The 63,371-nt window shown below is 33.3% G+C and overlaps 3 protein-coding genes across 3 annotated transcripts; all 3 read right to left on the bottom strand.

The window, feature by feature from the left end:
- Positions 1 to 5,881: 5,881 nt before the first annotated feature.
- On the bottom strand, positions 5,882 to 7,449 carry LOC115453961 (retinol dehydrogenase 13-like). The gene has a single exon (XM_030182693.2). The coding sequence runs from the start codon at positions 7,346 to 7,348 to the stop codon at positions 6,368 to 6,370; it is 981 nt and encodes a 326-aa protein (XP_030038553.1). The 5' UTR covers positions 7,349 to 7,449; the 3' UTR covers positions 5,882 to 6,367.
- A 3,960-nt stretch (positions 7,450 to 11,409) lies between these two features.
- Positions 11,410 to 51,195, bottom strand: LOC115453960 (cadherin-23). Its single transcript, XM_037443447.1, has 24 exons — positions 51,051 to 51,195; positions 36,610 to 36,826; positions 35,732 to 35,875; positions 35,118 to 35,266; positions 26,909 to 27,037; positions 26,473 to 26,691; positions 26,047 to 26,259; positions 25,143 to 25,967; positions 24,855 to 25,050; positions 24,439 to 24,742; positions 23,410 to 24,292; positions 23,148 to 23,333; positions 22,821 to 22,995; positions 22,538 to 22,657; positions 21,825 to 22,045; positions 21,364 to 21,490; positions 20,709 to 20,884; positions 20,287 to 20,407; positions 19,985 to 20,151; positions 19,554 to 19,864; positions 18,899 to 18,959; positions 17,975 to 18,135; positions 16,898 to 17,148; positions 11,410 to 13,866 (listed from the first exon to the last, which is right to left on the bottom strand). Exons 2-24 carry the CDS (start codon positions 36,824 to 36,826, stop codon positions 13,754 to 13,756), a joined length of 5,469 nt encoding a protein of 1,822 aa, XP_037299344.1. The 5' UTR covers positions 51,051 to 51,195; the 3' UTR covers positions 11,410 to 13,753.
- A 1,938-nt stretch (positions 51,196 to 53,133) lies between these two features.
- Positions 53,134 to 60,182, bottom strand: LOC115454947. The gene is made up of 2 exons (XM_037443101.1): positions 59,972 to 60,182; positions 53,134 to 54,993 (listed from the first exon to the last, which is right to left on the bottom strand). Exons 1-2 carry the CDS (start codon positions 60,128 to 60,130, stop codon positions 53,134 to 53,136), a joined length of 2,019 nt encoding a protein of 672 aa, XP_037298998.1. The 5' UTR covers positions 60,131 to 60,182.
- Between the last annotated feature and the right edge of the window lie 3,189 nt (positions 60,183 to 63,371).

Here is a 63,371-nt window from a genome sequence, read left to right as displayed (position 1 = left end):
ATTATTGGGGTCTTCATTGATATTTTTAAATTCTTTTTCTGAGTCGTGTAAATCAATCCGTTTCTCAAATTTTATGGCAAACTTGATTTTTCCTTTATTGAAAAACGCAGAAGTAGTATCACAACCCGTAAAGGCATGAAAAAAAAGAATATGTTCTTTACAATTTGGTAATGATTTTTCTAAACATTTCGATGAAAATATCTTCTGTTGAACTTTGCCTCGGGATGGTTTTAGAAAATATATTTCACGATCTTTATCTACCAATGCCGTTAATATCACTAAGACATCGATATCTTCTGACTTTACACTACTCAGTTAAAGTATTAAAAATATCAATGAAGACCCTAATAATATATTGCAAGCAGGTGTAGCATGTATTTTGAGTTTATATGGTGCTCCGTCTAAAACTCATGATTTAAATACATTAAGGTTTAATTCTTTCATAAAAGCAACATCCAAAAATACGAGTGTTCTTTTGTCATCACAACAACTGATGCAGCGTTTGAGCACCTTAAAAGAGTGTACCTACAAATTCAGATATGGCTAGGAAATGACGTAGTTATTGAAAATTGGGGATGGAAGTATTCCAATAACATGTACATCCCAATAACAATGAATCAATTACCTGCTCTGGATAATTTATTGCAAATGTTATTTTGTAATTACAAAAAGGGATGTGGAGCTGCGTGTGGATGCAGAAAAGGTGGTTTATACTGCAGTGTAGCATGTTTACAGTGCAGCGGAAATAGTTGTTCCAATACTTCACCTATTATACAGATAGATGAAGTAGAACAAAATATTTGATGTAGACAACAGTGTAATATATTTAAATAAACAGATTTTGTACTAATATTTTTTTTTCTTTTCATTAGTCGTAATTAATTACCTTATTTTTTTAAATGTACACAACAGAGTACGTTTCATTTATAATTAAACTGGCCGAGAAATTCCGTTGTACATAGCAGCTTTCGCTCCGCTCTCCCTTCCACGTTTTTCTACTGTTCGAGACCCTACTGCTATTTTTATACACAGGTATCTTTGAAAAATGTTCCTATATGTCTACTCAGGTAAGATTAAACATATAATTAAAAAAAATACTGTTTAAAGTGAAAATATTTGGTCAAACATTAATTTTTTATAATATTTTTTAACAATGAAAAATGGAGTGCACAAAAAAATTTTGGGTAAACATTGCAATTTATAGTTTAAAAAACAATATCCCACATCGATCGTATTAATTCATTCACTATAACTCTAATCCGAGGTTTTACGGTTTTGAATGCTCCAGACACTCCACTATTAGCGGCACAGGTGTTACGTGCAGTTATATGCAAATATATACGAATAATTTAAAAATAAAACTATTTTTTTTTATTTTAATCTACCTAATGAATTCTTATTGTCTATCTAATAATACTGGTTGCAAATTAAAACTATGTGTAATGGGAGATGCATAGATCATCAATTTTAGTCTTATTATATGTTTTACAAAGTCATAGATAGCTTCTAAAAATACGATTAGCACGTTTTTTGCTTGGGGAGCGCCTGAAGCAATATTGGCCTTAAAATTTTAATTTAATGAATGGTCAGTACGTATCATTAAATCATTGTCAAGTTTTCCCTAATCTTTAAAAGAGTTTGACAAAATATCTAGTGTGTAATTCCTTACACAAGTTTCGTGCAAGCTTCAAAACAAATAATTGCACTGCTCTTATGTATAGCAAACATCCTGGTAATTCGTGGTATCATTGAGCATATTTAAGTCAATAAAATGCGTCAGTAGGTACACTTAGCACAAAGGTCAAGTATTATTATTTTTGTCATAAAATCCGACGAATCTTACCTTTGCCATAAACATCCTACTAAATATAAACTTGAAACGGTAAAGCCAAGTTCAATTTTAAGAACTAGGTTAGGCTCCCGACTCCGTCTGCGTAGAAAGCCTTTCCCACGACAAAGGTCCACAATCACAACAACGCCAGTGCCATCTATTAAATAATATCAGCCCTGTATTATATACTATCCCACTGTTGGGCACGGGCCTCCTCTCCTACTGAGAGGGATTAGGCCTTAGTCTATCACGCTGGCCTAGTGCGTATTGGAGACATCACACACCCTCGAAAATTCCTATAGAGAATTTCTCAGGTATGCAGGTCTCCTCACGATGTTTTCCATCTATTAAAATATACTAAAAATAATTTTCCTGTGATTACGCTGCCGTCGCGTTCCGGGATCAGCCTGTGTGTATCCGGTTCCAACAGGCCGGCATAATTGTGTCTACTGTCTAATCATCTCCCGTTAATCGACATTCTATTAGATCCCACTCCACCTACCATCTGGTGCAGTGCGGTCAATATCGTGCTGGTACTATAAATAACAAATGTTAAATAGAATTTCAGTTATTGAGCCGCCAAAAGTGGCTTCACATAATCCGTGTAAATACACACAAGGTTCGTCGCGAGTTCCTTTCTAGAATTGGTCTGATACGCTTCCGCGTGCCTAAATATATATATTTTTTAATATAATTACCGATATTAACGCGCGATTATTAACAATTGCTTATCCTTGAGATTTACTAACAAATCTCATGTACCTACGTGAAAGTAAAACTCGTAGGAAGGCCCTTACTTTACGTGGTGATTGTTGTTTTGTTTTGGAACCAAGGTTACGTACAATATAAATAGGCAGATTTCTTTAAAAATAAAACATTTAACCATAGCTTTTTATAATGATGGTCCTTATATGTTTATACGTAGAGCACATTATGTATATACATAATTTATTTGACTTCCTCGGTGGCGTAGTTGTATTGCGTATGCGGTACGAGAATAACTACCGCGCTGAGGTTCTGTGTTCGAATCCCAGGTCAGGCCAAAAATAATTGAGACTGGGTTTTTTCATCTTAAAAATTAGTCACAGCTCTGAGTCAAGAAATTGGCGGTGTAATAAATCCATTAATCCTGCGCCTGATCTCTCTCCGGTCATGTCGGATGGCCTTAACACCGGACTGTAAGAGCGAAGGAACAGAAAGTGCACCTGTGTATTGCGCACACACTTGTGCACTATAATGTCTCCTACGTATCTGGTTGTTTCACGTTGAGTTTTGCCACCGAAATTCGGTTAGGTAGGATTCATTCATTCACTTTAAACATGTTTAATAAGCAATGAAAAGTTTTCAATATCGATTTCTTCCACGGTTCATCTATAATTTGTATCAATCAGGAATGGTCTTGTGAGTGTTTTATGTCCTCGGACTTGTGATGAAATTCATTTATTCCAACGATGATATTAAGTTTGTTTTTTCATTTGTTTTGTATGTTAATTTTATTATGGAGTGCTTTGTTTAATTTCCTTCCTTTTTATCTACGGTCTTCTTTTTTGTATAGTGTTTTTGTGGTTACTTCATTAGATTGTGCGTTACTCTTTTATTTTGTTTGTGTTATTGTTCTGTTCGTTTCCCTAATAAAATATAGATGATTCTAATAATAGGGCATTTCCAGGGGACTTAAATCGCTTTTTATTTATAACATAATATTTTCTTACAAAATGAATGTAGTGATTAATTATGAAAAAACCAAAAATTTAACTTTATTTCTAAATATTCAAACATTCGTTATCAAAGTAACAACATTTTACATTTAAATAAACAGACTTATATAGGTCTTTCTTAATTGTTTCAGCTTATATTGACTATCATTTTCATTTATTTATTTTACTTTTTCATTATATTGACTTCAATATTTTTTTTTCATTCAATTTATAATAACTTAGCGTGCTTCTGTCTAATCCATATAGGATAGTTCAAATATTAGAAGAAATTAACCCTAAAGAAGAAGAAATTAAATTATTAGATTTGTATCCAATGAATTGGAGTCATTTCTAAAATATCACCTACATTATTAATTACACAAGGCCATACACTCGCTTTCTCAAGGGGCTCTTTAGAGAGTGAGACGGATTTGCGAATACTTTTTGATTCAAATAAAAATAACAATGATGCGGTCTGAAATCATTGTCTAATTTTAATCTAGCTCTAGTAAATAATCAGTTATTTTAATTAAAATTAAACATTCACGCTTCAAAGTCAAGTTTTTAATTATTACCTTGTGTAGCGTAATTATATATAATTAAAAAATATATAATTGACTTAACCTGTAGTATTCTTAATACCCATAGCTTTATTACTTAGCAAAAAAAAAATAGGGTATGTAGAAAATGTAAGTTAGACATTATAAATGTGTCAGAATTAGTGTTCATAAAGTGAAAGACTATTTGACTTAAGCAATTTTTTTTAGAGAAATATTTAACTTGAAAAAACATAGAAAAGAGTGCTGATTATAAAGATTATATATATTTAACTTTGTGTCGTATAAAATGTCGCTTAAGTGAATTGACCTTTCAATTGTCGATATGTAAATAACAAAGCTATGATGAGTCAAAATTATCATAAATCCAACAAACATTTTGGTCTCGATACCTTGTGAATGACAATTATATATTACTAGCTTTTGCCCGCGGCTCCGCCCGCGTTATAAAGTTTTTCAGGCTAAAGTTTTCCGTTATAAAATTAGTAGTTTCCCGGGAGCCTATGTTCTTTCCAGGGTCTCAAACTGTTCCATACCAAATTTCATCTTTATACGTTGGGTAGTTTTTGAGTTTAACACGTTCAGGCAGACAGATGCAGCGGGGGACTTTGTTTTACCCTTAACATTTTTTTTTACAAAAAATAGGGGTTGGTGATAGAAGGGTATAAATTTAGGGTTGAATGTATTTTTTAATGTGACATAATAAAAAAAAAATAAAAAAATAAAAATTTGTATAGAATTATAAAAAAAATGCTAAGGGTGGACAACCCTTAACACTTAGGGGTATGAAAAATAGATGTTAGCCGATTCTCAGACCTACTGAATATGCATGCAAAATTTGGTTAAAATCGGTAAAGCCGTTTCGGAGGAGTACGGAGACAAACATTGTGACACGAGAATTTTATATATTAGACTAGCTTTTGCTCACAGCTTCGCCCGCGTAAAGTAGTTTTCCGAGATAAATATCCCGCTAAAAAACGGTTCACATCTTTGTCTAATTCCAACGGTTAAGGCAGCGTACGGCAAAATAGCAGCTTTTTCCAAATTAATTCATATATATGTATAATCCGTTCAGTAGTTTTTTCGTGAAAATGAAACAAACATATTATATACATACATCCATTCTCACAAACTTTCACATTGATATTGGTTTGATGTAGATCACATGGCAGATTGACGTTCATCAATAAAGAATGTACGTCAGAAGCAATTATTTACAGACTGACAATAAGACATGCTTGAGGAATCAGTGTGATGAATGGACGCCAAAAATCAATATTATTAATCCATGTAACTTATGACCAAAACAACTTTTTTATTAGGCAGTCGGTGACTAATTAAATTTGAACTTTGTATATGGTTTCGTATATTTCTTTGTGTATCCGGTTTAGGAAGCAATTTTATTAGTAAAAGCATAACTAAAAACGTCACAAGAAAGCGAAATTCGCAATTTTGTTTACTTATTCTTTTTTTAAAGTCGGTTAAAAGGAGGAGGTTGTCAATTCGTTGTGTTTTTTTGTATTTGCTGTCTCAGAACTTAGTCATTTATTAACTGATGATATAGAAAAATATATTTTTTTGAAAGATTATACTTCCAGTTCGATCGCATAGAAATATTTTTAAAATCAGTTCAATAGTGTGGTTTTTAAATTAATTAGAAAACGAAATATTAACGGCTCGTGGCTGGCATTCTGTTTCATGACATTAGTGCAATAATTAATAATGTTTGATGGCAGTCATACACTTATAAAAAAAATTGAATAAATCATTATTACTGTGGGACAAAAAACAAAACGCATTTTTTATATAGTTTATTTGTCATCTTTTATCTTATGCATGCATGCACTTTATTTGAAATTAATTACAATATAATTATTGTATAAATAATGTCACAACGTAATTAATCAACATTGAATATATTCATTATCTACTATTGTCATAATATATTTTCATGAAGACAGGCGGATTGCAGTTTTTACAATCAATTATGTTGTTTGTTTTTATAAAACTTAATATTAGCAATCAATTTTATCTCTCGCCGTGACTTATAAGGTTAAAAATGAAACAAAATATAATGTGATAAATCTTTACAAACTAGGTAGGTACTTATTATTAATTTTACGAAGTGTTCTTTCGCTGGCATCTTACAAGGAATAAAATTCTATAATTAATAAAAACCAGTCAATTTTCACCAAATTATAATTTACGCATCTTTGTAATGAACGAACATTTAATCAAAATTCTGAGCGCAAATCATTAAGAATAAACGATAATATTTCTACTTAATTTTTCAACCACGCCTCCACATCGCTTTCATTTAATTTCACCAACCTCAAGGATTCATCCCATAATTTTTTAGCCACTTTATCGTCGTAAGCCCACCATGCCGCTCTGGATATTTGGCAGTTTCTAAAGAATTTTCCGCTCAACGTTCCAGCATCCTTATCCAATGCTACGTGCAGAGCAGTCTGTGCACCCTGCCAAGGAGTTTTAAATAACAGGAAAAAGTAATATCGCAAAAACATGCCCAAAATCTTGTTACCCGACTCCAGGATTTTCGTTCCAACTGCCCCTGGATCCACACTGTTCACTACCACATTTGATCCTTGTAATCTCTTCGCCAATTCACGTGTAAAATATACCACGCATAATTTGCTATTACCATATATTCTGACCTTAAAATAGTGTCCAACTTTATTCATACAGTCGAAATCCATTACTCCTATCCAGTGCAATATAGATGCTGTGTTTACTATCCTGCTAGGTTCTGAAACCTGGCCCGTTTTTTTCAAAAGTGGCAGTAGTAAAAGAGTGAGTTGGAACGTTCCAAAATAATTAACTTGCATAATGAAGTTCAAGCCATCTTTTGTGCTGAAATCTCCCAGGATACCCACACCAGCATTATTCAGGAGGATGTCAAGCCGTTCTTCTGTCTCTAAAATATCTTTAGCAAAATTTTTCACAGACATCAAGCAACCGAGGTCCAAGTGTTTGAAGACGACGTTATTGTTATCTGATTTCTCGATGATGAGTTTCTTGGCTCTGATACCTTCGTCTTCGAAGGGACAGGCGATGATGGTCCTTGCTCCTCTGGAAGCCATGTCTATCGCTATTTCCAAGCCCATACCAGTAGTTCCGCCAGTGACCAGTACAGTCTTTCCGTCTAGTCTCTTCTTCGATGTGCATATTGCGTTAGTATTTTTCTGGTATACTCCCGCAATGAGCGCGATTAAGACAACTGCTACGACAAATATGACAAACATTTTGAATTCACACGTGAACGCACTGAGGCAATGGTGCTCACTGTTTGTTCACAATAATTCGTTTGTATACTTACGGACATCGGCAAGTGGGAAGTGGACTGGCTAAAGATATTTTTGTATTATATTTAAAAGTTGTTAAATTTAGGGTTCCTCAATCGGAATCCATTAAATGTTTTTTACCGACATGCACGAAATATTGCAAAAATAACGTATTTTGTTCGTGATTGATGTCGCGATAAATGCCATTATTTGAAAAAAAGGAATTTATAGTTTAATAATTTATGGCATGTTTTTAATAATAAAATCATTATTATATTGAGTTTGTAGTATCGTATTATAGTTACAATAAAATTGGCGAAGAACATTTATTATATAATGTACAGTGGTGGACAGCATATTAAGGGCAGGCAGAAATTTTCGAAGTATATATTTTCGTATAGTTCTAAAGTCTACGTCATTGTTAGATAGTCTATTTATAGTGTTGTGCCATTTCTCAATTAATATGAGCATTAAAAATAGTATCTTTGTAAATAATAAAAATAAAAATGTACATTTATGTTAAACGTTCTACATAAATGTAAGTTGGAATAAAAGTATTTTTGCCGGTAGTAGGATATATTATATCCGCCCGGATAGCAACCACCGTACACAAGGTGTTAAAACCCGTCATAGTTGGTCTATGTATCCATTTCCAAGAGGGTGGCATACTTGTGTCGACTTCCGTGGGTAATCATCTCTTGTCAATCTACATTCTATTGGATCCACTCCGCTTACCAACGGGCGCAGTGAGTCACTTTCCTGTACCTACCCGTATAAAAAATAAAAACTTTCGTATCAGAAAAATTGGGCAAAAAGTTAATAAATGAAGATTTTTTTAATGAGTTTTATAAATAAGTGATGAAAAGCTAAAAATTGAAAATCATTTTTTTTTCACATACGATAGTTTACTTAGGAGCAATCAAAATATTTGGGCCAGACTTAAATGTTGGCGTTTCGGCAAGAACCCCAAGCTTACAACTACGGACGATTTTTCTATATTGCCGTCGATAATTTATTTTTCTGATCATTTCTAGTGGTACACTTATATAATATGCTTGTGTAGTTATGTTTTAGTAACTACGAAATAAGATTGGTGTTCAGTTTGTTCATTTTTGACTACTGACCTAAATGCGAATTATTAGTCTTGTAAGCCAACATTGGCATACGCTTAAAGATCTCACATCGCTAAAATTTACAGTTCATAAAAAAAAATTGTTTCTATTAAACTAGTAAAGTGCCCGTAATTAGTTGGCCATTACTGTATATAAAACTAATAAAAATAATATTTTCACGCTCCGGTAATTTTTAATTATAGGCCTCCCCCAAAGATTTCCAGACTACCCTGTTAGAAGCGGGCTGCTTCCAGCGAATCCCAGGAGGTCTATATTCAGTAATTTCCAATGACTGATAATGATAATTTTAGTTTTTGTACTTAAGCATTTAAAATCAGCGAGAAATCATCAATGTGTTTCGGCCTTTAATATATAAATACAAAAGCCTCTGTGTTAAATTATAATTATGTTTTTTTATAGCATTATATGATTTTTCGTCGTTGCGACAAAAGTGTACATTTTTTTTTTAAGTTTATAGCACAATTATATGTTTATTTTATAATTGTGACGAAACCCGACCTAATGAGGTGACGAAACAAACCCGTCCATTGTTGCACTTGGGGAATAAATTAGTGACTTTTTGTATGTTTTAACATATTTAAATGCTTCAATAATAGATTATTATTCAATGTAGTTATAAATAGCCTTAAATTAAGAAACTTGTATCGTTTTGTCTGTATATAAATAGATCGATTATTATAACAATATCGAATCGTATTTCAACATTATACGTTTTTTTATGTTATAGGGGGCAAGCAAGCATACGGTACACCTGTTGGTAAGTGATCACCGTCGCACATGAGCATCTGCAATACCAAGGGACACAGAGATGCGTTGCCGGTCTTTAAGATAAGAATACGCGTTCTTTTGAAGGTCACCAGTTCGTATTTATCCGAAAATGCTTATGGGCGCAATTGACCATATACCAGGGGACACAGAGATGCGTTGCCGGTCTTTAAGGTAAGAATATGTCCATTTTTGAAGGTCACCACATCATAATTATCCGAAAATGCTGCTGGGAGCAATTGGTTCCATATTTTTGTAGTGCGTGGTAAAAAATGTCGGCAGAAACTTACTGTAGTGGATCGCCAACCTCTAAGGTGATATTAATGGAATTTGGAGGTTTGCCGCGTTTTACGGTTAATAAATTATTATTTGCGTGCATAATAAAGTAAACGTTTTATAACTAAGTATGTACTACTGTCTTATTAATAACTTTAGCTTTTGGTCTTAAAAAGACGTTTTATACTCTTGTTGTGAATATTTTTGGTCGATGAAAAGCCAGCTCGCTTGTGTGCTATGCTAAGAAATCTCAATTTGTAAAATTTTATATCCGCCTGGATAGCGACTACCATACACAAGGTGTTAAAACCCGCCATAGTGGCCCACGTAAGTGTGTCGCGTTCCGGGATCAGCCTGAGTACATTCGGTTCCAACAGGCCGGCATAATTGTGTCGACTGTCGAAGGGTGATTATTTCCCGTCAGTCGAAATTCTAATGGACCCCACTCCACTTACTATCAGGAGTTGTGGGGTCACTTTGCCGTGGTGTATAATAAAAAAAATAAAATAAAACTATTTTTCGGATTTTATCGCGGTTTATATATTTTAATTTTCTCCCGACGTTTCGAAGACTGCAGCCTTTGTTGTCCCCCTCCCCCCCGCGACAACGTGAAATCATTAAAAAAATATGACACAGCCAGAAGGGACGAAAAAACGCCGTTTCCACGTCATTCTATAAGTTGTCACATCACCCTCAGTGTTTCATATCTTCTAAATTTTGAAGTAATGTTCGTAGTTATGTTTTAAGCTAAGCATTGCTCGCGGCTCCGCCCGCCTGAGAGACATTTTCGAGATAAAGAGTTGGTGGTATATTAACCTAGACCATGGTTTAGCTGGGTATAGAATATCATCCAAATCTGTGCGGATCCTTATAGGTACTCCTAACAAATAAGGAAATGTAAGTATAATCTAAAAACTTCTGAATTCAAAATATTTAAAGAATTTTTATTCAATGCTCTTAAATGTCAAGAATTGTTAACATTCCTGTTAGAGACAGTAAATATTATTAAGTATGTTATACTGCGGGATCCAAAGATTTTAGGATAATTTCTGTTCGACTTTTCCAGCATAAAGTAGTACCTCTGGGTGTGGTTCCCCAGAGTGGACTCGTCATGCAGGCGACGGCTAAAAAGGGAAGTGCTTGTAGAGCGTAGTGGCGCCTTTTAAATTGCCGTCGAAGGCAGACGAGTAAACATCCTTAGTCTATTTGAGGCTTTGGACGAGAGTATAAAAATAATGCCCCCGATCCCGATTTGTACTCCTTGGGAGGTAAGAAGCTTTGTTGGTTCACGTGGTGGTGATTTAAAAAAGTTCTATCATACTTACTGGGCGAAGCAATTGTATTACGCGGGGTCTGTACAGGGGCATAAGAGCGGGTGGAAGAAAAAAAACAAGTTTTTGGGTACCGGTGTTTTGGGAAACAGGAAAAAACAATTGTTATAATATATTTATTTTTCATAAAAAAAAACATTATTTTGTGATCATTTTGGAACATACAATATGTATATTTTTATTATATATTTAATTGACTTAGAAAAATATTATTCTAGGTACATTATTTATCACACTATCTTTTAATTGTAACTGCAATGGCTGAACATTCTATATTAAAACGAATTAAATTACATATGAACATCAAATATTGGATCGCATAGGTGTTACAATAACTCATGTTTTCGATAATAATAAAACAATTTAAGTCGTTTCATGACCACGGCTAGGGTTGCCAGCATTTTTACTACATAACGATGACTGTAAAGTTCAAATATGACATTGTTAATCTTATCTAATTTTATCGATAACATTTGATTGTAAGTTTAACTTGAACCACGATGTAAAGAAACTTGTGTATTTTCATTATCTATGTTGTATATCTCTTATCCCATTATTCATAGACGTTATTTATCTAAGGACGGAGCATGGCTGTGATAACAAGTCTGTTTCTCAGTGCTGACGGCATGGCAGCCTTCGCAGTGCGTAGACATAGGGCCGTTGTGACTGGCTAATATTGAGATACAACCTGAATCTAATTGGCTGTCAGATAAACAAAGCTGAGAAACAGACTTATTTTCACAGCAATGCTCCATCTTTAGATAAATAACATCTATGAATAAGGGGGTTACTCTTTTAATAGTCCCCATCAGATTGTTTAATTTGAAATAAGACATTATTTTATATGCAGTTGGCAGCCCTTACGAACATAAAAAAATACATAGGTAAATAAGATTTTTTTTCATATCCTATACCTATTTATTTTATAGAGTTTAAAAAAATATGATAAAGTTATCTAAACAAAACAATTATATTATTAATATTATTTAAATTTATCTAGTCTATGCATCAACAGCGTTGTGTTAAATACAACTATATTCATCTAACTTATACAATTTCTTTTTATAAATTATGACACTATATACAGATTGTAATATATTAATAGAAAAGCAACACAGTTTTACTCACGTGTCCACGTAGTCGAAAACGCGGACCAGTTTCGACCTATTAAGGAGGTCATCCTCAAGGGCGAGTGCTAAGAGGACGCGACGCGACATTCGTTAACAGCTCGAAGAGACGATTCCGACTACATAGACACGTGAGTAAAACCGTGTTGCTTTTCGACTAATTTAATATGTCTCGCGTACGTTTTAATAAGATTGTAATATATTTATAAATTTATATGATAAAAGTGTTTTGAGTATTAAACGGCATCGTAATTACTTACAATTAGTCTACACAACTAATCTCGAAACGTCTAATGTTTTATTTTCGGCGCATATATGGTGGAATGCAGCGTAGAGATGTTTACTGTTAACTATTATAATCGACGTTGTCTTCATTTAAATAGTATTCAAAATCAATTAACATAAAAATATAATGCAATTTATTGTTGTGTTAATTGATTTTGAATATTATTTCAATAAAAACAACGGGGATAATAGTATAAGAGTAAAAATTTCATTCACTGTATTGCGCCATACATGCGCCGGCGCTTTGAGATGAATGGTTTATGTATTGCTGACGAATATCACAGAACTCATTCAACGATGATATTTTTAGTAGTACTTTTTAATTGTGGGAACATAAACGTTTATTCAAATATATAGTCAAAGTGCCTTATACGTCTAGGGACGTATATCCGCATTTTTGGAATTGCGGGCGTTCTTATCGAAGGACAGCTTTGATAGCCGTATAGATAACTAGGGGATATTTTTACTATTTTCTATATGAGCATCAAAAGCTATTTATCCTTCGATTAGAATATAATTGCAAAAAGTCGGATATGCCCCCTAGACGGTATAAATTCCCTGACTATATCTAGTTTTCGGTTTTAATCGCATTTTTGTTTTTTTATATTCTCCCGACGTTTCGAAGAGCAGCTTTTATCGTATCCAACTGAGGTGTACAATAACGTACAAAAACCGCTACAAAATCCCGAAACTAGTGTTATATCAATGTCTAACATTCGCTTATACGTAAGAATTCAAAATGAATAATTTTTTGTTCTATAAAACATATAGTATAATTAAGTACATTTAAAAGAAAAAACGCGTGATTAAAATAGCGAAGGACTGAACACGTATACAATTTTAATATATTTGTTGCAGTCAAAACTCTTAATCAGTCAAAAGGTTTTTTGACCGTAGTACTACAATAGTACTTTTGGCTGAAATAACCGACAAAAGTAAATTTGCAAAATGCACATGCAGAGTAATGTTCCAGCGTTTAAAAATAGTAATTTTTAGAGTATCAATTAATTTATATTTTATCGCAAATATCCTGTCAAAAATACTAATAACCAATAAATTTCAGTTAAAATTATTATTGCATCTATTTATTAGTTAAAAGTACTTTTAACTGGCTAAGAGTTTTGACAGCAACATATTTGATTTTTATGAGCCTATTTTACTCATTAGTTTAAAAAAATCCATATTAATTGTCTTAAGTATGTTAATATTTTTAAATTTCTCATTAGTATAGAAAATTTCCATATGAATTGCCTTAAGTATGATAATATTTTTATATTTCTGCGCATTTAGCCGTGTAATTTTTTTATTTTAAATTCAGCTTCGACTTACGCATATTAATTATTTGGTTCGATAACCACACATTTTTTAATTATTCCGTTTATATATCGTTCAGTACTTGTATTTGTAAATAAATTAAATCACATATAAATTCTATAATCTGTATAAATCTCACGTGGAATAGAGCGGTTCAGAATATAATCTGGTGGGTACTGAAATGTTACTCGGAGGGACTGGCGGTGGTTCCCTGGTTATGAGAAGGGGCGACCTTGTTCTTCTTTTTGCTGAAAATAAAATAGCATTAAAATAAAAATATACGTGGTGTATTTGGTACCTTGGGCTGGACATCCGAGAATGCGCCTGAGGGCTGTTTACGTTGATACAATTACACCTGTAGATACTGGTTAGGTTCAATGAAACTGGCTACCTAATTATGTACAGTCAGTCACAAACGTAACTGAACAAATCGCCTTTAAACACAATAGTTTTTTCTTCACTAATATTAACTTCAAGGTGTTTACTTTATTTGAAAAAAGAATATTATAACTAAAAGTAACATGTAGGGGCGTTTTATTTTATGAATTTAATCAGCTACAAATACAATTTAATCAGCTACATTTGTGACTGACTGTACAACAGATACACACACACAACATCACGCATTTACCCCTGATAAAATAATAAATTAGCGTGTTTAAACGGAGTTCGTTTTTATTAGGAAATTACACGAATTGAAGCGTGAAAGAAGACAGAACGTACAGTTTTGTTTTTAGAAGAAACCTATGCAGTCACAATAAATGACATTAACAAGGAGGTTGCGTTCATATTCCTTTAATCCCCGAAGGGGTATGTAGAGGCGCAACTAGGGCACCCACTTTTCGCCAAATGTGTTCCGGCCCATGACTGATTCTTATTGCCTGTGGCATGGCGACTATTCTTATTTTTGCATATTTATTGTAGGTTCATTATTATTGCTTATGGAATGCGACGTGATTGATCGTTTACTAGAGACGTTGAACATCCTATTTCGTTTCTTTAGACCTTGGGAAGAGTTTATCGTGGAACGTAATATTCTTTATCACGGAAAAAACCGATAAGTAGTATTTTCAATGTCAAACATTCACGTAAACATACCAATTAATGCTACCTTAAGGCTGGTGTCGACCAGAGCAGGTTGGAAGCGCGCCGAATTGAATTCATTTTCGGTATGTGTGGTGCTTTAGCTCGGCGTGTCGCGGCGTGTTACTAATGGACGCAGTTTCATAGTAAATATTAATAAATAGCAAGCGAATGAATGAAACTCAATTCGATTAAACTCGAAGAGACTAATCGACGCCATTCATTAACCTTTTGTTATTAGTTAGGTTCTCTAAATAAAGTGGAGCGATATGTATGCATATCTCGTATATAACAATAAAAACAAAAAGAGTGACGACTATAATTGGAGTCAAAACGACCTAAAATAACATAATATAAGTTAAGAAAAAACTTTAAACAAAAACACCACTTAAAAACTGACAGGAAAGGAAAATTCACAGTATCGTTTACTTAGAACACGCTTATTTCGGTTTAAAAACAAACCTACTGAACCGATTTTAAAAATATTTCTATGGGACCAATCTGGAAATTCCTTTCAGATAAAAAAACCCAAATCATTTAATAAATGTAGTTCCGAGGTAACAAACATAAAAAAACACGTCGAATTGAGAACTCCTTCTTTGATGGATTATTAGGAAATTTAAATAATACCAATATTGTATACTATAATATATATCAACAATAATATTTATCGACGGCTGAAATGCTAATTGTCTTAAGCGACATTTTTATGCGACACTAAGTTTTATACATATTTAAAATCAGCTCTTTTTTCTATGTTATTTTTTACGAGTTATTTTTTTTCAAAAACAAAATGTCGCTTAAGACAATTAGCCTTTCAGCTGTCGATATATATTATTGTCGTCGACAAGTGACACTAAGTTTTATACATATTTAAAATCAGCTCTTTTTTCTATGTTATTTTTTACGAGTTAATTTTTTTCGAAAACAAAATGTCGCTTAAGACAATTAGCCTTTCAGCTGTCGATATATATTATTGTCATCGACAAGTGACACTAAGTTTTATACATATTTAAAATCAGCTTTTTTTTCTATGTTATTTTTTACGAGTTAATTTTTTCGAAAACAAAATGTCGCTTAAGACAACTAGCCTTTCAGCTGTCGATATATTTCTTTCTTCATCTTATTCTGTTTTTAAAATTTCCACACTAGAGAACCCCACCAAAAAGCCATTAAAGCTATATGATTGAGCCAGAAGTTAAATGTTTTACGTCATAAGCGGTCCCTAATATGCAGAGATTTAAACGAAAATTCCAATACGATGAGGACCTGTATTAATATCTGGTTGAATTAAAAAAAAACCTGATTATATAGAAAATAAAGGTAATATGCAACGAAGATAAGCAATATGATACACTAATGATTGCAGTTTCTGATATAGAACAGAATAATGAGATGCGTAAAGCAATAAAGTTTTCAAATATGTATGATTGATTGTTAAAATGGTGCACAAACTTGTATCTGCTAATCTAGAAAAGCTCCTTTTTCTAGATTGGGCCAAAATTCTCAGAGTAATAAGTGTAAATACATTAAAAAATACAACGAATCCAGAACCTCCTTGTTTCTTAGAAGTCTTTTACATACAATCATTATTTTGACAGAATAAAACTATTCACAGTCAGTCCCAAATGTGGCTGAACAATTTCAAAATGATTCTACATAATATCTTTAATTCTAATATTCTTTTATCTTTATCGAAAATAAAGTAAACCCTTTATTTTTACTAAAGAAAAGAATATTGTTAACAGGGAAACAGAAGATTAAAGGCGATTTGATATTTTGTACTTGTTCAGCTACTTTTGTACCTGACTGTACCTAACAAATTAAATACAAATGGCTGTGTTTCATTTGAATCTAGTTCGAATAAAATTATGTAGGTAATAGCTTTTATAGTTATTTACATTATACCACAGCGGAAAAAAAGTATTTTTGCCTATTTCTTTGTACAGTCTGAAATTTGAAAGGGCGGAAGCAATTTGCACACTTATTTCAAAGAGTATTAATAAACTCTGCAAGACATAATTATCATCGAATAATCTTGTTATTCCGAGATATGGCACAATTCTGACGCACGTCACATATTAACAAAATTTACGTACATACATTAAGCTGCCTGCCACTTATTTTATGTGATATTTAAATTATGTATTTTCACTAGTATACCGAAAATATCTTTAGTAACATATTTTCACTTACCACTAGAATGCATACAGCATAGTACAAGGGTGGCTATGAACGCAGCTAGCGGCAACACGCCGGCCAGAGCCAGCAATGCATGCTGCGCCGGCGAGTGCTTCGTTCTGGAAACTCCACAGTTAGTGATGTTGTGCACTTGGTACTGCTCGAGGATCTCTTGGAATTCCGTACCAAGAGAGCGAATGGTCGCCTTCATCGCTTTCGGAGTTTGAGCTTCACCGGTATCGATTTTTCGAAATTGGAAACACGGGCTGTTGAAAAAAGGCGTTCTTATAAGTAGTTCAGGAAATGTATTAATAAAATTTATAATTATAAGTACATGATAGCCTAGTTGGGAATTGAACGGTCTGCCGGAATGAATTTCCGCAGTTCCAAAATCCAAGGCACACACCTCTCACTTTTCGAAGTTTCGTATGTATTGTTTATCAATTATGGTTCGCTTTAGCGGTAAAGGAAAATATTACGTCGTCTTAGGTATTCTTGGGAGTTCTCCATAAGAATTTGGACGGTATGTGGTATGGTAAGGCCTAATGACCTTGGTCTATCGTACTGTCCTACTAAGTTCTACCTACATACTTTCCCATTGAAAGAGTATAGTTTCAGTAGAAGAGGAGGCTCGTGCGCCGCAATGTGCAGTTTATAACACAGGGCTGATATTATTATTATTATTCTACTTTTCCTGAGGGAAAGCCCGACACCAAGGCTGGTTCTTATGGAAGACTTGTGTGGGAATACATCTATCGTATTATCATTATTAATTTTTTGCTTTGCGCATTCAGTTCTTCGAACTGAAGAATACTACAAGATCAATAGAAGATACTTCAAGGTCTCGGCCAGGTATGCAGTATTATATTGTTTATGAAATTAGATGCATTCTCAAAGATCAAAATTTAAAAATTATAAGCCCATGCATATTGTAAATGTATCAAGCTATATATATATTTTAACAAGACCTTTGTAGATGAAGTCATTATATAGTGGGTAATAATACGCCACTTAACCGTTCTATATTGGTACATGTATCTGGTTCTTCCTGTCTTGACTTTCGAGTTATCATACATCTGTAAGGATACCTACCCAAGGTTTGTATAGAAGGCGTTGTTAGCGTCTTGTAGCTGCATGCGAAGGCCTCGTTGCGCCAATGCTGCGGACATTCGCTCCTGCAGTGCAGCATAACGCTGTCTATTTCCTCCTGGCATCACTAATCGCAGCAAATCTCGTTCTCGGACCACCACCACCTGGAGGGAGTAGAGCTTGTAATATTTTATTTTATTCAAAAGGAACAGAAAACAGTTACACATTAAATAAGTAAAGGTTAAAATTACACATGTACTGCATTAATAACCATGTAACCAATACCACTGTTCACAGTTTAATAGAAAACTTTCCAAAGAAGCAACTTATAAATATATCCTTATAAACATGGCAAGATGAGTATCGTTCTTAGGTCTTAGAGTTCCCGAAGCTCCTTCATGGTATTTAAGGGAAGTACTAAAGATATAGAGACCTAAAGTCAAACTGACGTTTAGTTAGTGTGTTGTTAGAAAGGAAAATTGTTATGATTGATCAACGCCAAATACCTAATTGTCGTCGCAGAACTAAGTACTGTACTTCTAGCTTTAGAATTAATAAGGTGACAAGAGTAACGGTATTTTGACTGCCTCGGTAGCGTAGTTGTACTGCATGCGCGGTACGACACCGCTCTGAGGTCCTGGACTCGAATACCGGGTCGGGCAGTGATATTTGGGTTTTTCTGCTCAATATCAGCCCGAAGTCTGGAATTTGTGCCCGATATGGCGACAGGTTCGCCCCCTATCACATCCTGGGACGGAACACACTTGGCGAAAAGTGGGTGCCCTGGTTGCACCTCTGCATACCCCTTCGGGGATAAATGCGTGATGGTGTGCGTGTGTGTGTGTGGTATTTTAGTACCGGTTTTCTTAAAAATACCAAGAATATTAAGGATAAATAAATCAAGATATAATATTGTCACGTTCTTACCTCCACTAAAATATCGCTGAATCTTTCAGGGTTATGTGAATTATTGGCTCTTATCATCAACCTGGAACAAAATGTTTACTGCAATCACAAACTGACGGAGTATTTAGAGTTTATTTTATTAGTATCCATTGAGTGCACGGAACACTGATAGGGTATTTGTTTAATTTATCAAAATACTAGCGACCCGCCCCGGCTTCGCACGGGTGCAATGCTGATACTAAATACACTACAGAAAAACTGTGAACGTTGTATATAAAAACATAGCGGCCCGCTCTGGCTTCGCACGGGTATAACATAACAAAATAACAGTATTTCTCCACTATTTAATGGATGTTATTATTATACATATAAACCTTCCTCTTGTATCACTCTATCTATTAAAAAAAATGCATCAAAATCCGTTGCGTAGTTTTAAAGATTTAAACATACATAGGGACAGAGAAAGCGGCTTTGTTTTATACTATGTAGTGATTTATAAAGGCAAAGTGATATTTGTTTTTTTTTCTGCTCAGTATCAGCCCGGAGTCTGGGCATTTGGTGTCCCTATCACATCATGGAACGGAAAACACTTGGCGAAAAGTGGGTTCCCTAGTTGCGCCTCTGCATACCCCTTCGGGGATAAATGCGTGATGGTTTGTGTGTGTTTATAACGTACCTGAAAATTCCATCAGCATAATGTATTAAATTCCTCATTATTTTGATATCTCCAGTTACGTTGTTTAATAGTATAACATCGCTTATATTATTTGAAGATTTACTCTTAATTGGTGATTCAAAGCTCATGTTAACCATTTTATAATGTATTGGTAAAGCATCCGGATCTTTGTCTATAGCTTTAACGGTGGCTACAATCGTGTCTATAGGCACGTTCAGTCTCACACCAACTGTTAGATTAGCGCTTTCAAATTCTGGCAAATGATCATCTACGTCTAGAATCTTTATTAGAACTTGAATTTCTGATGGATCCTGAAACAAATGTTTGTGTGAAATTAAGATTATTCCAAACTTCTCTGGTTGAAGTAGATGCATCTACTAGTTTCGGTAGCGGTATTTTTGTCCACCAATAAAATTGAAAATTAAACTTACCAATCTATTATAAGCCGGATTAAGTTTTGGTATACTGCCATATTTGAAACATTTCACTGTGATCAACTGTTTTGACACTGTCTCTCTGTCTAACCTTGCTGCTGCTATAATAAGAGCTTTACTTTCGTTCGTACGCTCCAACTTAATTAGGCCAAATTCATTTCCAGCTGAAAAGAAAATTCAGATGTATATTTTATTACGCTGCTATCATTTATTTTACTAAAACTATGTTTTTCTGCAATTCATCCTCATTAAGTCATAATATAAAAGCATTTGACGATGTTTTATAAAATAAGGTTAACCTGTAACGGCATAGTCGATGGCTGCATTGTCTCCTACATCTTCATCGATAGCTTCAAAACTGCCGATGACAGTTCCTATTGGAACCTCTTCGTTAACAGTCATAAGTAATGGTGCATCGTCCTGATAAAATATATTGATTGAGTTAAGTACACAAATAAAGCAGTTAACTGTTTCTTACACTGCATAGTACTGTACACTTCAAATTGTTTACAACGATTCGTAAAAAGACTTTTCTGAGATAATATTCATAGGCTACTTTTAAACCCAGCATTTGGCTCTCGTGAAAAATATATATTTTTTTAATTAGAGTTGAAGTAGATAGAGCTAGCCTCGTACACATAGCGTTATGGTAATTTTTGTAGTAGGTAAGGCTTTTCGCGATAGTGAAACCGTGAGTAACAACCAGAATTATTATACTGACAAGATTCCTTCCAAAATGCGGCTTGTGATCATCAACATCAGTGATCATGACGGTAACAATCTTGGTACTTTGCTGTGGCGGCTGTCCTCTGTCTGTTACCAGTAGCACAAGAGTGTACGAATCTTTACGTTCGCGATCTAATGTTTGACGTGTTGTAATTAATCCTGAGTGAGGATCTGAGAACAAAAGTAAACAGATGAGATATTTTAAAGATTCATGGACATTTTAAACGTTTAAGACCATCTAAAATTGTGATTTAACGCGCTATTTTTTCTTTTTGGCTTGATATATAAGAAATTAGAATAAACGAAATTATTTGATACTAGCTGACTCGACAGACGTTGTCCCGTCTTAACTATGAATTTACAGCGCGCATTCTGTCAATTGCTGACAGTTATTTCAAACAATTAACAGTTACATAAAATTAATATTTTCGTAAGTTTTCTTAAATTTTCTAATTTTCCGCGCAATTTTTGAATTTTGTCTTTCATAAGAACCTTCTCCTGACAATAACAAACACAACAAAAAAAAAAATGTGAAATCTGTCCAGCCATTCACACGTGATTACGAGACCAAGGGAAATAGGGATTCATTTTTGTATTTATAGATTTCTTTCTTTCTTTTACTAAAAAAATAAAATAAAATCGTAAGTTACCTATGGCAAAAGACTTAGCGTCGGCATTGCTTTGTTGTATGGAATAGAAGAGTTGTCCAGATGGTTGTGTTGGATCATCTGGATCGCTGGCCACTACTTGAAATACTGGCGAGCCTATAGTTGCGTTCTTGGAAAGGAGAAATGGGGTATGTTAATAAATCAAATGAGTGAATAATTCTTTTATAAAAATACAACCCACTATGAAAACGAATTTAATTATTTACCAGAGTATTTGACTGCTAATTGTTGTCTTTAGTGATTAAACAACATTTCGTTTCATTGTCGAAAGTGACATTTGATGTAAAGGAACTGAGGCAAAACATTGCATAATTATGACTTACAAATCTTGGCAAAATCACCGATAAAACGGTGGAGCCATTTTTTTTAAAAGAAGAAGAAGAAGAAGATTTGCAGAACATTTATAAGTAAGGCTCATAGAAATATTCAATCAAAAATCTTACCTCACTAACACTAAGTTCCTCTCCAGCAGCTGGTCTAATGAACCTGGGCACACCATCATTAGCACTGACATCTCCAATATATATAGACAACGACGCATCACCGCTGTGACCGCCGCCATCAGTCGCTCCTAATAATAATCGATAAGGATCGGTTCGTCCACGGCCAGTAAGATCTTTGCGAGTTTTTATTTCTCCAGATACTGGGTCTATTGCAAATAAACCTGAAACAAACAAAAAAAAATCTATATATTTAATTGCCTGGACTAGTTACACCTAGTAGTGGCATTTTAACTTTCTTTAAAACACGACTATACTTCTTGGATTTATAGGAACATTATTTAAAAAGAAATAGACTTTTCTTATGTTTTTATAGACTGCATGATGAAACAAAGATCTCATTCGCTGAATGGTATGCATAACAGACACAAATAAAATACACACACACACACACACACATTACGCATTTATCCCCGGAAGGATATGCAGAGGCACAATCAGGGCACCCACTTTTCGCCAAGTGTTCTCCGTCCCATGATGTGATAGAGTCGCCCCCTACCACATTATGCCTATCGCCATATGGCCACAAATTCTAAGAGCAGAAAAACCTAAATATCACCTTACTCGACCCGGGATTCGAACGTAACTGCCGTACCGCGCATGCAGTACAACGACGCCACCGAGGCAGTCTGTTAAATAGAACAGTGTAGACTTACCATTCGCCTCGCCTTCATCCAAAAATTCGTACTTTATCTCTCCACCCAAGCCTTCATCAGGATCAGTCGCAGTAATATTAATAACGCTGATTCCGATTGGTACATTTTCTGGTACTACCGCTGTTAAAGAAAATATATATCAATAACATAATTTTTGGACACTCTTTATAAAAGGAATTATTAATAGTGATAAAAAAATTAAGTTACTTTCAGGTTTGGAATAAACTAACTATACTGTTCAATAATGTTTAATTACTTATATAGTTTCAAGAGTTGAACCTACCGGTATACATGTTTTTCTCAAATGTTGGCGCATTATCATCTACGTCTAGTACATCGATAAGCACTGTTGCGATTGTTTTCAATCTATCCGCACCACCTTTAGGAATATCTGCTGCTTCCACTTCAAGACGTAGTACTGATTGACGTTCTCTGTCTAGAGTCTTGTTGGCAGCTACCTAAGAATTTAAACAGTAAGAGATTTCAAGAATTTTTAAGTAGTTTATTTATAATTCCATTTTACTTTAATGTGAAATGACCTATATATAAGAATGTCATATTACTGATACGTTCGGAGTATATTTTTTTTTTTTAAATCTGAGAGCTTTACCTGTATAGCACCAGTAACATTATTTATAGCAAAAAGATCCGAGTTCTCTCCCCTCAAAGTGTATCTGACATCAGCATATCCTGTAACTATGTCTTCGTCTGTCAACACTGCATCAGCATCATTTGCTTTAACTGTTACAATTTGCTCGGGATGTTTGACTGACTCTAGCACGCTCACTTTGTAGAACTATAAAAATTAACAAAAATCTTAATGATTTCTTTTTGTAGAGTATTACTAACACTTAAACATAAAATGAGCTTACCTCTTTCTCAAAAATAGGCGGATTATCATTAATATTTATAACTTCAATAATAATTTTAGCTTCACTGTGTTTTGTACCATCGTTACTTGTAGCTTTAACAGTTAATGTTAAATTTGGACTAGACAATTCTTCATAATCAAGATGTTTAGTTAAAACAACTTGACCACTTAATGGATCTACTTGTAAAAGTCCTGTTTCTGAATTAATAACTTTAAAGTTTGATACATCATGCCCTGATATTGGATCTTCTGCAGTTAATACTAGGACGGTACTTCCAATCGGCTGTTCTTCTTTTATTTTATGGTATATTACTGGATTTGAGCTACTCCACCCAGAATTAGTGAACTGGGGATTTTTATCAGCATAAGGTTGTATGTATATCGTATGTTCTATAATAGCAAATTGTTTTTCTTTGTTAATCTCAGCGTTAATATCAACTACTTTAATCGTTAATATAACAATGCTAGCTTGACTATAATCTAAAGTCCCATTAACAAAAATCTCTCCAGTATCTTCATTAATTCTGAAAATCTTTTTGTAATCGTATGGAGAATTGGGTTTAAGTTGAACACCTGCCTTTGATAAAGCTTTAATGGGTTCAATCAATTCAAATTTCAATTTTGCATTGACATCTGTATCGTGTGCTATCATTTTTGCTACAACATCACCGATTTTAGTCTTCTCAGATATGTAAGTTGTCGATTCAGTCATATTGAATTTAGGTGGTTTATCGTTCACGTCTTGTATTGTGACAAACACTGTAGTAGTTGCAGTTTCTGGTATGGGCATCCCGCTATCAACTGCTGCTACGATGATTTCGTATTTATCTGTATTGACGTCACGGTCTAGATTGGCATCATTGGAAACAGTTATGAGACCTGTTCTGGGATTAGGAAATATAGCATTAGGTAACAGATAAGTTATTATTATGTAAATATCAACATTTTACTACAAAGGTAACTATATATTAACGGCCTTTAATGCTATTTAATTGTATTTTTTTTATCAAAACAGGATGTAACCACTTACTTTTCATTAATAACAAAATTGTCCTTGGATCCCGAAACAATATGATAGGTCAACAATTCATCCATTCCGTCAGGATCATTTGCAATAACCATTGTAACATTTTGACCTGGTTTCGCATCCTCTCGTAACGCAGCTTTATAGTTCATGGGATTTAAGTCGAAGGTAAAATCTTCTGTTGTTTCAGGACTGTGTTGTGATATAGTGTATTTGTAATGATGGTAGTTGCCTTTGAACGTTGGTCGTTGATTACCTGGTACCCCGACGCGTATGTATACTCTAGTTTCGTTATGTAGAGGTGGTGTACCTGTAAAATGAATACTAATTATATAAATATATTATTTGATGGCCAATACATTAAACGATTTTAAAGAAGCATTAATTAATGTTATACATTTATCAGCAGCTAAATTTCTCACCGTAATCAGTAGCTCTGACGACAAGTTCGTACTGTCCTCTTGGCGTATCCATACTATCAACTTTGTCTATTATAGTAATCTCTCCAGTTTCTTCATCTATTGCGAATATATTGCCTCTGTGGCTAATACTATTGTCAGATTCTAGTGAATATTTAATTTTACCATCTCCTTGAGTAGGTCCATCGACGTCCGTCGCCTATAGTAAAATTAAGATTAATACTTAACTTGTTCTAAAGGTAAAGAAATTCAATCAAATTTTATAAAGATCATTTTGGTGTTGAAACTTACCCTAACAATGAACTGCGACTCAAAGCTAGTTACTCCGTCTCTTATAGTCCTACTGTATTCAGCAGCTTCAAACACGGGTGCATTATCATTTACGTCCAACACTTCAACAAATATACTCGCCGTAGAGCCTCTCCCACCACCATCTTTAGCAAAAAGATTTAGACTGTAACTCTTCTGTTTCTCGTAATCCAACATTTCCTTGACATACAAACCGCCATTATTTTTGTCAGTCTCAAAAAAATGTGAGCCGAATCCTGTTAATGTGTATTCTATTTCACCGAATATTCCATAATCTTTGTCTGTCGCTCGCGCATCGCCAATCTTGGTTCCAACCTTCGCATTTTCTAACACATTAAATTTATAATTCGTTTCATCGAAAACTGGAGTATTGTCATTCATATCAAGCAGTTTAATGTTGACTCTAGCTGACGATAGTTCTAAGCCATTATTTGATGTAACTATGTCGAAGCTGAAAAGTCTCGCTTCTTCATCATCAACGTCGTAATCGAGTTTCGAAGAATCTTTTACTTTAATACTTATTGGAGTTCTTCCTTCACCGTGTGTTGTACTGATTGCAAATACCCCTTCAGAATTATGTATATTTCTTAAACTTAAATCGTATTTACTGTTTTGTCCTACATCGTAATCTTCTACGTATATCGATAATCCAGGGATAGGACTACCATTTTCTATATTTTCCGGTATCGATATATCGAAAACTTTTTTATTGAACACTGGAACGTGGTCGTCTACATCCGTTACTATTATTGTAATGGGTGTCACTGTGTAGTCGGAAGGAACTTCGTTATTAATCAATTCTGTCGCCTACAAAATAAGAAAAATTAAGAATAGTACGTGTATTACTCTTAGCATTTATGCTATTTCTCTTTGATTTTTTACATACCTTAATGAAGAAGCTATAGACTCCGCCATTTTGCATAACAACATCACTTTCCCGATCTAAAGGTACTTCAGATGCAACCAAAGTAGCCCGTCCCAGTGGTCTGTCGGGTAATAATTTGAAGTACCGTTCCGTATCTCCTTCGAGAGTCAATAAAACTGGTCGCGGATTAGCCGTATCCCCATCTTTTGCTACTATTTCTAAAATGCTTGTGCCCTTAAATCAAAATAATTATTCAAAGTGAAATTAAATGGATAGTATCTCGTCTATAGAATTCATTCAAGCGCCAAGCATTATTTATTTCTACTGCCAAGCAGTGGACCGATTTTAATGACACTATATATTATAACTCATTTGATTTCCGATTTGTTACAAAACGTATGAAAAGCAATTCAAGATACTTTTGTAATTTATTATAGATTTACTTACGGCTGCAGTATTCTCCGGCACAGTAGCAGAATATGGTGCGTTCATGAACGCAGGCGGCTGGTCCTGGACATCCCATATCGAAGCGGCTACACTAGCTACAGCCTTCAGAGGCTTATCGGATGAGTCACTAGCTTCCAAACTGATTACATATGCCGACCTGCTCTCGAAGTCCAAGGCTTGGTTTAGGAAGATCCTCACTTGGTATTCGTTGGGCGATAGCTGTAAGGTTAAAAAGTTAGGTTTGAAAAGGTGATTACACGATCGTATCTCCTGATTTTAAAAGGTTGTTTATATCAATCTATAAATATTTTTTCTTAAGAATACAGAAATTAAGTTATTTTTAATAAATTTTATCAGGTAGCAAAATTTTAGATGCTTTAATTTTGATTTGATTAGAATAATTAATTATAGTTATTTCGCCCACATAGTTACTAACCATGTCAGTCTCTACTCTAAAAGTGGCACATGCTTCGGCATCACTTCCTTTCTCTTTAGAGGAACATACAACGCGTATCATAGCATTATCACCTTCGTCGCGATCAGTGACTATTATCTTCGGGCTGACCTGAAAAGTACGAAAGATTTTTTTATTGAACACATCGTATATATTTCGACATGTAAGGATGAACAATTGTTTTTTATTCTCTTCTGACATATTTAAATGCTATACGGTTTAGTTTGTACGCTATATGATTTATATAGGTGAAATAAAGTTGCTATATCAAATAAACAAATAATCGCTGAACTTTCCAAAAATCGTGTGACGCTGTGATTACTATGTGACGTAAGTGTAATCTTTACTGACGGACTATTATACTATTGTGTCGTGGCTCTCGTTACGTCGAGTGATTATTAGAAACGCAAAGAGATAAAATTGATTAGTTTTATCACTGATTAGTAAGGCCAAGTATTATAAATGGCACTGGTTGTAGGTCCCTTATATATATATATATATATATATATATATATATATATATATATATAGAGATACCGTTCCGCTAATTGTTGATCAGGGGCGACTACCAGCGAGCACTTTGTTGATCCGAAAACGTATGTTGATCCGACCGTCTTTTGTTGATCCAATATTCATCTTTAGTAACAAATGTGGCTCCAACTAGATCAACATTTGGATTCGGTTGAAGCTAACAATTTCTTACCGCTTGTTGATCCAATATACAATTCCACTTTGCGTTATGTTGATCCGATTCAAACGGACCAATTACAACGATACAAACGTGTTATTGGTCGATATGACGTTGCCGTTCTGTGCAAGTTTCATTACTAATACATATACGAGTATATACGTAGTAAGTGTATTATTAAATATTATAAGCGTAGGAAACAAGACCGCTTACAATCCGTCAAATCAAAAGCAATCATCGTGTGAGCCGACCGCGGTAAACATAGCGAAGTCAAATTGGGGATGGCATTAGGAAAGGCTAGTTTAAGAGTACTCTAATGATATGACGGATAGTGGATGAACTGAGAGAGACGTATAAACATTGGTATGACGTTATGTATGTATGGAAGAGAACATTTTGCGCCGACCCCAAATAATATGGAATCAGGGCAAGAAGAGGCATAGGTCTAAAATATAGTCGGCTATATAATATAAACAAAAAAAATTTTTTACAATTTAATTTTATTATAAAGAAATACCTATAGTAATTGATAATAATTATTATTATAAGAATCAATTAAATCATATTTTAGTTTTAAGATACCTGCTAAACATAAAAATTTTGTCTTTGAACATAAAAATATAATTTTTCATTAATAAATTCAAAATCAAAAATGTATTTTTTCCAATGAACTTAAAAAAATATTCATTAATAGACTTACAGCATAAAATTATAAGTTTTTTTCAAAGACAATTAAATTTGTAATTGTGATTTGATAAAAATGTTGTGTTTGATTACAAAATATATTCTCTGCTCATTTTTTCTACTACTGGTATTTCGTATTGGCGATTAGCAAACAAGTAAAACAAAGTGTCATTCCACTGGTTGTGAGATTTCGCCACTGTTATAGGAAAATACAAAAGTTTTACTAAATGAAAAATCGAGTCATATTAAATTACGAATCACGGCATAATAATAATAGTCTGTCCATAAATATTTTTGTAAGACCAAAATGACAAAATTTAAATCGTAATTATTAATCATCAGTAGCAACAACATTTATCATTTTAAAATTTTCAAAAGCACAAAATAATATTTAAAAAACAATATTTAATTTTACAATATCACTTATTATAATTTACTTTTTCTTATAAATATTGTTGACATAGGTATTAATTTGCATCCATGTTCTGTTTTGAAGTGCAGGTTCTTTATTTAACACTTCCATACATTTGCTTTTACCGGGATTCTTCTTTTTATTTATATAAGTTTGAAAATATTTTTTTACTACCTTAATCTCTTCTTCGGACCACTTTCTATGATTAGTTTTATTTCTTTTCTGAACTGGCTTCCCTTCATCACTTTCCGTGCTACTTAAATCACTTGTCTGTTTTTTATTTTCTTTTCTTACCTTTGGATTATTTTTGATTTGTCTAGTCCTATATTTTTTCTGAACTAATATCTCTTCATCACTTGCGTTGCTACTTGAATTAATTTGATGTTTGGTATATGATTTTCTTATATTTGGTTTAACTTTAATTAGTCTAGTTTGTTTAGTTTTAGGTCTTTGGTAATTTATATTCTCTTGTACTTTATCTATTTTAGTTTCAGTTTCTGCTATTGTGCTGCTATTAAGAGTTGATTCAGAGGTTTCATTAGTGTTGTTAGGAGTTACAGGTAAACCTCTAAGTAGTTCGCTATCAGATAGCATTTTTAATGTTTTATCGTTATTATCTCGTTTGTCCATAACAAGATCTGAATGCAAAGTAGTTTCGGTTTCGTTTGGTCTTCTTTCGGTAAGTGTGTTTTCATATTCAATAAGTTGTGTCCCTACAATAGCTTTTTGTAAAACTTGCATGGGCAGTCTATAATTTTTTGCATGAACTGCTACATCGTGTCCTAGAAATCCTGCTAAGTGTTCAGTGTATTGGTCATTCTGTTTTGCATGTACTTGTGACATAGTTGCTATATGATGTCTCATGCCAGTAGAAGTCAACATTTCAGGTCGTTTCAAATTGCATTGCTTTTTTATCTTATCTAGACATTTACCACCATCAAAAGGTTCTTCTGTACCTGGTCTAGCGAATAAATATTTGTTGGAACTCGGAATATTCAAATCTTCACGGCAAGCGATAATCAAATCAATATTTTCTCTCATTAATTTTGTTAACAAAATCGGCACAGCTCGTGTTCTTTTTCCAGGAATTTGAAAGATATCTAAGTCTTCAATGGATTTTCTTTGCTCTAATGTTAGAGTTTCCAGCACTTTTTCCGGCACTTCCTCATTTTTCTGTTAATATAAAATGTGAGTTCGGCTTGAGCTACGTCACCTGCCCTTTTTCTATCCAGCATTATTATATGAGCTATTGTTACGATGCAGAGTGATTCATAATTTAGTGGGTCTCGGTTTCTTCTCAATTTTTCATTGTATTTAATTTCTAACTTTTGTATTTGCCTCATAACAGTAGCGATATCATCATCCAGTGGAATGACGTTTTCTTTCATCATATTTGCTCTCTTTCGTGATTTTTCAGCGTTCGAAGATATTTCCCATTGCCAGTTTATTTCTATAAGACGTTTAAAATCATCTAGTTTCTTTTTATAAGATTCTTTATACGCTGCAGATTCTGTTGACATGATGCACTGAGTATAAAGGATATCAATACACCCCAATATGGCGGGCCGCAATCGTGCAGGTATACTAGTTATATTAACCGTTCCCGTTGTTTTGTCATACCCGCACATAGCTTTTATGGAATCTATAAAAGTATCATATTTCTCTGGCTCAATGGCATCTGTTAGATTTTCAATGGTTGAGTCTTTCTTTCGCATCATAGTTAATAAAGTTGCTAAGTCCCTCATTTTGGAACAAATCTGTTTTCGACTGCGTAGTTCTTTTTTCTTTTTTAGAAGCCGTGCGCCGTATGCAGTAATTAAGTAATCAATTTTATTACTAGCGAAATTTCATCAGAACGAAGATGCGACAAAATTTTATCTCTGAGCTCTCCTGATGTATTTGTAGTATTGGGGATAATAGTTATACTATTATTATATAGTGATTTTCTTTTAAGAGACGGCAGTTTATTTGCATCGTCATTGTTATTGCATTTTTTAAAATGTCTGAAAAATGTTGTTCTTTTAAATGTACCCAAACAAATCTTGCAAGTGGCATAACTAGATGGGCTTGAAGTTCCTTGGTTGTTATTGCGTTTTATTGGTAATAGGGAGGATTCTCCGTCCCTATCAAAGCTCACTTTGGAGTTGTGTATAAAGTTTCCCTGGTTTCGTAGTTTATCTGTAATCGTTTGTCGTTTTTGTTTTCTAATTTTAGGATCTGCATCATTTATATTTTGGTACTTAAGAACTTCGATTTCATTAGCGTGGTGTCTCAAAAGGTGTCTCCGAAAAATTGGTCACTACTTCTTGGCAATAAAAACAAGCATTTCTTCTGTCCCAACTACGTTTTCCCAAACTTTTCCGGAATTTTTATCATAAGTTGTTTCTTCGGATTCTTTTATTCTCCTAATTGATATTTTTGTTCTGATGTAGTCTGACAAATCATATTATGACGTATTCTCTCTCCATGTGCTGAAAGTTTTTCATCATTATCCTTATTAAAAAAAAAATCTTGATCTCCCTTTCTTTTTGGTGCTACCACATTGTTATCTAAAACTTGTAATTTTTCATTTCTTTCATCCCTTTTTTTCTTTTCCTTTTCCTGAAACCGTTTACGCCTTCTTTTCAGCTTTCTATTCAAAATTTTTGAATTACATACCACTTGATCATCGTAATATTCGTCTTCAGTTACCTAAAATGAAGATTTAGCATATTAGTACCCACTAAGCTTTAGCGAGTATACGACTTATGAAATAGTTTTTCATAGTTAGTATTAATAATATTATGAATGCGAAAGTTTGTGAGGGTGGATGAGTTGCGACCATTTTGTCGACGCATCTTTTGAGAGACACTAAGCAAAAAATCGATATATCTGAGTACTGATCTATCTATGACAAAAATGTAAAAGGAACTTCTACAGGTAAATTGAGAAATCTGAGAAAATATACACCGACTCTAAAGTGAGCTTTGATAGGATGAAGATCTACCTTATTAACAAGTAAATGTAACAACCAAGACACTTTAAACCGATCCAATTATGCGACCCATAACAAAGTTAATAACCTGTCGTGTTTAAAAAAAATACATTATATAATCATAGTTTAACTTTTATCTCCAATAACACAAATGCATCAGGTGAACTCAGAAAGAAAATGTGATCGCCTCTTCGTTTCGATGAATATTCAGTAGCGTCAAAAATAATCCGTTGATTGTTGCATTCGGTTTACGACTTTGAAACAAGAAAAAAGAACGAAAATTTTAAAGAAGTATGGTCCTAAATTTGTTAATTTCATACGAAAGAAAGAAACTTAACGATCGAAAATCTTACAGGTGCTATTAAAACATCAAAACATGAAAAGTTAAGAAATAGCAATAAACTCTATCATAAGTCATTATATGTACATAGTAAAAACAGTTCATATTCTAATGCTGAATAAAAAAGGAACTAGTAATGTAGCCTCAGACGAACTGATATTTTAAATAAATAGAAATAATTAAAACGTACCGGAAAAAGTGTTGAATAACAGAATCCAAAATCAAATGCTTAATCAAAATAGTCTTAAGGATAATGCGGTGTGAACTTGCCCGGCGACAAATTATGTGGTTACCTTTTCACAGCTGTCGTCAGTATTAAAGCCAGCTTTTTGGGGGTCAAAATCAGATCCATCACTGGGCGAAAAGTCGTTATCAGTAGAAAAGCTTTCTGTTGTCACAGTCTGTAAAAATAAAATAGGTAGCTATAATAATAGTTCATATTCATAATTTTATTAGCAACTAAGTATAAACACATCAATGAAATATAAGCATCTTTATAAAGTGGACGCCAGGATAATTTAAAGGCAGAGTAAAGCACAAATACCTGTTTATTTTGACTTTGGTCTTGGAACAAATGTTGTTCAAAATCTGTGGAGATACTTATTGGTAGGTTTTCTGATAGGCCGGTTATGTTTAAAAAAGATGACAGGCCAGATACGCTAAGATCAGTTACTGCTAGCGCATCTGCTGCTTTTAACGAACTGCTTAAAAGTTTTACCTCACTTTGTTGATTTTCCACTGGGTACTGTTTATCATTTGTCTGAAAAATATTTTCTTTTATAAAAAATACGAATGTACCAACCGAGTGAAAACGTTAATAGGAATATTAATAGCAACTACTATAACTGTTTTAACTACAGGACGAAAAGTGTTAGAAGAAGGCCTTCTAAGGATTTTCAAATAGTTTTGATCTTGATTGATTGATTGAGCAATTCCTATAAAAATATTATAGTCATGTAAGTTTAAAAATAAGTATTTTTCACTGAAATGGTTATTAAACCTTTATTGCTATTTGTGAAGGTTTTGTACTTTAATTGATGATGTCCCGTTTAACTTTTGATACCTTTATGGCACAGGATCGAGCGGCAACAAAAAATATATTTAATCTAAAATTAATTTCTTCTGGCTGAGAATGCCTTTTTACACAAAATCTCAAAATCAATGAAATGTCTTTTCATAAAGTTGTTCTATAGGTATTTATAATGGTGGAGTTTTCTATAATTTTTCACCTATTTTATGAGATTGATAGAACTTACGGTATTTGTTTGATCTAAATTAGAATCGTCTGATTCGTCGGAATAACCTATCATACCATCAAATCGTATTTGATCCCTGTCGCTTATTTTTATATTAGGCATTATAGAAATTACAGAACTTTCTGATCTTGATGACTGTTCAGACACTGAATCTAGCCCCGGCAAATGGTGGTGGTTTGCCATATTTTCTGGAAATAGATAAGACAAAATAATGTAAATAATATGTTATATGCGTAATGTGCAAGATGACACATGTATAACTCAGGCCAGTAATACTTTTTTGATCGACCCGGGAATGTTTTTGTGGTATCTACGCGTTGTCCACGGTAAATCCCACGTGCGTTTTGCATATCTAAAGCCGTCGGTAAAATATAACTTTAAGATAGATAAGTGCAAGAGACGGATCAACAATTGTTTAGATAAATATTATTCATTAATCGGTACCGACTTGAGCTTAAATAGATGCAAGATTACATCATACCGTTGTGGTTCTATACTGATACTCAAGTCATACTTACTAAACGTACGAATTAGTTATTGAATATCAAGATATTTTGTTTATGAAGGATAGGTAGATTAATAGCCAAATCATTATGTTATATAAATTTTATTGTAATAAGTGTAATATGGGATAAATAACTATTTATTGAGTTCCAAAACCTACAAATTGGGGGCTGGATAATGATTATCAGACGATTGGGATGTACCCATCATTCTATGTCTCGATCTATTTACTAGATTTCATTTAGTACACATTTAAAGATTTTGATATTTTAGGAGCTACAATTAAATCAGACTCATCATCAAAGAAAAGTAACAGTTGATACAACTTATGGTAGATAACATAAGGTTCGACAAATACGTAAAATGGTACTTACCTATTCTTCATAAATGCTACACTAAGTCAAACTACGTACGTATCATAATATTATTATAATAATATTATAAATAAAATATACAAAAACACTTACCATCTCCCGATTTGTCTGTCATGCTACACTAAAACCACATACGCGCAACAGCAAACACTTTTCGCACGCGACTAAAGCTACGTTGTTAACCCAACTTCAAACTAACCGAAGCCATCCCTACCACCGCATGCGATGTTGCCAGATTTGCAGTTGAAATTTTTATAAGAACTAGTCATTTGAGGCTCCGGTATCGTCGGATCAACATTGACTCGGCTAGTGTAGCGTGTATATTACATATACCACGGATCTAAATATGACGTTCCCGTGTAATAAATTTGACCGTTATTGGATCAACTTGTATAGGATATTTTGACGGCAAGTATCTCGAAAACAGGTTGATGTAGATCCAGCATTGCCAGGTACATTTTCAATTGGGATCAAAGTATACCCATTATCTTGACCGGGATACAAATGTACACAAAAAATAGGCGGAGCAACATTTGCATCAAATTCGCACTGGATCAACAATTACACATATGAGTTGAATATATATATATATATATATATATATATATATATATATGAGAGTCCACCTGTGTAGGTACCACCGCAATGTCTATTTCTGCCGCCAAGTTGCCACTTGGTACTTATAAGTTGCTATACTGCTGTGTTGCGGTTTAAAGGACTTTGTAGTCAGTGTAACTACTGGACATAATAAGACATAACATCTCATGTCTCAGGATGGCGAGAGCAGTGGAATACCAAACAATACTTTGTAATTCAAGGTATTGGATGGTCTTTCTACTGTTTATGGGCGGTCTTATCGTTTATCATCGGGCGAACGGCAAGCTCGTCTCATCATTCAAAGAAATAAAAATAAATATGGATAGTCAACGTGTTTTATGATTAAACATTTCATTACTAACCTCTATCTCTGTACCAACTGTTGTAGCTTCACTTATATTGACTATGTAAGGTCTGTTGTGAAAGATCGGTGGATTGTCGTTCACATCCTTAACTGGAATCACTCGGCGCAATGAGACTGTGTTCGGCTCTGTATTTGAAATGCCTTCATCTGAAATAAAAAGGATTATAAATTGTAGTTTAGTAAATATAATATACATACTCGCCTATTCAGGAAGTAATAGCAGCTATTCGATCATCACTGGTAATTTATAAGCCATATCAACACTACGAATCCACAATAGCTATAATATGTACATATGATTGCATCCATATATTATACTAGGTTTTGCTTACGTAAAATACTTTTTCCGGGATCAATATTTTCCTGGAAAAAGGTAACCAATAGCCCACAGGAGTAATTTAGCTTCCTATCAGAAAAAAAAATCTAAATCGGTTTAGGAGTTCCTGAGATTAGCGTATTCAAACAAGCATACCCCTCAGTTTTATTTAATAGTATACATAATATAGAGTTTATTTTTCAATAGTGCAACTGTAGAGTTACATACTATTTTATTTTCCCAACTAGCCTATTTATTTCCATATTTCTTTGCTAGACAATTTATTTTTTCCTCACCTGTTATACTAATGATCACTTCTAAAGATTCTTGTTCCTCACGATCCAAAGACTTGGCGAGAGTAACAACACCAGTAAGTGGGTCCACAGAAAAATACTGGCCAGATATTGAGTATCGTAGTGGACCGTTTTCTGGATCAATTCCTGTAAATACGTTTAAAGGCAATCTTTAATATTCATTTGATATTAGTATTCATTTGATTTAATTTATTGGAGGTTTGCATGCAAATATCAACCCATTTTTAGCAACATAATATGCAATTTATCATAATGCAGATTTTTCTCAATTATTCCTAATGGATGGCACTTTCTCGTCGATAGTAAGTTTTACGTGGATAGTAAATAATATAATACTGCAAATAGTAACAATTACAAATTTTATTCCTTAACAAATGTAAGCAAAAAACTAGAAATTGCCTTCTAAACAACAATTATAATGACACTGAGCAAATATTACACAATTGATAACATAATATATACACACACAGGCACACATACATAGACGAATACACATAATTTAACATATAAATAAATTTAATGAACCTACGTATACTGTCGTAAAGTAAACATATATGTTTATTTTAAAATTATATTCTCTATTTACATAACGGATATTATTGTTATTTATACTTTTGCAAATAAATGTATTATTTAACTATATTTTTCCATTTAAGGTGGAAGACGCTGAAGCCGGACTCAGTTATTACCAGTACAGCCGTCAACGACATATTCTAAATAAATAATGATTTTGTGTATTTTTTATAGAATAAATATGTATTTATGAGTTAAATTTTTATTTGATTTAATAAAAAAAAATATATAGTAATTTAAAACTTCGTCACAATGACAAAATAAAATGAATATGAAAATTAAATTACCTTTTAAATGGTAAACAGGTGTCCCAACAGGTGTGTTTTCGGGTAAACTAAACTGGGACATGTCCCCCACTTGGGGGACAAAGTGCGGCGCCCTGTTTATAACTTGTGCGTAGCTCGTACATGCTTGAAGTAAAGTCACTAGTAGGAGTATTATGAGAGGGTTCGCGTCGTCTAACACTGTCGCAACTTTACGACGCACCAGCACTATTTCTGCCATCTGAAACAAAACATACATCTTTATACGTCAGACTACCAGTCCTGGATTTGTAATTAGGCCGTATATGCCGTGGCCTATGGGCGACAGTCTCTTAGGGGCGGCAGATATCAGAGAACGCTCACTTGATTTAATTAATCATCCGTTTATTTAACTTTAGTGCCATCCATAATAAAACATATGGAAAATTATTAAGTGTTTTAGAAACATCCATACATACATAAACCTAGCTACATGGGGCGGCGGAAATAAAGTGGCCTACACTACACTCATAATAAATATAAATCCTGCACTGCAGACTACTATAATAAAACGGAACAACTTTTAGCGGATGTAAGTACGTATAAAATAGTCAAAACAGACCCGACTACCAAAGTATTAAAGGTTAAAAATCATTATACATCTTGATGTTGTAGTATTTTTGAGATCAAGTTCCAAGATTATTGTAATTATTACATAATATTATAAAACAAAGTCCCCGCCCCGTCTGCTTATTGCCACACTATAAACTCAAAAAGTACCCAATGTATTTCGATGAAACTTGATATAAATATTGTTTGAGACCCCGGGAAGGACGTAGGTTACTTTCTATCCCGGGAAAATATATAGCGGGACTTTTATCCCGGAAAACTTACAGGCGTGCGACGCCGCAAGCAAAAGCTATTATAATAAAAAAAAAATATTAGAATCGTGCCCTATAAAACTGTAGACCAGTCTATAAAATCGTCGTGAAATACTAGTTTAAAAATATGCGATCAGTAAGACTATTGGAAATATCTATATAGAGACTAGCTTTTGCTCGCGGCTTCGCCCGCGTGAAGGTGTTTTCCAGGATAAAATTCCACTGTTTGATAAAAGTCTTACTACATATTTTCCCGGTACTTATAGGTTCAAACTAATTTTATCCCCAATCTATAATTTCAGTTCAATCAGTCGAAAATCTAAGAACATTTATACAAACTTTCATCCCCTATTTTATCCCCTTAAGGGTAGAATTTATCAAAATCCTTTCTTAGGGGATGCCTACGTCATAGTAGCTTTATGCATGTAAAAGTCTTAGCCCGATCCGTCCAATGGTTTGGGCTGTTCCTTGATATATCACTGTCAGTCACCTTTGAGTTATATATTATATTAACAACTGAAGTTAGCTAAAATTGAGTTTCTCGAAGCCGACCACTATTTATGTACTATGTATTTTGAGACTATGCAATTTTGTCGCGTTCGCGATTCACTTTCACTTTTGTTGAGTTTCAGAACGCGATATTAGATCCTCCAACGCGCACGCAAATTTGAACTTTATGCATCGGTAATAAATTACAAATTAACTCTCCATTTTATTTAGAAAACGTTTGTATGGGAAATAGAAAAATGCTGTTTTGAGGATTTTCCCGGCAATTATTCGAATTTTTCTCACCTTTTAAATCTTCCCTAGACCTCCACGAATAATTCAAGACCAAGATAAGATAAATACGTTCAGCCGTTCTCGAGTTTTAGCGAGACTAACGAACAGCAATTCATTTTTATATATATAGATTTAGTGGGTATATACTTAAAGGTTGGCAATACACCCAAAATTCATTTAACAGCTGGTATATTTTCAACATGAATAATTCTAAGAAATTGTATTTTATGGAAGACGGGCTCAATGGACTTGTTTCCAGAGCCGTAATAAATAAATAAAAAAAAAATAAAAAAATCATTTAACAGCGTCGGTAATCAAAGACAGTAAGTAATAGAGTTGGGTAGGACATGACATAAAAAAGAGTTTGTAAGAGTAGCCTCTTTTTAGCATTGAGCCGGTACAACGTCCTACTTCAAATGAGGCGAGGCGTAGTGAGGCTCGGCGCTTCAATGCGTATCTTACAGTATTTTGTAATGATAACCCTCAAAATATTTCCCTCTCGCTCGCGACTCGAAACGCAGTAATGTAATGTCCATTGTAAAATAACGTCCTACTGTTATTTGTAGCATGCGGTTCTCTACCTCACTGTCCTCGTCCTACAGTTTACCAGAGATGGAGAATAAGTAACGCGACTGCTGCGTCATAAAATTTGAAGTAGTACAATATATAATTTTGAGCCACTCTTACATTTTGACGTCATGTCCCGGACAAATGTACCGCCTCTTGTATGTCCTACTCAACATTAGTAAGTAATGATATTATAAAGCACTAGCTTCCGCCCGCAGCTTCGCCCGCGTGGATTTCGGGTTTCATAAATGGAGAAGGTGCTCAATTTGTCGGGATGTTTTTTTAATTTATGGTGGTATGCAGGTGGTCCGATTGTCTGGTCAGGGTCTGATGATGGGATCCTGGTGAAATCGAAGGAACTTTTAACCATTAAGGTTGCACACGAAATGACGGAAGCTTAAAAAATGGAGTAACTTCTCCCGTTTTCCCAACATTTTCCATCACTGCTATGCTCCTATTAATTGTAGCGTGATGAAAAGTATACTATAACCAGCTCAGGAGTATGAAAAATAATTGTACCAAGTTAAGTTAAAATCCGTCGAGTAGTTTTTGTTTCTATAACGGTTATACAGACAGACAGACAAAAATTTTACTAATTGCATTTTTGGCATCAGTATCGATCCCTAATCACCCCCAGTTATTTTGGAAATATATTTCATGTACAGAATTGACCTCTCTACAGATTTATTATAAGTATAGATATGCAAAAGTAGCTCAAAAATTGTCCATAACGAAAACATGCATTTTAAAGTAAAACAAAAGAAATAATATCGTGAAGCCAACCAAATAACTAATGATATATTAAATTTTGTGACTGTTCAATTTAGTCGGGTCCGCGATATCACTTTTGTTGAGTTTCAGAACGCGACATTACATTATTATATTCTGTGCTCCAACGCACACTGCTTTGATGTTAGGAACACACCTACATTGCTTAGACAACAGTGAACTTTATACAATAGCAATAAAGCTCAAATTGACTCTACGTATTAGTTAGAAAATGTTTGTATGGGAAATAGAAAAATGCTGTTTTGAGGATTTTCCCGGCAATTATTCGAATTTTTCTCACCTTTTAAACCTTCCCTAGACCTCCACGAATAATTCAAGACCAAGGTAAGATAAATCCGTTCAGCCGTTCTCGAGTTTTAGCGAGACTAACGAACAGCAATTCATTTTTATATATATAGATTAAAAAGTAGTGAACACAACTATCAACAATTATGCCTTGCTAAATCTATTTCCCTTGCGAAAGATTAAGACTAGTGATGTACAGTCAGCCATAAAAGTAACGGAACATAATGATTTTAATGATTTATTTCTTTATTTTATCTATAACACATCATACATATTATCATGGAAAGGCGAACTTAATGCCATAGGCATTCTGTACCAGTCAACCTAGGGTGATGTAGAGATAAAAACATAGTATGTGTACGACAATGATATTGAATACATAATTTTAAACTCGGATGTTTCTAAAATATATTCCAAGTAAAAAACAGTTTGGTAATATCACTTATCATAATTTATTATGCATTTAAATTAAAAAAAAAAACGTCGATACATATCAAAGATGATTTTTAAATGTAAAAGATTTTTTTTTATTAGTGGTGTAAGAAACATCACTAAACCTACAGCCCATATCTAAACTCGCTCAGCAGTCTAGTTGCCCAACAGACCAGTGTGGCAAGTGTTGGGGCCTAAGCGAACAATCCCTTACGTCACTGCGAATTGTTTTGTAAATTATGTTGCAGGCGACAAAGCGTGACGTTTTTGACAGGAGCGCTAAACGTCATAATGATAGTTGTGACATATGTTTGTATAAATTGCATTGTATGCCTATTACGTGAATTTGGTATCGATTGTACGTGGATATAGTAGATATTTTTATTCAATTTTATTTGTTTTAATCAATATGAATTTTATTATCTGAATTATTATTTTTGCAACTGTTAGCTTAAAGTTCAAAAATAATATAGTTACACTTATACTATTTTCGTTTTAGTTTATATCTACTGCAATCCGTACACCTGACTTTAGTATGATTTCAACATTGACAGTGTGTGGTTGTATACGGATTGTCGCTCATAATATAAGAGCTCGAGTCTGAGTGTAAACCTGGATGTGAATGAAAAATATTAGTCAAATAAGTAAAATTATTTGTTGTTTAAGTAAATAAATACGTTATAAGAGTGACGTTTTGGTTGCTATTTAAACAGTTGCCATAGTAAACTATGTGTTCAAAATTTTAACTACTTAATACTTAATAACTAATTTTTAACACTTACCATATAAATATGGTAATTTGAGTCTATAAAATATACGTCAATGTCTCAGCTGTTTTTGCGTTTACTTCTAACAAACATCCAAACTTTTTCAATAATTTTCATATTTACAATAGTTACATTAATAGGAATTAATGTAACTTTTGAAATTAATATAAATTTTATACGCATAGTTCTGGCAGTTTGATATAAAGGTTACGTTAAAATTTATTAAATAAATCAACAACGCTAATAAAGTAATACAATACATCGACAGTCAAGTGTCTATACAAAGTATACAAGAAATCCAATGCTCTAGTAACACGTAGCGGTTTGCTGATGAGTCAAATTACATTATTAAAAGCAAAAACGTAAGTAGCACACAGCTCCTTGAAAGAGCTCATTCGCGTCGACAATTTGTAATTTCAAGAGAACGCTTTTATGTTTTAATGTCCATAAAAAAGACAAAAATGTTACTTTTATGTTTAATATTAGTACTAGATCAATTATAAAACTTTAAAAAGGAATAGATGTGTAATAAAGTCGTATTGGAGCTTAATATTAGTGCAATTAATATGAGACAAGGCTCAAAGATTTTTGTTTTAAACGTGTTTGGTATTGTGTTTAAACGTATCTGCCGCAGTAAATATGATTTCTGCGCCATTTTTGTTACCCTAGGTATATTTTCTTTAAAGACAAAACTAATTAATAGAACCGAATGGAAATTTAGAACCACTTGGGCAGATAATTTAAAAAAATGAGCATTTGAACATAAAAAATAGAAGAGAAGAAAGACAGATTTATATAACAAGATAACATTGTACAGGCGGCAACAAAACTAGCTGAATAAATTCGAAATTTTAAAGCGGTTCTATAAATTAACATCAATCGAAATAATTTTTGCTTTATCTATACTTATAATAAATCTGTAGAGAGGTCAATTCTGTACATGAAATATATTTCCAAAATAACTATCAGGGGGTGATTAGGGATCGACACTGATACCAAAAATGCAATTAGTAAAATTTTTGTCTGTCTGTCTGTATAACCGTTATAGAAACAAAAACTACTCGACGGATTTTAACGAAACTTGGTACAATTATTTTTCATACTCCTGAGCTGGTTATAGTATACTTTTCATCACGCTACAATTAATAGGAGCAGAGCAGTGAAGGGAAATGTTGGGAAAACGGGAGAAGTTACTCCATTTTTTAAGCTTCCGTCGTGTGTGCAACCTTAATGGTTAAAGCTACACAGAAATCATGTATGACGGAAATTTTCTCCTTAAAATTATATAAAAAATACCCCACGACAGCATAGCATTTTTGAAGTCCGAAATCCACGCGGGCGAAGCTGCGGGCGGAAGATAGTCTAAAATAAAGTTAACTATTTGCAGTTTATTTTATTGGATGAAAAAACGATTGTTGACCCGTACACAAAGTTTAAAGGCGATTTGATATTTTGAATAAATTCAGCTATTACTGTGGCTGACAGTACAAAAAAGCGAAAAATATGTAATATAATGAAATATGACATAACAATACATATTGTGCCAACAACAACAACTGGCATTCAGCTCCTATTTAAAATAAAATAAAAAAATATATATCTTAAAATGATGATGTGAGTCGTGTGGTGTCAGACTGTCATTTGTTTCGATTAAGATATTGCTGATTGCTGAGCAAGCGCTGCGTTTGAGGTCACGGAGCAACTCATTCGTGACTTACGCCGCGTTCACACTTATCTGATAATCATTTGTATGATAAAAAGTTCTTTATTGCGGAATATGATAATTTTTTAACGATTTATTAGTAGCCTCTCCAATATTTAATTTGAAGTTGAACTAGAATAATATCTGACTAGGCTTGTAAATCGGCTTATTCTATATCTTAAGCTAAGGATTAAAATGCTCTGAAAACGGGTAATAGATGGCATTAAATTGATGGCATTCAACTTCATTTATATCCTTCATTCTATAGTAAAAATAGTTAGTTCAATACAATATCAAAAAAGTTTTAATTCTTATTATTATGAATTAAAAAGTCCGTTGAAGATGTTTGGATGTTTATTAGAAGTAAACACAGAAAGCACTGAACTTATTTGCATGTAATTTGGCAGAAGAATGGACAATATCTTGATTTAACAAAATACAATAAAGGCTAACTTTATCACAGAAAAGCATGCAGTGGAACTTTAAAGAACTTCGTAGCCGTAGTCGTTGGTAAGACCTAGTGTTTTAATAAATTTTAACGAATTCAGTTATTTTAACGTTCGTGTTAATATTCAACATACGAGTCGGTCAACTACACGAGTACCGAATTACTTCGACATTCTGGCATATCATTGACATACTCCAGTTCAAGGTTATTTAACAAATACGGCCGACGTTTCTCTGTACGTACGATTCGAAAGGTACTTCGGAGAAGAATATAGAGGTGACATATAATTATCGATTCTAAACAAACTATAATAATAATATAATATCAGCCCTGTATTATATACTGTCCTACTGATGGGCACGGGCCTCCTCTACTACTGAGAGAGATTAGGCCTTAGTCCACCACGCTGGCCTAATGCAGATTGGTAGTCTTCACACACTTTCAAAATTCTTAGAAAATTTCTCAAGTATGCACGTTTCCTCACGATGTTTTCCTTCACCGTTTAAGCAAGTGATCATTCACAAAGAATACACACATGCTTTTAAAAAAAGTCAGAGGTGTGTGCCCTTGGGTTTTCCAACTGCAACATAGGTCTTAGCAGTCCGTTCCACTCCCTACTAGGTTATCGCTGCTTATTATTCTAGACTAATTATGAAGTGAACATTACGTTTCAAGGATTGATTCCGAGGACAAACCTCGCTGGTGCAGTTTTAGGGCTTTCGTATGCGAGAGTCTGTCTGAGTTGGTTCCACAGCAATGTCAATTTTAACGCTAAGCAGCAGTGTGTGCGCACACTGTTGTGTTTCAGTTTAAAGGACATTGTACCCAGCGTAACAACTGGGCATTGCAAGGCATAATAATATAAGGTTTGTTTATTATATTGTGTGTATACTTTATATGTTTTATATAGATAATATTAACATCATATTATTATTAAAAAATCTGTAAAGTAAAGCGCCTCTATTTTTTTTTGTTTTCTTAATTTAATCTGTGGAAACATGTTATTAGTGTGTTGATTTCTGAACTATTAATATTAATTCCGAAAGACAAGTTTTTGGGTTAAAAATAAATATGTTAAATACTCTAAGAATTAACTTTCGGAGTGGTGTTGCTACAGTGTATTTAAAAAATATTGCTATAAAAAATAATGGTTTATGAAAAAAAAAACGGACATCTTACATGACTTGTAATACAATAATATAAATATTTAATAATACCAGTCTTGGGATTTATACTGTACTTAGCTTGGAAATGAGCTCTACTACTGACATGGTTTTTTAGGCTTCAAATAATCATGCCGGCCTAGTACAAGTCGTCTGCCGTCGACGCCTTACATAATTTCGAAAAGTCAAAGATGCCTTGGGTTTTGAACCAGTGGACCTTCGTCTGCGCATTAATTTGTGATTATAAATTATAATTAATGACAATTAATATTCATAGCTATAGGTGTTATGTGATTATTTAATTTACGTTATATTTTACATAAAAATTTAGCCCACACTTTTCATAGAGATTACTTTGATTTCTTTATTAAATAAGTCATATGGGTAAAAGAGAGGGGGTTATTGATAATTTACGAAAAAAAAATAATAAACTTTCTAGACAGGCGATAGAAATGGACAAAGTTATACAAGTTGGGTTAGCGGACGTTTACGAAAGGCCTATAATGCAGTAAAAAGTTACACAATTGCACACGATACCAACTTTCATTCATTTTGATGATCGGAAATACGTAATAGTACTCATGCAAATAACGACTGTGATATACAACAAACCTATTGTACAACTTTTACTGATTTTGTTGAAACTAAATTCTACCTATAGTTCCAATGCGTAGAATCTAAATTCGTAAAAAACAAAATTCGACGAAAATATTATTATACACCACAAACTCCCAAACATAAGATTTCATAAAAAGAATTGTTTCTAAAAATCTGGTTCAATTAATTTGATTACAGTACAGACTGATAAATGACACAAGTAACAATATTCTAGGTTAAGTGTTATTTGGCAATAAACAACAGAACAACAATAGCCTGTAGTGTTCATAATCTCATTCATACATCATGCCCCCGGTAACCTCCAAGTAATTGAACTGTAGACAATGGACCATGGGAAACAGTGATAATTGGTACCACTAACTGGCTTTTGAATTCTTAAAGTTGCCAGCTTGATTGCCGTTTATCATTTTATGCATCTTTTGATGTTACCACATTGTTTCTTTCCGAATAGTTCATAATAATGTAGAGCTTATAGTTTTATACAAGTTCTACAAGTCGTTATCTTTCTATTACAAGGTTCTAAACTTATTGCATTAATTGTATTATTTATTTCAGACGAATTTATGGACTTTTTCAGTAAATATTTCGAATAATCCCGAAACATAAACAAATGGAGAAACATAAATTATTGTCTTTTAAATTTTTTACTAACCTACAAAGTGTTTTATATTTTTTTCAATATAAATGGTAAAAACTTTGCCGGCTGTAGGAGTTTTTTTATATCCGCCCGGATAGCGAATATTGCACACAAGGTGTTAAAACCCGCCATAGTGGCCCACGTAAGTGTGTCGCGTTCCGGGATCAGCCTGTGTATATCCGATTCCAACAGGCCGGCATAATTGTGTCGACTGCCGAGGGGCAATCATCTCTGGTCGACCGACTTTCTGTTGGACGCCATTCCACGTAACATCAGATGCAATGGGATCACCTTGCCGTGAACATATTAAAAAATGAAAATTACCAGAACCTTGGGTAATAGCTGGATAATGACGAGCCAGCAAAGTGTTGTGCAACATTTGTACTAGAAATACTGCAAACCCTTTGAAACTTCTAGAATAAAAGTAAAATTAGAAACCGTCATATAAAACTAATTTAATTTCAACTTGTAATATTCATTCTCGTATTTATAAAAAGCGGCGATAGCCTAGTTGGGTGTGGAACGGACTGCCGAGACGAATGTCTGCAGGTTCAAATCCCCAAGGGCGCACACCTCTGACTTTTCTAAAAAATCATGTGTGTATTCTTTGTGAATTTATCGTTCGCTTTAACGGTGAAGGAAAACATCGTGAGGAAACCTGCACATCTGAGAAGTTCTCTATAGGAATTTCGAAGGTGTGTGAAGTCTACCAATCCGCACTAGGCCAGCGTGGTGGACTAAGGCCTAATCCCTCTCAGTAGTAGAGGAGGCCCGTGCTCAGCAGTGGCAAGTATATAATACAGGGCTGATATTATTATTGTAATATTCACGTACACGTAACATAGAGCTATTGAACTTGAATAATGGTAACTAATTTATGAATTAAGGTTACTACATAGGCTACATCTTAAGACTAGCTGGTTATTATTACGAACGACAATGCAACAATAAGAGTTATTAGCTAGCGTTCTGTGATCGTAGATCGCTATTCAACTCAAATATATTTTCCATAATGTATACTAATATATAAAGCTGAAGAGTTTGTTTGTTTGAATAAGCTAATCTCAGAAACTACTAAACCGATTATGATATTTTTTTCACTTGTAACAAGCTACATTACTCCTGAGTGCTATAGCGCTCACAAAAGTAAAAACACAAAAGTAGCCTATAGGATACTTTTATCCCGGGTATATCCCGTTACACTTTTTCCTGTAGTTAACGTCGCAGGCAAAAGCTAGTCCTATTTTATTTACAAATTTTAACTATACAAGCAATCAGTGTAGACTTATAAGTAATGCTAATTCTTAACCTAATTAAACAAACAAACATAACGACAACTATTAATAGTACGTAGTATTACGTTAACAACGCGACACGCGTGAGAAGGTAGGTAGAGCTCCATCCTAAGAATGGCTGGACATTTGAGACGAAGGGTCTTATGTCATGCATAACGGCGCGGTTTGGGAAAGGCTTGACCAACGGTGGCCTAGTTTTGTATTCTCGAAACCGCGAGTGAATAATGCTTTTAGTATACATATAATGATTGGTTTTGTGTCGGAATCATGTCATTTTTTTTACAGTGTGTCACCATTCTCAAAATAGATTTCATTAATGTTAAATTTTAAATAATTAGCAGTATTTTTTATGTTACTCGTATATCAATATACCAGAATTGAGCAAACTGCTTAATTAACCCGTTAATAACAATGAATATTTTATTTTTATAACTGCAGTGCTGAGGTTTCGGGTTCGATGCCCGGGTTGGGCGAAGTGATATTGGTTTTTTTACTTAGTATCAGTTCGGAGTCTGGTATTTGTGCCCGATATCGTGATAAACCTGCCCCCCTCACATCATGGGACGGGATACACAGGGCGGAAAGTGGGTGCTTCAATTACGCCTCTGGTTACCCATTCGGGGTTAAAAGCGTTAGTGTGTGTATGTATCTTTCAATGTCTGTAAAGTATATTCTGTCTGTACAGTTATTTTACCGATTTCAACTTAACTAAATTAAATTCTAAAAACTGTATAATAAAGGATATTTTACATCATTATCCAGTTTGTCTTATCTACTCTACACACACATACGGTATTCACCACGTTGTTAACAGTATGCAATGTACTACACCGTTGAACGCAATTAGTCATGTTTCGTGTACACTGCACAGCCGAATATACAAAAACGTGAAAGTGAAGATCAATTGAACAAGTATTCGGTTGATTTTACTCTATTCATTGTGACTATTTACGATTCGTTTGTGTTGACTTTCCGCTCCATTTTATAACAATCTATTTATGTAATGTTCAATCTAGTGACAATTGCTGTTTGGCAACAGCCGCTTATTCAATTTTTTTTTTATTCTCATTTCAAATTTGAACATGGGATTTGAAGTTGGGCATTTATATAGGATCTGTTAGATACAATGTATATTTTTCATATTTTTCTATTGTGATTGATTGATTCCTTGCTAACCGAATTTCGGCCACGGCAGCCAACCTCGACTAAGGAGATCAGCCAAATACGCAGGAGATATTGTAGTGCACAAGTGTGTTCGCAATATACATGTGCACTTTCTGTTCCGTCATTCTCATAGTCTGGTGAGACGGCAATCCGACATGACCGGAGAGATCATGGCACAGGACCAATGGTTTTACGTGCTTTCCGAGGCACGGGGGTATCACACCGCCAACTTCCTGACTTCGAGCTGCCACTGAGTAATTTTATTTTTTTTCTTTCTTTTATACTTTACGCGTAAAGTAGTTAAAATATGTTGACCGGCAATATCTCTATTGACAATCGACATAATTTGTCTAAAAGCTTTTATTCCTGCTAAACCGATCTGTAATCATATAATATAACCATTTCTTCAATGGCGCAGAGACAAGATAGTCTTATCTAGGCCAAACACAGTCCAATGACCAGGAAACCACACTGTAGTACTCGGTAGCTGTGTGACGTGAATGAAATCCTTGGTGCATCATACAATACATGTATCACGTTGTATGAATACAAATACGTAGATTCCGTGTTAGATGCACGATGCATAACATTATGTTTGATGGTATAAATATCTCTAAAACTAACTGCAGGGTTCAATAAAACCAACGTTGAGTTATTTGGAATGTTTTTAAGTATACGAAATATGGTAGAGTTGATTAAGCTTGAGGAATATTATATTATGGTTACAATTACGTTTTTTTGCTTGTGAAACGTATATTTATATAAAATCGTAACAATATGGACAAAATTATTGTACTTATATACGTTTACACTTTGTTGATAGAATAATAAATGTAGTAATAAAAATTGTGTATTTACACCCAAATAACACTTCAATAATGAATTAAAAATAAATCATTTTAAAAAACAAAAACACAATAGCTGAGACAGAGTAGTTTTAAAATGATAACATACCTGTCGAATGCAATTATATAATCGAATTCAAAAACAAAATTATTACTTTTAACAGCTCATTCACGAAATAAGAAGTTAATTTTATGGGGTCTTTCGATCGGAATGATGACAAAGTTTTTTTTTAATTTAACTAGCAGACGTTATTATGTACTCTGACTCTACCAAAGACTACACTGGGCCCTTATTCTGTATGATAGTGTAAACGCGTAACGCGGCCGTGTCATGTTATCTTCGAGAAATGTGCGTGGAATAGTATTCTGTAAGCCAAATTTCTATAGTCCTAAACATGATGTGTTGTGTTACGTGCTTGTTACGCACTGTTAAAATAACGTGCGGGATAGAGAATAAGGCCCCTGATATAGTCGTATATTACGTGACAGATATTGTCATAAACTTTAAAAACATATCAAATGACGTCAGATTCTTGTCACGTGGTATTTTAAAGGTACGCTTGCCTCCTTACCAAGATATATCAATAAATATAAAGGGCCTTAATAATAAAATATTTAAATCACAAGCACTTTGTCTCTACGTTTCCAATTATTCGACGTAAGAAAAAAATACAGTAATCACCTAAACTATTGGTGCTAAAAGGATAAGTGTCCTGTCGCTAGTTTTTTTTCTCATGTCAAATAGTTTTGTTCGAGATAAAGCTTGCCTAAAGAACTTGGTACTGCGAAAGGATATTGACCTATCAGCTGATGAGATATTTTATTTACAGACGTCAGTGAAGGTTTGCTGAGGAATGACGACATTCACGCTATACATTGATATCTAATATACACTACTACATAGTAGAAGGTAAATCATTTTTAACCGACTTCCAAAAATAAGGTATTCAAAACGACCTGTATTTTTTATATTTGTTCACAAAGAATTCAGTAATTTATGGACCGATTTAGAGAAATATTTATTGTCGGATATATTTTTAGCTTGGTTTTATAAAAATATTGTTAAAGTTAATTCGGTAGTTTTTTTTTAAATCCAAATACATAGAATAAGTAGGTCGGCAAAGTGAGCGAATGTACGAATTTCGCTTTACTGACAATTTTCATTGATATTTTTGTTATTAGTTATTTTAAAGTAAGTACAAGTCAAATGAATACCTAGATGCTATGAGGCTAGTTACTGATGAGATTACCACCTCCTCTTTGAGAGATACAGAATATTATATAGCTACCTTTAACCCGCGAGATATTACGGACAGTTGACAGCAAGGACCCTCTGAGCAATCATCGCAAAGTATCAATTGAGCAACGTGCTCTACATTTCATATAATTTTTGCTTTAATTAAGATGTAAATATATTGAAATGTTAAATAGATTAAATATCGCAATGCTAATATTTAGCATTGTATTGCAGCATTCTTTTATAAATAAACATTTGTATATTGCCTTTATGTATTGAGAAATAATTATTTATTAATTTCGCCCGTCGATATTGTACAGAATATTACTTAACTGATTGGTAGCAACCGGATAACCTTACATTTAACACGTTTGTCTTTGTCTACAGAAAACTTGTTATAATTATTCACTGTGCTTGCGGCTTTACCCGCAAATTCATAAAATCACTAAATACTTGCATTTCAAATGGATTAAGTTAGTTACTTCCTACGTATAATCAAATATATTTATCAATTATTAAAACAAATTAATTATAACTTATAAGTTGTTCGAAATATTTTTTATCATTTTGCAAGTTTTATATGACAGTAACATCTTAGTATAGTAAAGTTTAAGTAATACAATTATTTATATTATTAGTTACACATTTCGATAGAGATACAAAACATTATCAACTCTTTTATTGTTTAAACAACTATCTATTAAAATAAACTAGCTAACATAAAATAACAATGATAATATGTATTTATATGACTTCTGCAGCAAATATGCATGTGTCAAAAAATTGCGAAACGTTGACCTTGGTGACTAAATGCCGGACACGAGCAAAGAAAGTTATCTCCAGCCTTCTAACTGTCAATTACTAACGGAATATTACCTTAAAATTTCCCTTTTAGGTCACAATTCAATTCACAACACGAACCACTACACAGCACATATTTATATATATTTACAGTTATTAACACTAAAACACAGTCACCATTCGCCACAAAGTTTAGTTTGATATTAAAGTACTGTCAAAAACTTGCACTGCAAGTCCCGTGTGCCGGATTTGTATTATATATCCTTCCTTTACGGGCAAATGTAAGTTATGCTTGCGTAAGAACGAGACAGATGTATAAACTCAAGTACGACCTAAAACCTGTGCAGATAGAACCTTTTTGCGCGGGTAAAAGTAACGGGTTTTTTTTTCTTGAGATGCGTGAGATGAGATGGCATGTGTAAGGTCATTGGTGTTAGAGCGAGTTAGCAATATAAGGTCACGTTGCAAAGTTTGTATGCAAAGTATAGACTGAAAGCAAAAAATAGATTATATATAAAAGTACATAAGCTTTTACAGTCGGAATATCGTTGTAGTTAGTTTTATGAATGAACATAATATTATTATTATATAGATATATTTTTGCAATATTCTAGTCGCGATAAAATGAAATGGGACAATCGTGTTATTTTTATTATAGAAGCAACAAAGCGTTTCAATTACGTTGAGGGTTTATTTTACGTTGAGGGTTTATTTTCATGCAGAATTAAAAAACAATTTTATTATTATTTTAACAGCAACAACCTATGTGTTCGACTTCTGGAGCTCGTATAAAGTATTTGGAATAGGGATGATTAAATTTTGTGGCGGATTGAAAATAGTTATAAGACCATATTTTTGTTATTTTTAGTGACTAAAGGGTGAGATGTGGCATAAAGGGCGAGTGAATGATCAACTTGCTGTAGATATAACTCGTTTTCCTGCGGTAATTATATTGACCTAAAAAATAATTCATAATAATCTATCTGGAATAACATACAATTATATAAACATTGTTTAGACATTTACTCATGAACAGTCATTTTAAAGTAATAAGTTTTTTTTGTATCTTTGAGAAACAAATTATTTCTTAACATTTATAATAATTATCAATTAAAGACGAATTAAATTGTACCTAAGTATTTAGCTAAAAAGAAACGAGCGACATATATTTAATACCTTAAACACCGGCTATGTGCACATTATGTCTAAATAAGGTATATTTGCGTGTGTAAAGATTTGTCTGGTCCGGAATCTTTGTTTACGTACGTTTGCAATCATGATAACGGATCTTCTTAAACGTGTTTTGGTTTCGGAGCACGGAAGATACTACATACATTTTCTTGGGCATTTCATAAATTTCGGTACAGCGCCATCTACTGGCAACAGTGTATACAATTTACGAATACTTATTACTTACGAGTTCCTTTGAAATTGAAGCTTTTCTAGATGTATAATTTATTTGTCTATCAATTTGTAGATGGCTTTTATGAAACTGTCGTTCGGAATCTTTATTTATATTTGCAATAATACTTGCGTCTCGTACACAACTAGGCAGAACCTTCTCTTAGAAGCTTTAAGATATTGAAGTTAATTATGATGTTTTGCTTAGCTAGTGCCTCGTTGTATACTCATAAATTATTTAGATCTGAAACTTCCTACTCAAATACTGGTCTAATGCGATTTAATAAAAATCTTCCGAAATCTAGAAGAGTGATCTTAGAATGTTTAAGTTCAGCTTTAAAAACAAGATAATAACATAGCTACATAATACATTCAGTACAGAATATTGTGGCCCATGGTCTTGCCATTTTACAATCCATTTTAGATTAAAAAATCGAAAGTATCAGGTACCGTTTCAAGCTTACTATATTTCGTATAAACTTCCATTGAAATACCCTAAGACTGCTACAAGAACTATTGTTTTATTATCTTTATTATAATATATTTTATTTCTATATTTCAACGCCAATATTATCTAGCGTAGGGTATAAGTAACATAAAAAAAAAACTTTCAAAATTAAATCATAATAACATTTATTTATGGAGATACTATTTTATAAATAAAGATTTTTATTTACATTAGGTGTCCCTTATTAAAAATAGGACAGATTAAATTAAGAAAGTCGGTGGGACACACACAAGGATTTTAAGAGATAAATTATTCGTCATCTCCGGATTTTACTGTGTTATTCCTTTTAATTTCCACGTACATTGGAACATATGTTGGTTTACGAAAACCACTTATGACTAATTCAAGTCTCCTTTTTCTACTACTCTCTGGAGTGATATTTAAAGCTCTTAAATTTTGACTGATGGTTCTATAATGACCGTTTATTTGGGGAACGTATGTCTGAACTGTTGTTGTATCTTCAAATTCTTCAGTTGTTTCAATTGTTGCTTCCATCGTGGTTGTTTTGGTAACTTCATTCTTGGAAGTTACAATATGCGTGTTTGCATTATCTTCGTCATTGTCTTCTCTGAAATTTCTTCTATTTGCAATTGCATCTCTGTTTCGTAACTTGATGTATTCTTGAGGTATTTTAGCATCTTCGTGGTTGAATTTTAATATGTCCGATGGACTTGTGAATGAATTTACTTCAGGAATAACTGTTGTTTCGAAGAAAGGCAACATTGTTGTCACTTTTGGTAACGGAGGAGTTGTTGTTCTGTCTTGTATTGGTATGATACCAGAACTGCCGACATGAAAATCTTCAACTTGTGATGTAGATAGAACAAGAGGAGTTTCAGTTGAATAAGGCTGGGTAGGCTCTATTAATATAGGTTTAAACGGTTCCGTTGTTGTATCATCTGGAACTTGTTTAGTATTTGCCTCTGTTTTAATATCTGGAGAATATACTTTTACATGTACAATCATATTCGTTCCTGCTGCTTCTTGATCATTTTTATCAATATCCAAGGATACCGTATTATTCTTCATAAATGTTTTAGTATTATTTTGGTACAATATTCGAGATTTTCTACGTATAAATGTACGCCGTATAGGTACTGTTGGTTTTCTTTTAAAATGTGCCGTAGGTCGGGATGTGGTAAAGTATATTTTATTTAAATTTACTTGCGATTTATTTAAATTCACTCTACTTTTAACACCTACATCGGTAGCAGATTTTAGAGGGAATAAATTTAACATAACACTAAATGATTTTGTTGTTGATGGTAGTTCAGTAGTGTGAACCACATTAGAGGCACTATTAGTTTTTTCTTCACAGTTATGACCAAAACAATTGTTACTATTACTCATAGTTTTAAAGTAAGGTGGTATTGTAGAAATTTCGGGAATTGGTGTAGGAACTGGCGAAAATCTGAGAAAACCATCAGCCAATAGATTAACTTCACCAGGATTTTCAGGCTTGAAAAGGAATAGTGGATCTGACTGGTGGTTGGAGTGAGATATTTCTGATTTAACAGTGCTTTGTAAAACTAGATCTACTTTCGTTTTCGGCCCATTTCCTTCACTTACATTTATCATTGGCTCCACATACATTCCAGTAAATGCTATATGGGTACTAGGCGTTTTAGTATGCATATCTCCAACTTTTGCGTTGATAGTTTTCTCCAGGTACTTAATAATTTGCCTTATATTTTGTAACCTTTGTGCGTTACGATATTTCTCAACCCACGTTCTAGAACCGTACCTTTTACTAAACGGCAAAGGCGTTGGACTTCGATATTCAAAGAAAAACGGTCTTGGACTAGTCCGTCTAACGTCATTAGTTCTATAGTTTTTTGGTGGTGTTGTTAAATTATGAATATGGTTGTTATGTTTACTAGCGGGTATTACTTCGAGTGTCGGATCGAGGTAGCTATTTTCTTGCATAGCGTTAACGAGTAGCGGCATTCGTTCGTAATAATCTTGGTCGAAACCGAAGTAGCTTCGGTCAAGTCGGTCTGCTATGGGTTGATCATAGATATTTCCCTCCTTGGCATTGTTATCAACTCTCCTATTTTGTACTAAACTCCATTCTACTGCAATCCCGTATTCATAGATAAGTAGAATTACCTGAAACACATTATTTCGTTATTAGCCTTTATATGTATGTATATGTTTTACTATTAATTATTAAAAGAGACGAGATATCTACAATACGGGAAATATAATTATTGCTCTACATATTAAATATATAAATAAAACTAAATAATATATATAAAAAACTTTGTGTTGAATTGCATTTTCAATTTAATTATTTTTAAAAGTAAGATATATGTATTTCAAGGTGTGAACTAAACATATAAAAAATAAAATAAATAAATGATGATCATTAAAAATTAAAATACAAAACGCAATAAAAATATTTATCTAAATTTATTTGTTACTTTGTGAGGGCATACATGAATTATACATTTTTTGTATTAAAAGGAATTAGTTATTTTATGTGCTAATAGTTTCAAAAGATTGCTAATCTGTGATGAGATACTAAATATTAGGGAAGTCATAAAGGTTATTGTTCACATTAAAATCATAATCGTGAGTATCATCTTGCTTCCAATCGTTTCTTTGTATTTCCAAATAACCAGATCTAGATTGAGGCAACATTGAACCTGGTGTCGTCGCTACGTTTTCTTTACTTTCCACAACTTCCATAATTTCCTCGTGCTTTGGAATATCTGTCGGAGTAGGGGTTGTATCCGTCTGATTAATTGTCGGGCCTTCTGAGAATTTTGAAGTTTGTTTCAATTTGTATTCTTCAAAAAAATCGTCATCCTGCACCTTCTCATCATATCCAAATTGATTTTCACCATGAATGATAGCATATGATTTATAAACTTCAGTAGACTTTTCAATTTTTGGTGTTTTTGTTTTTTCCTTTCGCAATTTTATATTTGGCTTACTGTTTATTAGTTTTTGTAAAAACATACTTCCTATTTTGTTTTCGAACGAAAATTCATTATTTCTGTATTTTTGAACTGGAAGCGAAGGAACAGTGATATCGCTAAATGCTTTTATAATATTGTTTGTTACAACTTCATTTACCTTATTCTTTAATTTCTTTGCATTATTATTATGGGAAATTATTTCACTTTTAATTAACTTTAAATTATGCATATCCAAGGCGTCATACTTAGTAGCAATCTTTTGAGTAGTGATAAAATAATCGTCGTATTCTTCGTTGCTAAGAATAGATTTATTCATTATTTTATTTGTAGCTATGGTAGGTTTGGAAAGTTCAAAATCATTTTGAAATTGTTGATACATTAAATTTCTGGATTTGTCATTAACAGAAGTCATAGGCTTTGTGGTATGAGATTTAATACTTTTAGGTTCAGTTGCTTCTAAGAAGTTTTTTACTGTAGTTGGTTTTTCGTAATTATCTATTCGATTTTCTGTTGAATCCATTTTATGATTTTTATTTTTATTTAAATTATTATTAAGAGGTAAACTTACTCTTTTGCTTTGCATATAATGTTTTATTAAACCTCCTTTCACTTTATTTTGGTTTGATAAATAGGCCTTCTCTGAAGTGGCCTTAATTTTTCTATGAAAGTAGGATTTGTAATTGCATTAATTGGCTTTAAGGTGGTGAATCTTGTTGTTGCAACTTTTTTATTCATTTTCGGAGAGAATTTAATTATCTTTGTTGGATTCCCTTTGTTACATAACGTTGACAAAGACATTTTTGAATAAGGTATCAATTGATTCAAATTACTCATTAACTTGGTTATTAATTCACCCAATTTTATGGGGCATTTACAGTTTTTAGTTTCAACCACTGGAGGTGTTTTTACATTTTTTTGCATATTGGGGACGGGATGTTTTTCTTTTAATTTGTATCGTTTACTTATAATTGACGCAGTGCTGGGCTCAAAAGGTTTTTTGGTTTGTGACTCTCTTTTCATCATGGGTAGATTAGATCCAGGGCCAACTTTATCGTTTATCATCTTTTCAAAATAATTCAAAATCCGTTTGTAATCTCTTATCTTTCTTATTTTAGTCATATACTCTAAATTTCTTGTTGGTTGATAATACACTATCGGTGATGATTTAAATTCAATGGCATAGACTCTCGACGTAGGAGACTTAAACCAATTCCTAGGGTCAGAGAAAATATTTTTTTCATATTGTTGTTCTGTAGTATCACTTGGTTCGTAAATTGGGTTTGCACTCGTATAATCTTCTATGACCTTCTCGAAAAATATGTTTTGTTTCAATGCTTTTATAAGTATCGGCAGCAGTTTAATTGTAGATTGGTCCAAATTAAGTTTGGTTTTGGAGTATTTGGCATCAAACGGAATGGTGTCTGCTGAATCATTGATAAAACCAAGCCAATTGGGTTTCGTGTAGCTTCTATTCTTGTTACTTCCAGATATAATGCTGTATTCGTAGACGAGAAGAACGCTCTGTAAAAAAAATATAGCATTTAAATACAACATATTAAGATTTTAAAGTGGGAAAAATATCTTATCTATGTTATTTTTATTGCAATTTTCATGTTAAAGCGATCAAAATATATACTTTTATTTTCTTTGTAAATATGTCATTATAATATTATTAAGTGATGCATATAAAGAAGACAGTTATAGTTTAGTAATAGTGCTATGTATTAATAAACAACGAAATAGATTCTAACTATTACCTATAAACAAAATATATTGCATCAGTAATTACTTACCTTCCATATTTTAAGCTTTGACAGTAAATGAGAAAGGAAGTTACACAATCTAAACAAATAACTACTATGTTAATTCTGTGGTAATAGCATTTTCAAATCAGACACAAAGAGTTCTACACGCAACATTTCAATAGTAGGCATGTCGAAAATTATAATACTCGAAATTTTCAAAAGTCACGCCACTGATTTCTTTAACAAAATTGCAAGTACTTACATTTCATAATTGAAATGTGTTAGAAATAAACTTTTTAGTTTTTCTTTTGAATTTCAAACGTCGCAATTATTTTTATGTTGCAAATGTGAAATAAGAAATGAGCTACATATTGCTGCCAATTTTATCACACACACACGCCTATTCTTCCCGATGGGGTAGGCAAAGGCGCAACCAATGCACCCACTTTCGTGCATTCCCGTGTGTATTCCGTCCCATGTGATAGGGGGCGAACCTATCGCCATATCATTCAAGAACCGGCCTGATGCTGAGTAGAGTAATCCAATATCATTTCACCCGACCCAGGATCGAACCCGAGACCTCAGCACTGCAGTCGACTGACGCTACCGAGACAGTAACCAATTTTATCACTATGTAAAGTGAGCCATTTAAACAATGTGTTGCCAATGTGAAAATTGCGTAAAGTACGCTATAAAATATAGCTTCCTTATTACGTTTGAATAGGCTATCGGGGTTGCCAAACAGTTAAGTACTCTATCTATGTGTAAAAGTTTGCAATACACATAACATTCTTTCTAAGTTAACAAGTAGCTGGCTTGTTCGATAAGGTTATGAAATATATACAAAATGAACAGTTTAAAAACAGAGGAAGTTATTTAGAGAAATGTTTGGATTTTTTATGAAACCAACAATTCCTTAGAGATTACAATTATTTTATTTATTTATTTATTTCACTTTGTACACATGGTATACAGGCGGATTTAATGCCATGGGCATTCTCTCCCAGTCAACCTTGGGGTGGTGTAGAGAGGATTATTATTATTATTATCTTCCTATAATTTATTTTTATTCTAGTATGTAAACTGTCTTTACTTTAGGTGAAGTAAAATGAAGTGAAACGTAAGAAAAATTTCGTCCAGCAATAATTTAAATGTTCTCAGTGTCTCACTGAACCCAAAGGTCGTCATCACGCGGCGTTTACGAGCGCTAATAGCAGCTTTCTCGTGTTATCACGGCACCATGCGTATGCGCATCCACCATGACGCACCACGCGACGCGGTGTGGATGAAATCTTACACACCTTTCCGTAATTTGATGTAATCTAAACTTCCGTGACTTTGACTGACATAAAGCCTACAGCAATGTAAAGATTATAAATTCGAAAGAAATTAAATTTACAACTGGTTATTTATACCAGTTTTTTTAAAGGAAATAAAGAAAACTGTAACCGTATCCGTGGATTTTTAATACATTTTGCACTGCATTCTATAGAAAACATAATATATGCTGTCCAACTAGATCAAGAAAATTGAAACTATCCTTTTGAAGCATATTCTATATATAATATATTCTACTTATTAGAATAAGATAATGATTTTCTACTGAGCTCATACTCATACACATTGTATAAATACGCTAACAAGAAATAATTGTCGATTTAAATAATAAACAGATTGTAATTGTTCAAAACCCAAATATGGCGTGATAGTAATAAAATAATTACAAAAATGTCTACAACTACAAAAGAAATAATTACATTTTAGTTTTTTGATTCTATGTATTCTAGAATTAAGCTATGTTTTGAAATGCGTCGATTTATCAATAATGATTGTTTGTTCGTTGTTTAATAAACAATGCCTATCTAACTGACAGTATTTATCATCGTAGTTGAATTAATGTTGCTGCTATTTGAATAAAATTTGCCGATTCAGAAGTAATTGGTGGTACAATTTTGAATTTATTAAGAATAAATCCAATTCTAAAATTGATGTGAACAAATTATAGAAGTTATTTCTTTCTACTTATACTCGCGAAGATTTGTAATTATCACAGGACTACATTTTGTGTTTATTCTCTACTGAAGTAACTTGTCTGTAAATCTTTCTAAAATAAATAAATAAATACTTGGTGCTAATTACAGTGCAATCATTTTATAAGCTGACGTGTAGAGCAATCTAGTAACAAAAATTTAAAAATCCTGAAAATAATTAATATATGAAAATATTTTACTTTTAACCTATCAATTGTACTCAGGCTCACAAATCCTTTATCACACAAAAACACATACAACAACTAAACAATTACCAAAAATATTGATTTTCCCAAAAAGTATGTTTAATATCTATTACTAAATACGAAAAACACAAAAAGCTCCCATTAACCTTAATAAAATGTAAACAAATATTTTATTAACCTACCACTACAACGGTAACAGTAATAGCTGTGGAGACAGCAGCGCACGCGCACCCCTGTCGGATCTGTCGCTTCCTGGACAGTCTCAGGAACTCTTCAGTCCTAGCGTCGATGGTTCTGTAGAGGCCGAACTGCGTGATCCCCGAGGACCCGTCACTGGACATGTTTCACATTGCTAGCGCACCACAGACTGAGTTGACGAGCGTCGCTTGTGCAGGCGCATGAAACTGTAGTGGATTCTTGTGACTGTTTCCTTTGAGTGGTGGTATGCGTGTTGGTAAGTTATCGATGGTAATTCAAAATAAAAAAATTGTGGCAATCAAGAATGGAGTAATTTATTTTCATTTATTTATACATCGTAATATATTTAGTATATATTAATATACCATATACATAATGTTAAATCGTTTGAAATAATGACTTTATAGTACTGAAGTCAAGTGTTGGTGATGTTCTCATCATTTCTTATTTCCAGCACAGCCATAGTCTCTTCAGATTTAAGTGGCACTTCAAAACGACTATATAGTTTAACACACCATCGCACAAATAGGACATTGCAAAATGTGATATTAAAAAGCTTTTTTAAATATTTTGTAAGGTTACTATAATCGGTGAAGTTAATAAATGAAATGATCATACGACGTAGGTCTTATACCTCCTACTGCATACTAATATAACTAATGTGAAACTTTTTGGTTATAAGAAGTAAATTCAGAAAGTATTGAATGGATTAGAATGTTTGTTACTCCGATCATGTTTTGAACATTACACCAGCATTCAAATAAAACTATTTTGTGGATTTTATCGCGGTATACATATCATAATTTTTCTCTCTATGTTTCGAAGACTGTAGGTTCGTAGTCACGGGGTAGACTGAGATACATCGGTATACCAACCAAAGTCCGTAGTGGCCTTCCTCGGCACGTACGAAACGTTCCCTGGATAAACATATATAAGTATAAATTTGGGTAACATCAACAGTGATGTTCTGAACTTTACGCTGTCTTATATCGAATTAATCCTTTTACAAACGAAGCCGCGAGCATATTGGCGGTTGATGTGCTAATTGACTTAAACGACATATTTATCGAAAAAAAATTAACTACATTAAAAAACCTAGAAAAAGTTCTTATTTTAAATATGCATAAAACTTAGTGTCGCATAAAATGTCGCCTAAGTCGACTAACCTGTCTACCGTCGATATAGTCTTTTTAAACATCGATATCGATAACAGCCCAACACTATCCTTGCGTACTGAAGCGTTCGAGTCGCGGCCAGCGCACTCGCGATTTATTCTCCACCGACAAGTGAAAATGTACATAACGCTTAATTTATTCATACACGTCGCATTTAATGGCGATTCTGCTATCGCTATTGCTATATCTCATATAATTAAAGCCTCCATTAGCCTTTACTGTTACTGTTATGTTATATTCATTTTTTGATGTTAGTGTTGCGAGACGGATGTTATGTAATGTTTAGATAATAATTATTTTGATGATGATTTATTATATTTATGACATAATTCGGATATTGTATTTAAAATTCAATGAGCCTACATATAAACTATTAATACATTCTGACGATCTAAAATCAGCTCTAAAGATGTTATATACTTTATTGGTTTTTCTTTGAAAGTACTATGCTTTTAGGCAATAGAAGGAATACTGAAATAAATTGAATATCATTTTTATAATAATTTATAATTTGTTTAAGCAATTCGATGGCCATTCTCAAAACGTAAAATAATTAATTTTCTAATTAGTTTAATACGTGGAGAATTCAAATTACAATTCATTTTCATAAATATTCGTTATTACGTTACTTACGTTTCAACGCAAAGTTTCTCAGGCTATTCATCATCCTAGGATCATTTATCGAGAGTATGGTATGTCGCAGTAATAAATCGTTTGTTATTTAAAATAAACAAGACCGAAGAGATCTTAAAATGATGAAATGTACACGTTTTCTGATTACGTAAATAAATATTAATGAGTTCACGCCTGCATCAGCGTAGGGTCGGCAGAAACAGAAGTAATAAATATCTATCAGGCAATATTGGGGTATTTTCTGATTCAAAACTTAAACAATTACAAATCTAAGAATATTGTGTTTTACACTTAATTACGATGCAACTAGATCAATTACACAACTAGACTTTTTGCAGATGTAATTATTTTTAATATTACTGTGGATCAATCATTATACACTGTACATAAATACACGGAGAGAGGTAATTATATGGAGCTGTTCATCACATTTTTCAATTTATCCATAAATTTTATCAACATTAGAAAGCTGCTGAGCTGACTCGTAGATGTGAGTGAATAAAAAATGTTTAAAAAAAGTTGGAATGTAAACAAATAAGACTTTATGGTATTCAAATTTAAGACATATTTTTGGATAATATTTTATGTGTAAAATTTGTTCTTTGATGTTTTTAATGACGTAAATGATTCGTGTCGTATTGGTAGCGTAGACAGATACAGTATTATTAAAAAAAAACGCAACGCTAAATTAAAACACAAATTTACTCGATCAACTGTAACTCAAAACCTGCCATCTTGCTTCTTAATGTTGGAGATTGTAACCTTCGTCGTGACTTATTATTTTTTATATGTTCTATTTTTAGAACTAACTGTATTTTGTTTGCCATAGTTACTTCTTTTTAGTCCGAAATAAACACTCATGTCAATAACATCTTTTTAGTAACTTTATTTAATTACTAAGAACATATACCATATTTACAACACGTTATCAGCACGAACGCTTAGTTCTTAGATTTTTTCACGTTATTTAGTAAAATAAAGTTGTATATATTTTTTGTGTGACAAGGAAATAGTAATAGTCTGAAAATGTCACATGAATCTGGAGATGTTTCGAGTGTGAAAAATTCCCCGTCGTCGAGCTCATCTTTTACATTTTCATGTTTGAGGAATAAAGATGGATATCCTACATGGAAATTTAAGATGCGCAATTACCTTATGCATGAGGATCTGTGGGAAACAATCGGTGGATACCCAAATGGAGACACAACCCCTGCCTCTACAAAGGTACGCAAAGACGCAAAGGCATTAGCAAAGATATGCTTATCAGTAGAAGGTGCAGCGATAACCCATATAAGATGTGCGAAAACTGCATCTGAGGCATGGACTTGTTTGCAAAAAGCCTTTGAAGATAAGGGAATAGGACGAAGATTATTTTTGGAGCGTAGACTGTACAGGTTGAGTCTATCAGAGTTCAAAAATATTGAACTATATATTAACGCAGTTATGTCAACCGCACAGGATCTTGCGGATATTGATGTAGTCATAGAGGACAAGTCTATTGCTGCAATACTTTTGGGAGGTCTAACTCCAAGGTATGAACCTCTCATTATAGCTTTAGAAAATTGCAATGTAGACG

Source organism: Manduca sexta, chromosome 26 (genome assembly GCF_014839805.1).
Source record: "Manduca sexta isolate Smith_Timp_Sample1 chromosome 26, JHU_Msex_v1.0, whole genome shotgun sequence".
Classification (NCBI taxonomy): domain Eukaryota; kingdom Metazoa; phylum Arthropoda; class Insecta; order Lepidoptera; family Sphingidae; genus Manduca; species Manduca sexta.
This window is presented reverse-complemented; position numbering and strand designations above follow the sequence as displayed.

What these genes read in the sequence shown, in the direction of transcription:
- LOC115453960 (XM_037443447.1), bottom strand. Translation starts at nt 36,826, where the DNA reads ATGGCAGAAATAGTGCTGGTGCGTCGTAAAGTTGCGACAGTGTTAGAC. An exon ending in GGATGAAGGCGAGGCGAATG is followed by an intron (nt 22,046 to 22,537) that starts GTAAGTCTACAC and finishes TGTTTGTTTCAG; the next exon opens with GTTTATTTGCAATAGACCCA. An exon ending in TCAGCGATATTTTAGTGGAG is followed by an intron (nt 18,136 to 18,898) that starts GTAAGAACGTGA and finishes TACTCCCTCCAG; the next exon opens with GTGGTGGTGGTCCGAGAACG.
- LOC115454947 (XM_037443101.1), bottom strand. Translation starts at nt 60,130, where the DNA reads ATGTCCAGTGACGGGTCCTCGGGGATCACGCAGTTCGGCCTCTACAGA. An exon ending in TTACTGTTACCGTTGTAGTG is followed by an intron (nt 54,994 to 59,971) that starts GTAGGTTAATAA and finishes AATGTGTTTCAG; the next exon opens with GTAATTCTACTTATCTATGA.
- LOC115453961 (XM_030182693.2), bottom strand. Translation starts at nt 7,348, where the DNA reads ATGTTTGTCATATTTGTCGTAGCAGTTGTCTTAATCGCGCTCATTGCG.